The sequence below is a fragment of the Cetorhinus maximus genome, chromosome 25 (assembly GCF_964194155.1).
Source record: "Cetorhinus maximus chromosome 25, sCetMax3.hap1.1, whole genome shotgun sequence".
Classification (NCBI taxonomy): Eukaryota; Metazoa; Chordata; class Chondrichthyes; order Lamniformes; family Cetorhinidae; genus Cetorhinus; species Cetorhinus maximus.
The window spans coordinates 40,675,853-40,747,941 of NC_135903.1; the positions used below are offsets into that span (position 1 = coordinate 40,675,853).

Consider the following 72,089-nt stretch of genomic DNA (forward strand, 5'->3'; position numbering starts at 1 on the left):
CAGTGACAGAAAAATTCAAACCCAAGTCAGCTTTGCAATAAAGATATGGGAGCACATCATGCAGACCTTTCCATATGGACATAGGAGACTAGCTCCTCTAGCAACTATTCATAATGTACATGAAACGGTTATAAATGTGGTACAATCAACAGGTCACATGATATGTTGCAAATAGTCAGTCTGGCTGAGTAGAGTTGAGTGGGTTGGTTATATACTCTAACACTGAACAGAAGCCAGGCACCTGCCCGTCAAATCCACAGAGCTTGCGTCGTTCCTGTAGAACGCTTTGATCTGACTCCATCTGTATAATCAATGTAATACTGACATTAATGTGCTATGGAGTGTGGTTGGTCTTACCTCTCCATTCAAGAAACAGTAGAGTATTGCAACAATGAAACCCTAGGAACAGAGAAAACACGATCACACACTCTCCATTATTTACTAATAAATTCAGGCATTGAACTCAGCTGGAATGAAAAGATACTGTGAATGGGATTGCTGGTAGACTGAGAATGGGTAAATTACTCTGCATATTTTGTGAACCAGTGGGGCATGAATTAGAAATTTAGGCGTTCGGCCAACTAACCAATTTCCAAACATGAATTCTGAGCACAGACTGACTTTCTGGTATGGTGTGAGGACCTCTTCACTGCATACACCGAAGGTGAATGGTTACTCTGTTGAATAACAGTCCAGGTCCCCGTGTACCTTGCATTCGTTAGCACAAAGTACAACACCTGATAGAAACCATCTCTCTTTATTTCAGATCCTTACAGCCTGCATGAAGCTTTAGCTAAGCAATACTTTTAGACGTCCCTCCAATACCATATGCTGCATATATCTAAACACCATTAGTGATTGGGTAGTGTTTGTACCAACGCCCCACTGGTTCTATCCTGCTCAATTAATATTGGAGGCCAATCTGCTTATTTAAAGAATGTCGCCATTGGCCTCATGCAAGTATTCTTGCTATCTTGTCAGAAGAACAGATTAAAATCGTGGTCTATTACAACAGCTGAATACAGCGGATGCTGGAAGTCCAAATAAAAGAAGATAATGTTTGGAAATGCTCAGCAGGTCTGGCAGCATCTGTGGAGAGATAAACTGAGTTCTGACTGAGTCACAACTTGAAACGTTAACTTATTTTCTGCCTCCTTAGATACTGCCAAACCCACAGAGTATTTCAAGCATTTTCTGTTTCTATTTAAAATAGCAGGTGGTGAGATATTGGCATATTTTCCAGGTTGATTTCAACAGCCCTCCTGCCTGGTTTTTGTTGTTGGGTTGTAAAGTTATAATTGCCCATTCCAACTCCACAGCGTGACAATGTGTGACACTTTTCAATTTCCACAGGATCTATCCTGTGGGGTCTGATATTAATGCAAAGCGAGAGACTTTGTTTTTGTGTACATCAGTCTAGTTTCTGAAGGCAAGTCACCTGCTCAAACAGTAATGTTCTTTTAGCCAATTTAATTCAACAGGAGATTTTGAGATTGAGATCAGTAGACATTTGTTAAGAATATCGAGGGAATTTAAAGCTAAAGACAGCTTTAACCAAAGCAACATTTATAATTAATTTCCATTTATATGTCTTCCAGAGAATCAGCTGTCATTCTAGAATATCAGGTTACCCACCTGGAAGGACCCCAGGGCTAGATCAAACACCATCCGGAAGTAGATGTTCAGATGGTCAGGGACAAATGCAAAGATAATGTAGTTTGCCCCAAATAGTGGGATGAGGAGCAAAGTGGACTTGGCCAGTCTCCTTTTAATAAAGAAATGCAACAATTAATAGCATATCAGTTTAGATTTCATAGATTTGCAGATGAAATTATTTGATATAAGTAAATAAAGAGGTTCTTTAACCTACTGCAACTTGGTTAAATGGGGAAGGAACCTTCACCAGGCAGGCAGGAGTTTCCTAACACTTATTTAAAATATACCAGATTTAAAATGAAACTTTGAAGTCCCAGCAAAAACCTACAACTTTGGATCTCCTCTCCGCTGATGACACTAAGAGAAGGGGCTACCTGGGTTCTGGGGCAGCTTCACTTACTTTACCAAAGGTCAGTCACGGATCTGATCCATTGAGGGTCGACCATGGGAATGTATCTACCAGTCGTATTTCTGCGGACTTTGACATGAGGAGCTCCTGATTGGCTCCCAGATTGGTGTCAAGTGTTCATTTTAATGGATGCAAAATCACGAGGTGCGCTTGTGCTGAAAATATAAACCTCTTCCCCACCACTGCCCTTGAGTGAGGTCAGAAGGTGCTCAAAATGTGAGCTGCAAATGTTAACAAGATCGGAAGGAGGGGTTCATGTTCTGGGAACAATGACCGGCAGGAAGCCAATGAAAGCAGCACACACTGGGACCCAGGTCAGATAGGGTTTGCCGGTTGTGATGTGGGTTTTGAGGGGGGGGACACTCTGTACTTACAGGTATTGCCTATACTCCCTTCCTCTACTGTCTGATGAATACACTTTCTGGATGAGGATTTGGATGATGGAGATGAACAGGACGAAGTTCACCTAAAAGAAAAGGAAAACATCACAGTTTGGTGGAGTTCAGCATTTCTGGCCTACGGTAAAACATGCTGCTGCAATGTCTGACAGCAAAAACAAATGGTTAGACTCTGTCCAAGGGGTTGTTTAGTTTTTGAAATTTCTCCAATTTTTAGTTGAAAAAGAATTTTCGCCACATTTAAGCTGAGCAAGGGGACAGTATGATGCCCCCTGCATACAGCCACCTCTGAGTACTGCATGGGGTGAAATCACGCTGCGCGATATTAGTGTTCAGGCATGCTATGATTTTCCTTAGCTCATCCTGCTCCTAAGATGTTGGTAAGTTTAATTTGAATGGGTTAAGCCCCTCCATTAAAAAGGAAATAAGAAACTTCCTATGGACAGATTAAGAATTTGCTCTTTATAGTTTGCAATATGATTCTAACCTCTTTTCTGGGTTCTGGCTTTGAAGGCCATTCTACTAAGGCTCCTGGACAAGGACAGCTCCCTATGGAACCAACACTGAGATTCTGCTATTTCAACTCCAGTGAAAAGTTTGCTCAGTCATTATTACATAGAATGTGCAGCACAAAAACAGGCCATTTGCCCCAAGTGGTCTTTACTAGTGTTTATGCTCCACATAAACGTCCTCCTCTCCCCCTTTTCATCTAACCCTTTCAGCATATTAATTGGGCTATAACTTCCGAGCTCCCCAGTGTCAGATTTGGGGGAATACTCCAAAAGTGCGCTGGGGAATCCTTCTCGGAAATGCCCAGGTTAGGGTTTGCACGGTAATTGCCCAGAATTGCACACTTCCTCTGTACAATTGCGCTGCGCTGGGAACCATCCGAAAATGCGATTTAAATCGCAAACTCCAAACGGGCTTATACCAATAGTTACCCAGAAAAAGTTAGAAGAATTCAAACCTCTTTTAACTTCTGGGTACCTATTGTAATGACCCAGACTGACCCCATGGGACTGTCCCACACCCCCGACCCCATGGGATTCCCCCAGCCCCCGACCTGTCCAACCCCCAACCTCCAATCCCCGAACACCTGACCTCTGATCCCCCAGCCCCCGACCTCCGACAAGCCTACCCCTGACCTCCGACAAGCCTACCCCTGACCTCCGACAAGCCTACCCCTGACCTCAGACAAGCCTATCCCTGGCCTCCGATTCCCTCAGCCCCGACCTCCGACAAGCCTACCCCACCCAACCTCCAACCTTTGACAACCCCATTCCCCCAACACCCCCCAACCTCCGATGCTCCCCCAGGACCTTGAACCCCTCCCCGCCCTCGACTTCAGACACCCCAACCCCCACCAGACCTCCAACCCAGCCCCTCCAGACTTCCAACTCCTCCCTGGATGTTGGACCCCCTCTGACTTCCGACTCCCCCTCCCCCACCGCCCAACCCAGATCTTGGACAAACCCCCACCCCCACCAGACCTCGGACCCCCTCCATCAGACCTCCATACCCCCCACCCACCCCAGACTTCGGACTACGCCCCCAGCCGGACCTCCGACCCCCTCCCCCCGGACGTTCGTCTGCATCCCAGACCTCTAACACCCCTCCCCTGGATCCCCAACTCCCTCCCACCCTTCCGCCGACCTTTCACCTCGACTCCCCACAGATTTCTGACCACCCCCCAACACCCACCCCCAAGACCTCCCCCGGGCACCCTGGATGCCCCCTACCCCCAAATCCCATCCAATTACCTTCTTCTTGGCCTAGCAATTTCCGTGGCCCTTTAAACTTACCTGCTTTATGGCAGAAAGTGCTGTAAAAAAGGGGGTGTGGTCTCCTTGAATCGGCTGGAGCTGCACTTTGCTGGGGCCTGTGAGGAGTCTTTTGATTCAGGCCCTAAGCAGCTCCGGCGAACGCAAGGGTCAGTGTAATTTTCAAGACCAGGTAAGTTTGGAGATATTTCTTCTAATTCCTGCCGGCCTGCACTTTCCAACGACGCTAGTTGGAAGTTATGGCCCACTTATTCCATTCTCCTTCCACTCCAGCTTCCCCTTAAATCTGTCGATGCTATTCACCTCAATGACTCCATATGGTAGCGACTTCCACATCCTAACCACTCACTGCTGGAAGAGGTTTCTCCTGAATTCTCTATTGACTTTATTAGTGACTCTCATATTTATGGGCCCTCGGTTCTGGTCTGCCTCATGTGTGGAAACATCCTCTCTACGTCTACCCGGCGTCCTCTATCAGGCTATTCCTCAGCCCTTTTTCCAGAGAAAAGCAAATAAATGATATTTGCTGATAAAAGCTAAAGCACTGTGGATGCTGGAAATCTGAAATAAAAACAGGAATTGCTGGAAAAACTCATCAAGGTCTGGCAACATCCGTGGAGAGGGGAACAGAGTTCATGTGCGGGTTTCATGCTGGGCAGGAGCAGAGAACCCAGCGGCAGGTCAAAAGTTGGAAACCCGCCGGTGTAAAAACAGGTTGCAATTCTCCCGATGGGAGGTTAATGGCGGGTCGGTTATCTCGCAGACTAGAGGCTCGATCGCCATTTGCATTCATTAACATCTCATGAATGCTCATTAAAACAGCTGCTCGCTGGAATCTTATCAGGCCTTCCAATCTCGTGTCATGCCAGCAGGAAATTACGTCGGCCTCAAACCCGTTTGAAAAGGGCGACGTGCACAAGTCAGACCTCAATTCACTGGTAGCTTTGAGGTGAGTGGAACATACATCGCCTACCTGCCATAGCGCTGCGCCAGTCTGCTGGGGCTGGAGGGTTGGTCTGCACCTGCTCTTTGCCTACGCTGTCCTGAAGGACACCACTGGGCTGTGGTACTCGTACAGGCCTCCACTTTCAGGCACTGACCAGCACTGTAGCCGGGGCTGGGGAGTGCAAGGGTCTTTTACTCCTGGTGGCTGAGACCATTGTCCACAAGGACACCGCTGTGCAGTGGTAGTCAGGCAGAACTTCACTTTCAGAAACCAGCACTTCAATGGTCGGGGGGGTGGGGGTAGGCTAAGAGGGGAAGGTGGAGATGATGAACACAAGGTGGGAAATGGGGAAGGAAGGCTGTGGAATGGCAGTGAGAGGGAAAGGTGAATGCAATGGGGGCCTTTCTGGCATCGTCCTCTAACTTGTTGCCTCAAGAGAGATCAGGAGTCTGCTTAAAGAGAAAGAAGGAAGACCTCCTTGTGATGAAAGCCACTGAAAGCCAATGGCTTCATTAGTGCTGTTAAAGGGCTACTCAGAACTCAGTGGCTTCACATCACAGTCACTTCATCTCAAGAGTAACACATTGGATTGTAGAATTTGGGAATGCAGGAAACAGTGAGGGAGGCACAGCTGTATCATATATGACATTCCATCAATGAAGGCCTGTCACGTGTTCACCAGAATTGAAACTCCTAATGGGCCAAAGGGCATCCACTCATTGACCATGAGCAACTGATTGGTCATTAAAATGCCACATCAGAGATTGGAGCACAGAGCTAGGTTGGGTCACTCATCTCACTGAAACTTTAGCATCCCACAAAGGGCTCAAGATGTTACCTATCTGTGATGCCATCTTGGTCACCTCGATGTGTGCGCCAGTGTCTCAAGGACAAGGTGGCATCAGCCACCGGGCAAGTAGGGCAGGAAAACTATGGGCACTTACAGTCTCCAAACGCCTCTGAGCTTCACTTTCTTGCCCCTTGAATCATTAATGTCTTCAATGTTTCCTTTCAGAGAAAAGGCAAAAGCAGATATGGATCCAGGGCTCAATGCTGCCTTTGTCAGGCACCTAATGTAACAGAGGAGGCAAAGGAGGGAGAGGTGACTCCGTGCACAGCTCCAGCAGGAGGGACATGGTCAAGCGGAGTCACAGCACAAACAGGAGGGTCAGGAGGAGAGATCCAGGCAACGGAGGTGAATCACCAGACCTAGGGTTTATTGCAGAAGACTCTCCAATTACAAATGGGTGAGAGGCAATGCCATTTATGTCTGTGCTTGTCCTGACCTCTGGTTCGTCACATATGCCACATTCTTCGTGAAGACCTGACTCCACATGGAGTTGGAGGGTATCCCCAGCCAGTGGCTTTGAAGGCGACCGCTGCACTCAATTTCTTGGCCTCTGGTTCTTTCCAGGGACCAGCAGGTGACCTGTGCAGCATCTCTCAGTCCACAACACATCGATGCATAAAGGAGGTCACAGATGCCCTTTACAGGAGGGCCCATCATTATGTCAGGTTTGCTCTGGATGAAGATAGCCAGGCTGCGAGATTCACCGGCTTCACCACCATCTCAGGCTTCCCAAGAGTACAGGGTGCAATAGGCTGCACCCATGTGGCTATACGGGCTCCATGGCAGCAGCCCCTAATGTTTATAAACCGCAAGGGCGATCATTCCATCAATGTACAATTGGTGTGTGATAACTGGAAGTACATTACGTACATTTGTGCCTGGTACCCTGGGAGTTGCCATGACTCCTACATCCTGAATCACTCCCAGGTGCCTGAGATTTTCAAGGGGCGATTACGTCTGCAGGGATAGCTGCTTGGGGATAAGGGCTACCCGCTGAAACGCTGGCTGATGACACCAGTGCATCGCCCTCACAGTTGTTCTCACAGCTCCACATGTCCCTTATAGAGCAGACCATAGGGCTTCTGAAGGTGCGTTTCAGACACTTGGACCGCTCAGGTGGTTCACTCCAATACACTCCCGACAGGGTTTCCTGCATCATCGCAGTGTGTTGCACCCATTCACAATCTGGCAATGCAAAGAGGTGACCCCACCCCACCAGAGGATGAGCTGGAGAAGGATGAGAGCACATCGGAGGATGAAGATCCGGTTGCCCAGGAACCTCAGGAGGCTGTTGAGGGTCAGTACGAGTGCAATCACGCCATGGAGGAAGGAAAATGTGGGAGACGTGCCTGTGATACGTTAATCGCTGACAGATTTCAGGAAGAGTAAAGTTAAGGGAGGGAATATGGCCACCTCTCTCCTAGCCCTCAATGCCGTTCCCTTACATCTCAGGGGATGTTCAACCACTTGCAGCAACAACGAGTCCCACATTCACACTTGCCTCATGAATCGCCAGGCCATGATCTTTGCTTTTGTCGGTGGGGCCCTGTGAGTGAGTTCACTCTGGGAACTGAGAGTCCCCTGAGGAACAAGAGTGATTCGAGTGAAGACTTGAAGCCTTTGCTACCATCTAATGACACAAACATGGCTGTGACTGAGATGTGGACATGCCGAGGGATCTCCTCCTCCTGGGCATCTCTTTTCTTCCGCCACTACCACTGAGGAGACACAAATGTCTCTAAAAAATCGATGCTGATGAGCTGCCCTCACTCAATGGTGCTCCTTGAGGAAGAAGGGTTAGAAACGCTTACATCACACACTTCAAATAAAGATTTAAACACATCTCCCTGACATCACACAAGGGGTGTGGAGACTAGTTCCCAGTGGGGTGGGCACCACTGAAACTGCCCAGCACCGCACTTAGTCCCATAAATGGAAAATTCCGCCCAGTGTATGAAGTCCACTGAAGTAGAACCATACGGAGTCGAAGTGTTAACTCTGTTTCTCTCTCCACAGATGATGCCAGCTTGCTGAGTTCGTCCAGCATTTCCTAATTTTATCCAAGACTTTCCTGATCTTTCCTGCTTAGTATAACCTCTCAGCTCTGACATCATCCTTATAGATCTTTTCTGCACCTTCTTCAGTGCCTCTACATTGTTTTTGTAAGGGGGACTGGAACTGTGCACAGTGTGATTGTAACAACAGAACCATGGCTGTGGCAACGTTAAGAAAAAATATCTGCAGTTATATATGTGTGAAACTCTACACACTGAACTAATGTCCTCAGCTGTACCTCAGCAGCAGTTCTCTCTGAGTCAAAATGTTGCAGTTTTAAGTCCAACTCCAGAGAGTTGAACACAAAATCCAGACTGACAATCTAGTGCAGTACTGAAGGAGTGCTACACTACCGGAGGTGCATTTTTCCAATGAGACATTACACTCTCTCAGATGGACATAAAAGGACTCAAGGTATGATTCTGAAGAAGGGCAAGGGATTATCTCTGCCATTGTTGTCAATATTGATTGAAAATTAGCTAAAATGGAAGAGATCAACAAACATGCAAAAAACAGTTCATCTGGTTGTTATCACATTGCTGTTTGTGGGAGCTTGCTGTGCAGAAGTTGTACGGCATATTTCCCCCATTACAACAGTGACTACGCTTCAATAAATACTTCCTTGGTTATATGGCTCTTTGGACCCTACAGAGGCCGTGAAAGGCATTGTAGAAATGTGTGTCTTGCTTTCTTATCTCTCAGGGATGAACTGAGGACTGCGGATGGGAAAATCAAACAGGAATGGTCCAGACCACTCCTGTGTACCTCCTAGTCGCCAACCTCAGACTGGCACTAGCACGAAGGCATGAGGATTTCTTGCCCTCACTCTCAGCCAGTGCTAGTGTGAGACCCAGGGAGACCAGTGGCAGGAAAAAACAGAGAAAATACCATCACAAATGCTGTACAATCATGATTGACAATGCCGATGTCATCGCAGCTATACAGGAGGAACACTCACCAAAATTGTCATAGAAATCGGAGCCTTAATAATCCAAAAGTATGGAGAGGCAAGGGATTCCCAGCACCTAAAGGAAATATCCAGTTAAAAACCAGGTTTTTTTTTTTAACTTTTGTAATAAGTAACCTTGTAGAACTCCCAGAATACCTGAGTGAGCTGATTTCAGCAGGGGTACCAGTGTAAACAGAGTGCATCAACTGACCACACATAATAGTGCAGAATGAGAACGGTTAACCAGGGTTCCTCATCATGATCTCCATCCAGTGACTCCCGCTGGAAGGTGTGTTTGTGTGTGTGTGTAATGCAGTCTCTGTGTGTGTAGGGGTGTGTGTGTGTGTCGGGGTGTGTGTGTGTTGGGGGGGGGCTGTGTGTGTAGGGGTGCAGTGCATGTAGGTGTGTATGTAAGTGTGTGGTGTATGTAGGGGTTGTGTGTGTAGAGATGTGTGTGTGCGTGTGTCTGTATAGTGTGTGTAGGGGTGTGGTGTATGTAGGGTGTGTGTGCAGGGTGTGTGTGTGTGTATAGTGTGTGTAAGGGTGTGGTGTGTAAGGTGCGCGTGTAGGGTGCGTGTATGTTGTTTGTATGTGTAGGTCGTGTGTTTAAGGTGTGTGTGTACGGTGTGTGTAGGTATGTGTGTATGGTGTACATGTATGTTGTTTGTATGTGTAGGTGGTGTGTAGGTGTGTGTGTAGCTGTGCATCTGTAGGGATGAATATGTGGGTGTGTAGGGCTGCTTTTCATTGTGTGAATGTGTGTCTGTTGAAGTGTGTGTGTAGGGGTGTGTGTCTATGGGTGTGTATGTATGTTAGGGGTACATGTGTGGGTGGGTGTTTTTGGGTAGGTGTGCTGTCTGGCACTCAATTTGAAAAACTTCAATGGCCAAATATCTGATAACACTCATCATCCAGGCTCACCCAGGGAGAATCTCCTCTGAACTGGATACTGGAGGGCAGCTGTAGTGATTGAAGGTATAGCCTTTCCTACTGCCTATCAGGGGTCACCTGATTGCTCTTGGAGACTCCAGCCAATGAACCCTAAGCGTGGGTAAACCTAGTTGAGGGTCAAGCATGGTTCAAGCATATAGCTTCTGAAAAGCTGTCTGTAATAAAGTTATCTGTTTCTTGTAGAAACTTGTCCGCTCCAAGTCATTACATTTAGCGACGAGGGTAAAATAGCTCCGACGCTGCATCTCACCTTGTTGACGTGAGTATATCGAACCTTCAGCAAAAAAGAAAATTATACTCGTCAGTCATGTCATCTTCGACTGAATTGATCCTTATGACGCGACTATGGTAGACTGAAGCCAGTATACAGAGAGCCTTGGTTTTTATTTCATGGCAAATGAAATAACCGCAGAGGAGAAGCAGAAAGCGATCCTTTTGAGTGTCTGTGGTAACAAGACAGACAACCTCATCCGCAGCCTGATGGCCCCAAACACGCCCAATTCTAAATCTTTTAGTGAATTAGCAGACCTGGTGAAGACACGTTTTCAGCCAAAGCCATCCACGATAATGCAGAGATTTAAGTTTAACTCCAGAGTGAGGGGTTAACCCCAGGAGAGTCCATTGCAACCTATATAGTGAAGTTGAAGCAGTTGACTGAGCACTGCGACTTGGGAATCACAGTCAATGAGATGCTGTGGGACCGATTAGTTTGTAGAGTTCACGACGCTGCCATTCAGCGCCGTTTACTGGCAGAAGACGACATCAATTTGAAGAGCATGCTGGAAATAGCATTAGCCATGGAAAGTGCTGTGAGAGACTCACAGGCTTTACAGAATGTATAACATGGGGCTGTTCCTCATGTGGGGTGGGAACCTCCCTCCGGGTGTGGCTCAAAGACCAGAGACACAGCAGCGAAACGAGAGGCAATGTCCGCTGTTAGAAACATGAAAAAACCGAGTAGAAACATTTCAGCAGCGACTCCAAGGTTAACCTGTTATAGATGTTGGGGGTGACCACAGACTGGACACCCGTAAATTCGAGGAGACGGAATGCTTACTGTCATAAGAAAGGTTACGTAATAAAGCAATGCAGGACAAAATCAAAACAGCCCATAAAGCAGCAAACCAATATGATTAAATTGAATAATACAGCAGAACCTGAAGCTGCCGATACCGATATCTATTCCCTGTACAATGTCACAACAGTAAAAACCGAACCTATTACTGTCACAATCCAAGTGAATGGGAAGCCACTGGTAATGGAGGTAGATACGGGAGCCTCAACCACAGTGGTGGGTGAGCACAGGTTTAAATACCTAAATGAAGGTTCCCAGCCACTGAATCTGGAGCAAACAACGGCTCAGTTGAAGACATACACTGGTGACCCCATACAGGTAATGGGCAACACCCCAGTACCTGAGCCCTATAGGCAACAGACAGACCAGCTTCCAGTGATCATAGTGAAGGTGAAGGACCTAGTCTTCTGGGCCGAGACTGGTTACAAAAAATTAGGCTCAATTGGACTGAAATACTTCACTTGAGAACAGGAGGAGTTCCTGAGCTGCTAAGGAAATATGAGTGTATTTTGTGATGAATTAGAGAGATTAAAAGGCTTGCAAGCAAAAATATATTTGGATTCTCAGGCGACACCACATTTCTTTAAGGCCAGGCCTGTGCCTTATGCCCTAAAGGAGAAGGTGGAAGCAGAACTGTGCCAGTTAGAAAAGCGGGGCATCATTCAACCTGTCCAATTCTCAGAATGGGCAGTGCCCATAGTCCCAGTGGGGACTATGTACCTGACCAAACTATACATATTTGTGGGTCTATAAATTGACTGTGAACACGGCAGCCAAATTTGATTAATATCCTATCCCGAGGATAGACGACTTGTTTGCAAAGCTAGATGGAGGCAAATCTTATACAAAACTGAACATGAGCCGTGCTTTTCAACAACTAGAGCTGGATAGCACACCTAGAGGGTATGTAACCATCAACACACACAAAGGACTTTATCAATATACTACCCTTTGTAATATTGTCTGCATGTGCAGTCTTCCAAAGGACAATGGAGAGCCTTTTGTAAGGACTTCCCAGAGTAGTAGTGTACCTGGATGATGCTCTGATCACAGGGTCAACTGAAGCCGAACAGTTGGCCAACCTGGAAGAGATGTTAAGAAGATTCTTGGAATCCGGAGTATGATTAAAGAAAGAGAAACGTACATTCCAAGCTCCAGAAGTTACTTACCTGGGTCACAGGGTGGATGCAATGGGTTTGCATCTGGTAGAAGAGAAAGTTGGGCAACCTAAGAGGCGTTCTCTCCGTCCAGTGTAACCAAAGTCTTTTCTGGGCATGATCAATTATTATAGCCACTTCTGGCCAAATTTGCCAACAGTGTTAGCACTTGTTATTGAAAAAGAATCATTGCTGGTCATGGAATTTGCAACTAGAAGAAGCCTTTGTGAAAGTTAAGAAGCTATTACATTCATTGTGTCTACTGGTACATTATATTGATATTAATATGTGATGCTTCCTTATGGTGCGGGAGCTGTACTATCACACAGAATGGAAGTTGGATCAGAAAGGCCAATCGACTATGTCTCCAGAACCCTCTCCACAGCTGAAAAGGGTTACTCCCAACAAGAAAAGGAAGGTTTATCGGTGATATTCGGAGTGAAGAAATTCCACCAGTATCTGCCTGGATATACTTCACCATTGTTTCGAATCATAAAGCATTAATGGGTTTATTCAGTAAGGATAAAGTCATTCTGACAATAGCATTAGCAAGAATACAACATTGGGCTTTCATATTATCTGCCTAAGAGTACACCTTTATGTGCCGTCCTGGCTTGCATATTGCAAATGCGGATACACTCAGTCATCTCCCGTTACCAGATAGCTTTGTATATGCTCCTGTTCCACAAGAGGTTGTGCTTGTACTGAATTTCTTGGATTCTTCACCTGTATGTGCGAAGTAAATTAGGAATTGGATGAACAGAGATCCAATTTTGCTAAAAGTCCGAGACCTTGTATTGTAAGGGTGGTAAAATTCACTAGCGTCTGAAGAGATGAGACCATTCCATGCCCGAAAAACCGGGTTAAGTTGTCAAGATGGAATCTTGTTGTGGGGATCAAGAGTCAGCGTCCCTTTGCAAGTAAGTGAACCGCTTTTGATAAAGCTTCACAGTGCACGTCCAGACATATCGAGGATGGAAATGCTTCCGCAAAGCTATGTCTGGTGGCCAGGCATTGACAGTGACATTGAAAGCCTGGTCAAGCACTGTCTCCATTGTCAGCAACAACAGAAGTTGCCTGTTGCAGCTTCACTGCATCCGTGGGAGTGGCCTGGTTAACCCTGGGTTAGACTACATGTTGATTATGTAGGACCATTCTTAGGTACCATGTTTTTATTGATCGTAGATGCACATTCTAAATGGATGAACGTGTATGAAGTCAGATCACTGACATCGAACGCAACTATTGAAAAGCCCCGTCATTGTTTTAGTATACATGGCCTACCGGAAGTCATCATTTTGGATAATGGTACAGTCTTTACCAGTACAGTGTTTCAGAGATTCATGAATTTAAATGGAATCAGACACATTAAAACAGCAACATATCATCTAATCATCTCTCATCAATTGGTTTAGCTGAAAGAGCTGTGCAAACTTTCAAATCTGGAATGAAGAGGTTATCAGAAGCTACTCTGGAAATTTGACTTTCCTGCTTTCTTCTTAATTATCGTACAACACCTCATTCAACTACGGTCCAACACTGTCTGAATTATTGATGAAATGCTGCCTACATACAAGGTTAAGTCTGGTGTTTCCAAATTTGGAGGGGAAGGTAGAGAAGAACCAGAGTAATCAAAAATTGAATCATAACATTCATGGTAAAGCTCAAAGATTCACTGTAAGGGATACAGTTTTCATGTGGAATGTTGGACGTGGACCTTGTTGGCTTCCTGGTACAATTGTCTCAGAAACTGGTCCCTTGTCCTTCCAGATGGAAGTGGAAGACCGAGTTGTTTGAAAACATGTGGATCATTTTAGGAGTAAAGAGATGGTCCAACATCCAGTGATTCCACCTGTGATTAATGTCGAACCATTAATCCCTGAGGTGACAGACTGACCCAGAACAGACATCGTTGATGTCTCTGTGGAGTTGCCTAACTCTGAACTGCCACTTTCTAATGATGTACCTGATGCTGCAGTTCCTGATCATGTTGATCCAGTGGGAAAACCTCAAGTGGCAGAGCTACGCTGCTCTAACTGAATAAGGAAACCACCTCAAAGACTTAATCTTTAATCACCTGACCTGTATGTATGTATTTGTTGTGAGTTATTCAAATGTTCTCTGTAAATAGGAAGTGTAAAAAACTAAAGTGGTAGTAAATGTAGTGATTGAAAGTATAGCCTTTCTTACTGCCTATCAGGGGTCACGTGATTGTCCTTGGAGTCTCTGACCAATGAGCCCTAAGTGCGGGTAATTCAGGGCAGGGTGGGCGTGGCTTTTCTAGTTGAGGGCTTGGTTCCAGTATATAGATTCTGAAAAGCTCTTTGTAATTAAGTTATCTGTTTCAAGTAGAAACCTGTCCAGTACGTCAAGTCATTACAGCAGCTGATGTCTGGAATTGGAAACAGTAAGAATCAATTAGAAAACAGCTTTCACATTGCTTTAATTTAGATAGGCCTGTTTTCTCTTACCCGGTATTACTATAGTGCAGCATGGCAAGTGTCCAACTGATAGTGAGCAACAGTGGAGTACCTATAGAAACAGAAATAGGGTCATCAATGGTATAAAACAGAAGTGTTGTACCTCAGACCGTGATTCTCCCCATGGTGAACAACACAGATGCAGGTGGTCAGCAAGTCTACTATTTTCAAAATGAATCTATTGCTTCATGATGGAAGGGATTAAGGAAATCGGATTAAGAAAATTGATGATAGGATTAAGGGATTAATGCAATCAGTTAAAACAAAACACTCCTCATCTTCCTACTCGTTCTTTTGTCAGGTTTAGTGGTTGAATTTTTGTTAGTGAGGACAGTGACTTGTGTCAATAACAATAAATGACAGTTTCAGCAGGTTCCCAGTCAATATGGTGAAGCGGCAGTATGCATTGGCTGCCATTTCCTGTGCCCGCCAGCGTCCGGCGTGTTTGGTGGTGTGAGTGGACAACATGGTGAGAAGGCCAAGAATCGGTTTCACAATGTTGTGAAACCAGTTTGCGATCGTCCGTTCCGCCCACTGATGGCGGGCCACGTTTCCCACCATCAGACGTCAGGAACCTCATTGTAATATGTCAGCATATCATTATAAGGCCAGCTCGCCTGACTCATCCCCGCCGCTAGATCGTCTGCCCACGTCAGCAGGAAAACACGCCGACGTGTTTCACAGCAGCATATATAAGGCGTGCACTTGGCGGGCTGCACTTTGCTTGGGACTTCAAGGTTTGTTTCCCCACTTTGCTTCGGGCAGCACTCACAGTCATCAGCGCCAGGCTTCACAGGCAGCACCACATCACTTTTAGGGGGGCTCACATGTAGGTCTCTACCTACCAGATCAGCCATATGTGGGTGGAATTTCAATGGTTGCAGGGCTAGGTATTGCTTGGGGAAGAGAGAGAAGTGGCCTCAGGCAAGGGAAGAGGCTGTAGGATGAGAGCTGGACTGGCGAAGGAGGGTAACCCAGGGACTGTGTGGGGCCACATGTTGATCTGTGCAAGTGGCCTCAAGATGGTGAGGGCTGAGGAGGTGGTCTCCAGAGGATATAAGGCCAGATGGAGATGTAAGGTTGTGAATGAAAGAATGAGTGGTGATGTCCCTTGAGCTGGCAGTGAGTGAGGTGCCAGTGAATGTGTGATGGGCTTGAGTGTGTGAGTTTAGAGTGATGAGATGATTGCTTTACCCTGGCTGCATGGATGAGATCAATCATCTATCTGCATTGGACCATCAATCTCTTCTGTGCAACATTGGCACTGATCACCCCTGCCATCGACTACCAAGTCGAAGTGGTAATGTAGCTGCCCTTCCTACGGTCAAAGTGGGGGTAGAGGACATCACCGCGGACCTCCAGGGCATCCAAAGGGTGCTCGATGGCTGCAGTCTTCTTGCTTTTCTGGACCATGTTTTCTTTGCTGCAGTCCTGGGCTAGAAGCATTAAGTGCGGCTGTACTTTAAATGTGGCACCGGGCGTGCTGAAGCGGTGGGGTGATGGCGTGGCAGGCGAATTGGAGCCCGCCCGCCATCAAACCGGTGTGTTTCCCAGGAATGCATGAGTAATGTGGCGGGTTTGGGATGATACAACGTGAAAGCCCATCAGCATGGTTGGCGGGTTCTGCACTTGGTGCAAATCTGGGGTGATTCTGCCCATTGCGTGGTAAAGGTGGAACATAGCCTTTCAGAAGAATGTCTCCTGGGATATGACAACCCTTTCCACCATTCTTCTGAGCCTGGTCTAATTTATGAATTAGAATGGTAGAATCATAGAAAGGTATTAGCACAGTGGGAGGCCATTCAGCCTGTCGTGTCTGTGCCAGATCTCTGCCAGAGCAACTCAGCTAATCCCATTCCCTTCTCCTTTCCCTGTAGCCCCGCAAATGGTTTCTCTTCAGGTATTTATCCAATTCCCCTTTAAAACCCACGACTGACCCTATCTCCACCACACTCTCAGGCAATGCATTCCAGATCCTAATCACACCCTGTGTAAAGTAAGTTTTTCCTCATGGTGTTCTTGATTCTTTTGCCAATCACTTTCAATCAGTGTCCTCTAGTTCTTGACCCTTCACCCAATTGAAACAGTTTTGCTCCACCTACTCTGTCCAGACCCCTCATGATTTGGGAACCCCTCTCTCAAATCTCCTCTAAACCTTCTCTTCTCAAAGGACAATAGCCCCAGCTTCTCCAATCTATCCACATAACTGAGGTCCCTCATCCCTGGGACCATTCTGGTAAATCTTTTCTGCATCCTCTCTCAAGCCTTCACATCCTTCCTAAAGTGCGGTGCCCAGAATTGGACACAATCCTCCAGTTGAGACCGAAACAGAGCTTTATAATGGGCCCACTGCCATCTTGGTTACAGTGATATTCACCAGGAGGGAGGAGAGGCGATGGAATAGAGGAGGAAAAAGATCTCGCACAGGGGAAAGAAAGTAAAGGCTGCATTTGTATAGCACCTTCATGACCTCAGGACACCTACAGTGCTTTATGGCCAATGAAATATATAAAGCTTCATAAAATGACACCGAGCTTAGAGGCAGAAACAGGCCATTCGATTTAACTGCTGTACATTAGTGTTAATGTTCCACATGGACATCCTGCAGGTCCTCTTCATCTATCCACACATGTAAACTGCCGACACTTGTAATTTTGGAAACAAGGCAGCTAATTTGTACACAGCAAACTCTCACTAAATGCAATGCGGTATTGACCAGATAATCTGTTTTGGTAATATTGGTTGAGGGATAAATATTGGTCAGGACACTGAGGAGATCTTCTTTAAATAGATTCACGGGATCTTTTATATCGCCTGAGACAGCAGGTGGAGCTGTGGTTCAAAACCTAACTCAAAAGACAGCACCTCTGGCAGTGCAGTATTCCCTGAGCACTGCACTGAAGTGTCGGCCTAGATTATAGGCTGAAGCCTCTGCAGTGGGACTTGAACCTGTAACCTTCTGATTCAGAGGCGAGAGTGCTACCACTGGAACATGGGCGACAAAAAAGCGTCACGATCTTCCAGAATGAATAAAGAGAACTGGTTTTTCACATCTTTGAAGGTGGCAGGACTTGTTTATAAGGCTGTTAAAAAAGATCTTTGGCATTATAAATTGAGTCATAGTGTGGAATTTTCCCATCCTCTCCTTGGCGGATTTAATGGAGGGCGGGCGGGGGGGAACGATGCAGCGTGAGCTGAAAAGTCAGTTTCCCACCAGCTTAAAATGACGGCGGGCAAGTGCGCTCCTGCCCATCATGGGGGGGTCGCCATTCCTTCCAGAGGCCGGCGTGAAACCACTTTGTACCCCACTCATGCGATCCAGATGAAGGCCCGACCAGAATTGTCCCCCCTGCCCGATCATCGGCGCCATCAGCGGGTTTTCTCGCCGGTCCAGAACACGTTGGACTTGCCTGCAAGAAGGCCTGGGGCAGCTCACAGAGATCGGAAGGGAAGATGGAGGCCTCCAGTAACCAGACCCTGGAATTACCATGTGCAGCAGCGGGTGAGTGGAGCATCTGCAATGTGGACCTTCTAACTTCAGGACCTTCTAGGAGGTCCACCTTCTCTCTCCAGGATCTTCCAGGAGGTGGATTTCCTGACTTCAGCGGTAGATCAGTTGATGTCTGGGTGCCTTTTAAATGTAGTGCCCGGATATGATGGCGGGGTGCGAGCCATCCAGCCTGACCTGCTGCGCTGAGTCGAGAAACCCCTGGTCTGCATAATTAATTAGGTCAATGTCGCGCGATATGATGTGAATTCCCAGCAGCCTCTGCGGCAGGAAACTCTCCCCATTCCCACCCCTGGCAAGAGACTTAGTTCCGGAATGGAAAATTCCTGCTAGGGAGCAAGGAAATCAATGTAAACTTTTATAAATCATTTATTACGTCTCAGTTAGAGTATTGCCTCCAGTTCTGGGCACCACACTGTAGGAAGGACGTCAAGCAGGTGATAGCAGAATTTGCCAGGATGGATAAAGGTGTTCAGTTATGTGGAGAGATTAGAGAAACTGAGATTATTGCCCTTGGAGCAGAGAAGGTTAAGTGAAGTTAAAGGCAAAATACTGCGGATGCTGGAAATCTGACACAAAAACAAAAAATGCTGGAAAAACTCAGCAGGTCTGACAGCATCTGTGGAGAGAAAGACAGAGTTAACGTTTCGAGTCCGTATGACTTCAGGAGGCTGAAGAAGAGTCATACGGGCTCGAAACGTTAACTCTATCTTTCTCTCCACCAGTTAAGTGAAGATTTAATAGATTGTTCAAAATTATGAGGGCTTGGATAGAATAGATAGGGAGAAACTGTTTTCACTGGTGTGAGGTTCGGTAACCGGAGGAAACAGATTTAAGATAATTAACAAAAAAAGCCAGGGAGAGATAAGCAGTATTTATTTTTATGCAGTGGGTTTTTAATGATCTGGCATCTGCTGCCTGAAAGGGCAATGGGAGCAGATTCAACAGTAACCTTCAAAAGAGAATGGGATAAATAGTTGAAAAGGAACAAATGTAGAGAGCTATCAGGAGGGAGCAGAGGGAGTGGGTCTAATTGGGTAGCTCCTCCAAAGAGCCAGCAGAGGTACATGGGGCCGGAATGGCTTTTTTCTGTGCTATACGATTATGTGAATGAGAAGAAAATGCCTTACCCCAGGCCATCACGATGTACCACCAGAAATATTTCCTCTCAGTGAAGAAGACCACGATGAGCGTGTGGAGATACATGCCTTCCGCCAACAGCCAGAAGAAATTTGCTGTGATGCTGAACTGGAGAAAGGCGACTGCAGCTTTGCAAAACGGCTGGGAAAGACACAAACTGACATTACCCTCATTTCTGAACCTTTATTCACCCACCCATCCCTGCGTACAGTCCTCCTGTGAATTACCCTCCGAGTTTCCCATTGCATTTAACCCTATTGTAAGGCATAAAGCCTGTGCTCAGGTTATTTACAGCATGGGGTCTCTTTACCTCTGGGATTCAGTGCTCGTCTGTCACATTGTAACAGAGCAACCTTACAAGCTCTTTAATCTTGCCAATTATGACATTCTATAGGATCTCTTCCGGTACGAGTGACTTTGAGTCAATGGAAACATCAGGTGATAATTCCCCTTGGTCAACATGTCTGGACCAAAGCCCATGTGAACATTCACTGATTGGCTTCTAGCATTACTGCTGGTGGCTGCAGGATGAAGTGGGCAAGTCGATAGGGTCTCCTGCAGAGACTCTGCCATCCTCGTTGCATCTGGAACAGTGCCAGCCTTGGATGCCATATAAATGCAGCTGTCAGGCACAAAATACAGGCTGGAAAAGCGATTTTTCTCTGGCTGGTCTGTGTAAGCCACTTCCCTCTTTAATACAAGAACGTGCACCCCCTCCCTCACAGCTAACACCAACACACACAAAAAATCAATCATGGGGACTTGTCAGGCTGACTAAATAAAGGTACTGGGGGGATCTGAGAAAGGGACTAAGCGGGGAAAAGAGCATAGCTGAATAGATTAGGAACTAACATAAAAATGATCCCAAAATGTTATACACATATAAATAGTAAAAAGGGTAATGAAATGAAGGGTGTGGCCAATTGGAGAGCAAGAAGAAGATATTCTTGTACAGGCAGAGGGCATGGCTGACGTGCTAAGTGACTACATTGCACCTGACTTTACTAGAGAAGAGGGTGGCCCTCCCTTATTGGCCACTGGCAATGCAATGTCCACCTGTCCCATTGTAAAAGTCGGTCTTGTCTCAGGGAGCTGCAGGTGTCAGCAGTGACCTGCCATGAGAGGCTGAGCCTTCGAGGCACTGGCTCAGATGGAGTCATTTGTTTTTATTTATTTATTTTTAATGTCTCTGCCTGTATTGGGGGCTTGCCTCCTTCCAGTGGGATCTTGGTGCCCATCCTGTTTGCCCCGTGGAGGGGGCATGTGACTGAGGAGCAAGCCGCCAACGCTACTGCTGGTGTTGCTCCTGCTGCTGCTGGAGCAGTTGTCAGTGGTGCGGACTCTGCTCCCCACCCTCGGCAGACGTGGAGCGGCTCCGAAGCCATGGTGAGGGCAGACAGCTGGGAAGTGCAGCTGAAGGCGAATGAAGGGCCAGGCAGGTGAAGTGCCTTCAAAGAAGGTGGCAGTCACTCGTCAAGCAGAGATAGCGCTCTCTTTGAGCAGAAGTACAACAGCCTCTCACGTGGCTATGGCTGCAGCTCTTCAGTTTCACTGATTAAAGACTTCCAAGCCTGTCAGTTTTCCTGAAGAAACTCTTCCCGTTGTGCATTCACCTCGGTGGCCCTGGTGAGTTGCTGACAGGTTGGGAAACAGGACCTCTGGCTGGGAAATCCAAAATTGTGGGTTAAAAGAGATTTTAATTGGCTTTTTGATTACCTTAATTTACTTACCTGACAGATCCAACTGGGTGGGGTTGGGGGGGTGTGTAGTGTACCCATTTGCCTTATATCATCCCCACAGAAATCCGTTGAGCCTACTCAACCTCAACTCCACTATCCCACCCGCTCCCCCATATCCCTTGATTCCCTGAGAGACTAAAAATCTGTCTGTCTCAGCGTTAAATGTTTTTTTTATATTCATTCACGGGATGTAGATGTCACTGGCTGGGCCAGCATTGATTGCCCGTCCCTAATTGCCCTCATTCAGAGGGCATTTGAGAGTCAACCGCATTGCTGTGGGTCTGGAGTCACATGTAGACAAGACCAGGTAAGGATGACAGGTTTCCTTCCCTAAAGGGCATTAGTGAACCAGATGGGTTTTTACAACAATCGGCAATGGTTTCATGGTCATCATTAGACTTTTAATTCCAGATGTTTATTGAATACAAATTTCACCATCTACAGTGGTGGGATTCAAAAGCAGGTTCCCAGCACATTACCTTGGGTCTCTGGATTACCAGTCCAGTGACAATACCACTATGCCCTCCGCTGCCCCTCAATCAAATTTGAATTCTACCAGCTGCCATGGTGAGATTTGAACCCATGTCCCCAGACCACTAACCTGGGCGTCTGGATTACTAGCCCAGTAACATTACCAATACACCACAATCTCCTCTTGGAGATTCATAACAATGGAGCATCCACAACTCTGGGGTAGAGAATCCTAAAGATTCCCAACACGTTGAGTGAAGAAATTTCTCCTCATCTCAGTCCTAATTGATTATCCACTTACCCTGAGACTGTGCTCCCATGTTCTAGATTCCCCAGCCAGAGGAAATGACCTCTCAGTGTCCCCCCTGTCAAACCCCTTCAGCATCTTACAGAGGGCAGTTGATGTTGGGATTCTGAACCCACGTTAATTTCAAGGGATTTAACTCCTCACATGTCGGCCAACCTGACTCCCCTCAGCTGGGAAAACTCCCCCCCCGTTGAATAGAAAAGCAAGCGAGTTCTGCTAAACCTTTACAAAACACCGGTTAGTTAGAATATTGTGGTCAATTCTGGGCACAACATTCTAGAAATAGGTCAAGGCCTTAGGCAGTACCGGAGGTGATTTACTAGAATGGTGTCAAGGATGAAGGGCTTCAGTCATGAGGAAAGATAGAAGAAGCTGGGGTTGTTCTTTTGAGAGTAGAGAGGGTTAAGGAAAGATTTGATAAGTGTTCAAATCATGACTGGTTTTAATAGGATAAATAGAGAAACTGTTTCCGGTGGCAGGAGGATTGGCAACCAGAGTGTTGTTAATTGGACAGCGTGTAAACTGGGAGACTGATTCACTATCACCTGCCCGGGGAGAAAGTGAGAGATCTCCCCCACTGGTGTTATGGAACCGTGTTTAAGAACTGAGGGTAAATCTGGCCCTGATTCACTGTTTTAATTTAATACTGAGAGTGATCACATTGTTGACCAGGCACTGTGAACTGCACGATATGTCACTCTGTCACAATATTCGGCATCAGCGCAAGCTTTCACTTACCGTAGGAAGGATGCACTGGGGAGAGTCAGTGCCAAACAGCGTCAAATCCCTACCAAACACAGCAATGGCTTTCATAATGAAGGAGGCAAACAGGTTCATATGGATATAGTTCCTGGTGCAGTGGAGCTTTCTGCCTCAAAGAAAGTTAAAGAACAGACGTTTTACAAATAAAAAGCACTTTAAGCCTAATAAACAACCCAATCTGTTTTTTCATCTATCAATCCAACCTCAATCCCACATCCCACCATATCCCTCAATCCCACCATATCGTTCAAACTCAACATATCGTTCAATCCCACATCCCCACCATATCCCTCAATCCCACCATATCATTCAAACCCAACATATCGTTCAATCCCACATCCCCACCATATCCCTCAATCCCACCACATCCCTCAATCTCAGCACACCCCTTAATCCCAACATATCTCCCCCCCAAACCATATCAATATCACCTTCCTGGCTCACTAAACAATTGAAGACTGACCCTGACATTTACAGAGTTCAACAAGAAGCAGCGATGTCTGACAGTGTCTGGGGGATTTGTGGGTGGGGGGGAGAGGGGTTGCAGGTGGAGTAAGGTCACGGGGGAAAGAGGTTGGGATAAAGAGGTCGCAGGGGAGAGAGATTGTGGGAGGAGGGAGGTTGTGGGGGAGGGAGATCACAGAGGAACAAGGTCACTGGGGAGAGAAGTCATGGGGAATGAAGGAAATGGGGAGGGAAGGCCTGGGGGAGGGGTCTCCTGGGGAGGGAGATTGTGAGGGATGGAGGTCATGGGGGAGGAGGGGTCAGGGGGGTCCAGCGGAGGGAGGCCCTGGGGCAGGGGTTTTGTGCTGGAGGCGGGGGAGGTTGTGGGGAAGTTGCAGGGATAGAGTTGGATCACAGAGAGGAGGCAGATGGTGGCAGGTTTGTCAGACGGGTTGCGGGGAAGTACTTGTGCTGCTCCTCTCGCCCAAGAGGGGTTGGAAAATCACTTAGTTGCTGGAACCCATAGCCTTTGCATGCTTTAGCTGTTAGGTTTCCTGAGCCCAGGGAAACTTGGTCCACAGCCATTAAATTTAAATAGCTGTAAAATATGAGGCACACAGCTTCATTAACATGTTATGATCACTGGCCTGCCTCTCCAGAGCGGGTTAATCGGGTATCCCAAAAACCACCGCAGTTAAACCAGATTTATGGCAGGTTTGGGTCAGGATTCATATTTTTACCAGCACCCCTGACCCTCTCCCACCAGTTGGAGGGTGTTAAACACCCCCCTCACTGCCGGCAAACCCTCCCCCACATTCTACTTTTGAAAGTATCAAAACTGCACCTGAACCCTGGATCTTGGCAGCACATTATCACCAGGGTCAATTTGTGGTCAATCTGAGGGATCTGAGGGGACGACTGGAAGACATTTCATGACTTGAAAGAAACACCAAATAAAGGAAAGGATATCATCCCGTCCTAATGATAGTGATTCACTTTAATCTCAATTGCCAACATGAAGAGATGTGCATAGGACAGCTTTTTATTTAAAACACTCCTCCCCTTTAATAGAAGTAAATAATAATTTTGGCACTATTTTTGTCCCTTTTATGAAAACAAAATAGGCTAATTTGATATCAGCATTCAGTCTCCTGAGCAAAGTGTCCCTTCCTGTCACTCCAGCAATGCCAATTATGGAGAACATTCTTCTATATCAAAGAGCATCGTCATAGTTAATTACTGCTTAAGATCTCAGACTCAGAACTTCAAGGGCTGGGAAATGATTAAGAAAATTACCCTCCCTCCAAGACTTTCCTTTCCTGTGCAGATATCAAAAATACATTAATTAAAAAAAAGCAGCATAATACGAGTGAATGAATTTTCTGGAACCAAATCTTAATGTGGTGATGAATGGCATATATTGGCGTGCACTTACATATCACGTGTTAAACATATCAATGAGAAAAACAGTACTCACACAGATAGATGAATGAAAATCCAGATGCCAACTCAGTCATTCTTAATATGGATGTGGGATATGAGGTTAAAATATGCAAAAAATATTTTGTGCACACGTTAATGTTAAGAAAGATCTAACAAAGTAAGCAATCCAATTTAAAACCATAAAATGCACATTGTATTTCAGCACGTGGCAAGGAAAATGTACTGCTTAAAGAAATTTACATGGCTCATGTCACCCTGTCTGAAATTAAACAGCTCCTACATTTCAAGGACAAGTTTACAGAGATTTAGGGAAGAGATGTTCCATCATATGTGCTGTCCTTTTGTCCTGTGGGCCATATTTGCTTTAAAAAAATCCTTTGACAGTAGCTTGGCCTTTGTAGTTGAGCATGTTTGGGCAATTTTTAAACAGGCGTTAACCAGTTTATTTTGAACCCGCCTCTGTCCTTGTAATAGAAGCACATAGGTGATGTAGGATGGGCGATTGCATGTGTCTATGGATGATCAGATCTTGTAGCCTATCTTCTTTAAGGAAACAATGGCCAGGATTTTCCAGTCCCACCCGCCATGGGACCTAAAATTCCCACCCGAAGTCAATGGACCTTTTCTGTCCCGCACATGACAATTCCCATTGTTGGTGGGACTGGAAAACCCTGGCTAATGTGTGCTGAGTGGGTAGGCATTACACAGTTTGGGCTAAATCTATAATCCAGTGTATAAAGTCTCTTTCAGGTATATTGCATCAGTTTCATGGTCTTAGCCATGGCTGAATGGTAACACTCTTGCCTCTGAGGTTGTGGGTTCAAGTCTCATCAGTTTTGACAGTCCAGGGCAGTACTGAAGCAACACTTTTATCATCAGGTCATTATCACATTGCGGTATGTAGGGCATTGCTATGCATAGATTAGCTACTACATTGCGGTGATTACACTGATTTAACTGTAGAGCACTCTGGGACATCCTGATGAGCAAGTCTTTCTTTCAAATGGATTTCAAAGTAACTTGGCAGCAGGCATGGTACAAAGTGAAAGAAGTTCAATTGTCAGTTTTCTGTGTGCATAATGATTGGCAATCATCAACCATTGTTATCTGTATTTTGCTCAGTCCCTGATTTGGTGTGCTTGAGTATTTTTCACCAACTGTCAGTCTCTTTGTGTTGCACTTCTATTGATTTACTGGTTAAACGTACTCTCTGTAAAATATTCAGACAAACATATATCACACCCTGTCTGCTCTGGTTATTCACATCCTTCCTCACTGCTCACTTTAGTATTTCCAGTTGGGTCCCACAATACTGGGATAAACTTACAGTCCCTGACAGGGTGCCTCACTGTAGTGGTGGTTATGATACAAAGCTTGTTAGTCCAGGGAGTGTAAGTTCAAATCCCACTGTGGCTGTTTGAATTCAATTTTAAAAGCAAAATCTCAAAAATTATAAAGCTGATATTGGGACATGAAACTGTCCGGTTATTGTAAAAACTGGATTAGCAATGTGATTCAGAGCAAGAAAACTTCCATCCTTACATAGTCTGGCTTATATGTGACTCCAATGTGCTGAATTCTTAACTCTAAATTAGAGGTCATTCAACCCCTTCAGCTTATTCTGCCATTCAACTTGACCATGGCTGATCTGTACTTTAATTCCATCCACCCACCTTGGTTCAGTTATCTTTAATACCCAAAATCTATCAATCACAGTTTTAAACTTTTTTTTTAATCCACCCTGATCCTCAACAGGCTTTAGGAGGAGACAGTTCCAGATTTCCACTCGGCTGTTAGGATTGGGTAATAAATGCTGGTCTTGTCACTGGCAGCCACATCCTGAAATTAAACTGAATAACCGCAAGCCAGGTTCTCAGCACATGCAGTCAGCTATGAGAGAGACCAGTGACGTACTCACAAGGACCCTCGGGCTTTCAACAATGACCAGGTTCAAACTTGTGATGTATGTCTCCCCAATTAAGATCCACATTTATTATATTAATGGATGGTAGTAATAAATTAAGCTCAATTCCTCTTATCAAGGCACATGTGCATTAATGATTGTCAGTGTGACTGGTGTATAGGCTAAACTTTAGCATAAATGAACATTTATATTCATTCTACAAATTTAACTTTAGTCTTTGCCTATTTCTCACTGCAGAGAAACGGCTTCCAATATAAGGTTTGGAATATAGGTTGAGGAACTTGCACTAAAATTTAATTTTAATTACCTCTGCGCCTGTTGTCTCTATAGCAACACCAGTGTGTTGCCTTATTAAACAAAACCTCAAATTGTTGGCAGCTATGGCCAGAATGTAACGCTCGGTCGGGTGGGTGTGCGCCCGACCGGACCGAGTGTAAAATGACCCGCGATGATGTCGGGTGAGCGTCCCGGCATCATCGCGCACTCACGCGGTATTTCGGTTCGTGGGTGCACGCGGGAATTGGCAGCGCATCCGCTGACAATTAAAAGGCCGATTACGGCCATCAAAAAGGTAATTAAATGAAATGTTTCGCTGCCCATCCAAACATATGGTTGGCGGGCAGGCGAAAAGGCCAAACGGCCTTCGCACTTTTTAGGAAACCTGACCCGTGGGCGGGATGAGGTTTCCAAAAGCTATTAAAAAATTAAATAAAAATTAAAATACTGATTAATAACATGTCCCTGCTCATGTGACAGAGTCACACAAGGGGATATCTTTTATAACACTTTAAAAACCTTTCTTTTTAATGTTTTAAACTCCCTGAGGCAAGTCTGTGCCTCAGGGAGCTTTTCCAGTGTGCACCTGTGCGCATGTGTGAACTTGTGCTCTCGCCCTCCTCTCCCCACCCCACACAGGCAGTGCTGAGCGCTGCCGTGTGCGTTTCACGCTGGGTGGGCCTTAATCGGCCTGCCAGCCTGAAATCACGGCCTGGCCCCGATCGTGGGTGGCGGTCAGCTTCCTGGCCGCCCCCACCCACCCCCCATTGAGCCCGCCCGATGAGCAAAAAATCCTCCCCTACGAGTAGAATCTTGTAGCGGCAATTGCGACATTGGCTACCTGCTGTTGAGACAGCGAGACCCCCCACGTCGCCTCTCTTTGGAAAGGCTCACTGCGTCTTGTGCCACTCAGGCGCTTAACTGGACAGCAGCAGGCCTTTCCCCGGGGTCAAGGGCCCCCGGGCAAAAGTCCTGCTCACCGAGAGCTGCCGGCCAATCAGAGGCTGACAGCGCTTCTGTACTCCAGCAGCAGCAGCAGCAGCAACAGGGAGGCGGTGTCTGCTGCTGGTACTACACCCACCCGAGGTCTCCGATCGAGGAGCCACCCAGGCACAGGCGAGCGATGACATAAGCGGGGTTCACACGGAAAGGGTAGCTCTCAGTGGGCCCCCTCCCTTCCTGATGCTGGGTTCCTCAATTAGGCACTGCGTGCCTTTGAATAAGGGACCCCGTCTGAGAGCCCATAAGCAAACATGCCAGGGTTTGCTTGCTGTGCTTCCTATATCGTGAGGCCCTGCCCGTCACTGGGTTAAAAGCAGTGGTGGTGGGATGAGGTCCTTAAGTGGGTATTAATTGACCACTTAAGGGCCTCAAATGGCAGTGGGGCACGAAGGCCATCCATGGGCCTTCCTGCCAGGCACTTAATTAAGGTGGGAAGGCGGTGGGGTCCCTACCCTCCAGCCCGATTAAATGTCTGCCGCCACCAAACTTGTCATGGAGGAGGGCATAAAATTTCACCCTTTTCTCCACCCAGAATGAAGAAACAGTTCTCAACTGGGAAATAAGAATACTGGTCCGAACTGTTTCTTTCCTTCTGGACAGTGTACTGTCCCAACAACTACCCTTATGACAACACTTTCTCTATCCTAAGATACAGTACCCTGGGTTAGATTTTCCCCTACAGCATTGAGCTCTGAGTGTTGGGAGAGGTGGAGGTACGTGAGGGTAGATTTTCACCAAAGTCTGGATAAAAAACCAGTGCTGCCGCTCAGCTGCCTGAATCCTGCTTTTCATTTGCATTGAAATCAATGGAGATGAAAATTGTGCAGCTCCTGTAAAGAGCGGCTGAGTCACAAAGTCTGCATTACACTCAGGTGGCACCTCATTAAATCCTCTCAGTTTTCTGCCTGCTCAGTTTAATGCATCAATTTGTGCCCTATCTTGTTAAAATTGTTTGCTACCCCTCTCATTGCCTTGGCCAATTGCCTGCTTCTTTGTCGGATAACATTATAGATGTTCAAGCGGCCAGTGAAGCCACCATCCTTCAGCTGAGAGCCTTCACTGTGAGCATCATCAACAGGCCACGAGGACCTCCAGCTCTGACTGAGCTGTGATCTATAGCTCAGTGGGAGAGACCTTTCCCCTTCTGAGTCAAAGTGTTGTAGGTTCAAGTCCCACTCCAGGAACAATGAGTGCAAAATATCAGCTGACATTGCAGTGCAACACTGAGGAAATGCTACAGGGTCTGAGGTGCTATCTGTCAAGTAAACAAAGACCTTGTCTGCCCTCTCAGGTGGACCTATAAGAGCCCACAGCACTATTCTGAAGAAGAGCAGGGGAGTTCTCCTCGGTGTCCTGGTCAATGTTTATCCCTCAACCGACATCACTAAATCGCTCTAAAGGAGAGTCATATGGACTCGAAACGTTAACTCTGGGCAGAATTTCACCCTTGTCGGGCGGGCTCAGCTGGGGTGGGCGGGTGTGGTCGGGAAGTCGACCATCGCCCGTGATCGGGGCCTGACTGCGATTTCATGCTGGCGGGTCAATTAAGGCCCACCCGGCGTGAAATGTGAGTGGCCGTGCTCAATGCTGCCTGTGCAGGTGGGGGGTGGGGGAAGTGCGAGCGGGTGAGCACGAACTTCGTGAATGTGCGTTTGCAAATCTCCCTGAGGCATAGAGCTGCCTGAGGGAGATGAACAGGTTTCAAAAAAAAATAAAGGTTTTATAAATGTTACAAAACACGTCCCCTCATGTGATTCTGTCACATGAGCAGGGACCTGTTATGAATTAAATTTTAAAACTCTTCTTTTATTTTTATTTCCTTTACTAAAACCGCATCCCGCTCATGGGTGAGGTTTCCAAAAATGTGCAAAGGCCGCTCGGCCTTTTCGTCTGCCCCCCAACCATGAGGTTCGATGGGCAGCGAAAAATTTATTTTAATTAACTTTTTAATGGCCTTAAAAAGGCCTTTTAATTCTTTTAATTGTTGGCAGGCGCACTGCTGATTCCGACGTGTGCCCGCCGGCCAATATATCACACGAGTGCGCGATGACCTCGGGACGCTCGCCGTTTTATGCTCAGCTGGGTCAGGTGCGCGCCCGCCCATCAAACGTAACATTCTGGCCTCTGTTCCTCTCCCCACAGACGCTGCCAGACCTGGTGAGTTTTTCCAGCATTTTTCTGTTTTTATTTCAGATTTCCAGCATCCGTGGTATTTTGCTTTTATCACTAAGTTATTTGGTCATTATCCATTGCTGCCTAGTGGGAGCTTCCTATGTGCAAATTGGTTGTTACATTCCCCTACATTATATCAGTGATGATTCAAAAGAACACCATTAGGTCTAAATGTGCTTTGGCACATCCTGTGGTCAGGAGATGCATTACAGAAATACAAGCTCTTTTTATTTTAACTAAATCCTGCTTCCCCTCCAGCCCCACCAAATATGCTTCCAACAGGAGTCAATATTTGCCCCAATATTAGCAATATCAATGTACATAATGAGGCTTGGCTGAGAGCCCAGACAGCTATTACAATAGGAGAACTGCTGCTCCCCATTAGAAACATTGATTGACAGCTCAGGGTCTCTGAACTCTGTGGTCAATTTCACAATATTCATTGACATCAGTTAAGTAGTTTCAAGGGTTTGTGGTTTACGGTTTTTAAAACTTCAAAGGGCCTGTATGATTAACACTTTTATGAGCTTGTCCAGGAGTTTTTTTCGAGCACAGGGGAAAGTAATCAATGGATTGCATTTTTTAAAGCTTTTTTTTTAAACTCATACCGCTTTACACTGTGGTGTTCATTGGTTCTAGGAAGTTTACAGTGGATCAATGGGCATGGAGGTACTAGAGTTTGGCATTGGGTGCATGAGAGGCTTGAGGGGGTAGGTGGAAGGGCAGAGCTTGGCATAAGGGACATGAGAGACCTGAGGGGGTGTGTGGAAGGGCAGAGCTTGGCATAGGGGGCATGAGAGATCTGAAGGGGTGGGTGGAAGGGCAGAGCTCTGACCAGTTTTGTTCTAAAATACCAATTGAGATCTTATACGAATATACATACGAACATACAAACTAGGAGCGGGAGTAGACCACTCAGCCCCTCGAGCCTGCTCAGCCATTCAATAAGACCATGGCTGATCTGATTGCAAACTCCTGCCTACCCCCAGCAACCCTTCGCTCCCTTGTTTATCGAGAATCTATCTAGTTCTGCCTTGAAAATATTCAAAGACTCTCCTTCCGAGGCCTTTTGAGGAAGGGAGTTCCAAAGACTCATGACCCTCTGAGAGAAAAAAATTTCTTCTCATCTCTATCTTAAATAAGCGACCCCTTATTTTTAAACAGTGGGCCCTATACATGTCATAGGAGCCTGAGCGGAATGATAATATTAAATCGGCCTATAGCCTGAAACAGTTTGGCCAAACTTTCCCCTCTAGTCACCCCTTTGTGTAAGTGATGCTAGGTCTAAAGTCAGGGTTTACGGAGCATCAGTCTGAGGGCCTTACTACCCCATCACTGCCAGATTCACTACGTTAAATTTGATCTCTATGATTCTACAACTGAGGTTTCGCTCTGTAAGTTAAGGTTGGTTTCTTGCTCTGCTGTGAAATGAATTGACTAGGTAAACCATTTGCTGATTTCAATTCTGAATGAACACCCTAATATTGTTTTTGAGCTATGGTACGCTTCTCGACCCCACTGTCCTGTTTATTAACATCGACATTGAAACTAGCTCAGACAATTATTGGTGTGCACCTGAAATTCCTGTCCATTTGAAATTGGTTGTCACTGCATTAAAATAACGCAGAAATTTCATGTCACTGTGTCACGACGCCCAGAAAAGCCTCATTTCAAGGCAATTGTGCTCACGGGGTTGATGCAGGTGAAAGAGACAATTTAGCCCAGCCTCTGTCCAAAGACACTCCAAAAATTAACCACTCTTTGTTTGTTGAAGCAATGGCTTAGATCTCTCTCTGAAGCTTCTGTTTCTCCATGTTTATCCTGTGTTCCTTGTTCTAATAACCTCCGCACAGTGAGATAATGCTAACATTTGCTATAGGCCTGGATTTTTGCTGAGTTGAAAGAAACTTGGGGAGCCCTTAAAAAATGGTGGGCCAGGACTGATTCTGAAACTCCTGCCCCCGTTACCGTTTTGGCTATTTCTGCTGGCCCGGGATACCTGTGCGGGGGGCTTGCCTGTACCGCAGCGCTTCCACCCTTGCCGGCTCCATTGCGGGGTAAGCAGTCTAAAACCACCCCCCCCCTGCACTTTTTGTGGAGTCAAGACCTTTCGTTAAGTGGCTCATGGCCTCTCAGAGAAGGTGCAAACCAGGGGGACCCCCAGTCCCAAGAGGAGAACCAAAAACAGTCAGCTTCCCCGGGAATTCTTTCATTGACAGGCTTTTAAATATAATTTAAAAAAAAAACCTGTTCTCTCAGTTTCAGTTAGATGTGTTTTTACTGCAGTGATTCATTATTGGGTTCTGTCCTCCAAAGGTTAGTTGACCATCACATTCATCAGCCTTGTGTAAGTATTAAGGTGCATTAGAATATTTTTCCTAATGGGAAAGGTGCTCTTATGCATTCAACACTGAAGAAAACACTGCTAGGGAACTGATCTGAAGTGATTTAAGTCACCAGCTCTTTAAAAGTGGAACAACAACCTTCAGTAGATTTCAGTTAGAGAGGAAAAAAAAACAGACACCTGCTGCATTGATTGATAGGCCATCTGTAGCTGAGAAAACAATGTGGTTGGCTGTTGTTGCAATTTCAATAGTCTTCAATGTTTACATTTTCAAGGGTTGTTATTACATTATGACTACTTGGCTGAGTGTCAAAAGCCTTAGAACCCCATATCGCAGCAGGCTGTATTCACATTTTGATTGACATTTTAAAGAGGCTATTAAAGAATTAGCTGTCTTTGAAGTGGTTAGTGAAATAGATTTGTTGGCTACTTGGGAGGTTTTTTTGCATGTTTTTTTTGAAGGAGAGGGGTTTTCAGTTGTGTTTGAATGACAACCTTATTAGATTGTTGGAAGATTTTTATAAATGTCCATTTCAAGACATCCTGAGGTTTGTACATATTGGGTAATGGGTGAGTGGCTATGGAAGATACATGGGGGTCATGAGGGGACATGAAGAGGTATGGGATTATGAGGGGGCATGGAGGGTGTGTCAGGCTTGGGGGTCATGGAGAGGGCATTGGCGATTTGAGGGGTCATGGAGGGGGCATGGGGTATGGGGGAGTATGGGGGTGGATAGAGTGTTAGGTGTGGAGGTTGATGCATGAGCGTTTGAGGGACTGTTCTTTAGAACTGGACCAACATTTCAGTAAACTGAAGTGGGTGTTCTAGCCTGCGGCCTGTTCATCTGCCTGCCTCGGGTCTACCTCCGGAGGTTGTAGGCCCAATTCCATCCAAATCTTGCCTCCCTGACATGGACTGGTTGAGCCAAACAGACTGTCTCCATGATGAATTCTCTAAATAGTTTCTGTTGATTTTCATCTCACTCCCTTGTGTCCTGGCCAATATTCATTTGCTTCTTTTTTCCCTTAACACTCTGCTGTTCAGATAATTAACTGCTTCCTAACTCCAGATTGAGATTTCTCTCTTTGTAAAAGATATAGCCCACATTTCAATACAGCCTAAAAAGCAGCAAGTGAACTGGCAGTCCTTAAAATAGGTGATATATTAAAGAGCATAGGGAGTGAGCGGGAGAGTTGGAATAGACTGGGTGGGATATTAAAGGGTATGGACCATGGGAAGAATGGGATTAGGCTGTGTAGGGTATTAAAGGATGTGGGGAGTGAGCGGGAGAATGGGGTTAGACTGGATGGGATATTAAAGGGTACGGGGAGTGAGTGGGACAGTGGGATTAAGCTGGGTAGGATATTAAAGAGTGTGGGCTGTAAGCAGGAGAGTGGGATTAAACTTGGTGGGATAATAAAGTGTGTGGGGAGTGAGCGGGAGAGTGGGGTTAGACTAAGTGGGATATTAAAAGGGATGGGAAGTGAGCGGGAGAGTGGGGTTAGACTAAGTGGGATATTAATGGGGAGGGGGAATAAGTGGGAGAGTGGGGTTAGGCTAAGTGGGATATTAAAAGGGATGGGAAGTGAGCGGGAGAGTGGGTAGATTCCTCTTGTGAGGAAATAAACTGAGGCGGTCTGTTTCTATGCTCTAACGTTCTCAGATTCTATGAACATGATGTGTTGTAATATCAGTAGAATGATTTACCTGAAGAGACACAGAATGGTCAGTGCCACAATCAAGAACAGCAGAGACAGGCTGTGTCCAACAGTGTAGCTTATCTTCACCGCCTTCAGGATTGTTCCCTGAATGAAAAAAACATAACATAAAAAAACATAAGAAATAGGAGCAGAAGGAGACCACACAGCCAACCGAGCCCGCTCCACCATTCAGTGCGATCGTGGCTGATCTTGGGCTTCAATCCCATTTTCCCGTCTGCTCCCCATATCCCAGATATCATGAAATTTGAGAACTGACCTACTGACGGCAAACAAGCTCAACATGATGTGGCAGGAGGGAGAGTCTATTTCAGCATCACAGTGACACAGAAAATATAATCAAAAAATATCTATTGTTTGATAATTTCTAACAAGATTGTGAGTGAGCTCTTCTCCAACTTTTTGACCATTCCTGTGACATTTCCACAAACCCCTTTCCAATGCTGCGATACGTGAATGGATGATATGTATGCTGTATAATCCAATGATACATCCTCGAGCCTCGAGCCTGTGCCATTCTTAGGCCTCACTGTGACTGTTTAGAATAGATACACAAAGGAGGCTGCATTGTATTTTTAAAAAATCCTGCCACTCATGATCACTTTGCCTAATGGTCCCATGTGAGTCCCCTACCCCTTACTTTGCTCTGCCCTGTGCCCGCCCACTACCCCCCTCCATAACTGCCAATAAGTTGCTTTTCACCGGCTTGTTGACACCTGACATTGTGGCTCTTGCAATCCCAGTTGCCTCGGAGAAGCAGAGCGTTCTGCAGCTGTCGCAGGCAGGGCCTGCCTGGTGCTGCTGGAACTGGGCATAACAGTGGGTCATGTGATACGTACCCGCTCCATTCTGAGGAAGAAGCTACTGGTCAAGACATATTACTATTGACATTGACCTACACACCACCCAATAGTGGAAGAAGAAATGTACAGATTAGAGAAATGACGAAAGGTCATAGAATAATAATCATGGGGGATTTCAACTACCTACAAAATTAATTGGCCAGAAAAGGTAGGAAAAGGGAATAGGGAAATGGAATTCCTATATACAGGAATCCTGTGTAACTTAGTGTGTAAGAAACTCAATAAGGGAAGATTTTCTACTGGTGGCCAGGTTTTTGGTTGTCTAGGAAACTAATCTCTGGAATACCATATCTACACTTCTCAACCTCTTTACCTCACTTTCTTCCTTTCAGACAGTCCTTAAAACCTACCTCATTGACCAAGTTTTTAGTCATGTGCCCTAATATCTGCTCTTTAGCTTGGTATCATACTTTGTTTTTTAATGTGAAGTGCCTTGCGATATTAAAGGTACTATATAAATACACGTTGTTGTTGTTAGATTCAGTATGAGCCAGAGTAGATAAGAGAACTAAAAGTAGGGAGACCTCTTGGCAATCATGACCATTATATAATGGGCCGTAACTTCCGATGGAGGGGCAATTGAACTGAATTGCCATTTCACTTGAAAGTTCTCACCGTGAAAGGCAGGCTATCTTGGCCGGACTCGCCTGACCTTCAGGCTCAGGTCGGGCGAGATCTGGACAGTGCAGCGCGTCCTTGGAGCTTGGCGTCGAAGGGCTGAAAAGTTACAGGTAAGGAAGGCACGCCCCCTTTTTTACAGCACTAGCTGCCGTAAACCAGGTAGGTTTAAAGGTCCAGCCAGGTTTAAAAGTCTTTGACAAGTTAAGTGTATAAAGTAAGTGGGAAGGATTGCAGGGGGGTTGGGTTGGGGAGAGGGGCTTGGGTTTGGGGTGTTGGGTTGGGGGGGTCAATGGGGGTCAGGTTAGGAGGGATTGGGTTGGGTTGGTGGTGGGGGTCGGGTCAGGCGGGGGGATCAGGTCAGGTGAGGCCTGGGGCCGGGGGCTGTTGGGTCAGGTTGGGCCTAGCTGTGAGGGGGGTTGGGTGGGACCTTAGGGGCTGGTTGTCGGGTTGGGTCATGCCAGGGCTCGGGGTGGGTGGTGAGATTTGGGCCCGGCGGGGCGGGTGGTGGGGGGAGTGGAGGAAAGAGTTCCTGTGGGGGCGGGGGAATCCCATGGTTTGTGGAATTCTCGTCAGGGGGTGTAGTCCCTTGGGGGTGGGGGAGGGGAGTCCTGTTGGTGGGGGGTAGTCGGGGTGGGGGGGGGAGTGCCTTGGGGGATCGGGGGGGTGGGGGACTCCCATGGGGGGCTAGTAGTTAGGGGGTGAGGGGAGTCCCTGGGAGGTTGGGTATGTGGTGGGGGGAGTTCCTTGGGGTGTCAGTGTGGGCCTGTGTTATAGTTACCCAGAGGTTAAATTAGGTTTTAACTCTTCTGACTTTTTCTGGGTAACAATTGATGTAACACAGTCGGAACCATCTGAAGTTTGCGATTTTAAATCACATTTTCAGATGGCTCCCAGTGCAGGGCAATTGCCCAGGGGAAGTTTACACTTCCAGGCAATTGCTGTGCAAACCTCACCTGTGAACCTCTGGGGGCTGAGGAGGTTTCCCAGTGCATCTTTGGGGTACCCCCCCCAATACGATACCCTGGAGCTGGAAGTTATGGCTCAATACGCTTTGAGATAATAATTGAGAAGGACATAAGTATGACAAAGTCTCAGAGCAATAGATTGGAGAAAAGCCAACCTTGAGAGGTGGAGATTAGAACTTTGGAAAATAAAATGAACAACAATATTGGCAAACAATGATGGAAGGCGATGAGAAACATTTAAAATGGTTTTCAACAGAGTTCATTCTGCTAAAAAACACGAATAAGCTAACACTAATGAGGTACCATTGATCAATACAGACCTAAGGGAAAAGGTTGAGGGCAAAGAAGGTGAGAAAAATTAAAAAGGCCATATAGAAGTTAAACTAAGCACCAGGATTTATTTCTAGAAGCACAAAATTAAAAAGTAGCGAAGTTATGTTAAACCTGTATCAAACCTTGGTTAGACCACACTTAGCGTATTGTGTGCAGTTCTGGTCACCATATTCTAAAAACGGTATAGAGGCACGGGAGAGGGTGCAGAGAAGATTTACAAGGATGATGCCAGAAATGCAGTAGCAGGGGAAGAACAGGCTGTGTCTCTTTTCTCTTGGAGACAGATAACCGAACAGACATCTTTAAATTCTGAAAAGCTTTGAGAGTGTAGACACAGGGTGAGTGTTTCCAGTTGTGGGAAAGAGCAAAACTAGAGCCCTTGAGTATAAAACACTCACAAAGAGATCCAACAGGTAACTCTTTCGAGTTATCAACAGTCACAGATTGTAACTCTTTCGAGTACATTCACAGTTCTTGGTTTCCGGGAGTGGGACATGAACCCACAACCCTCTGATTCAAAGGCGAGGGTGCTATGAACTGAGCCACAGCTGACACCTAGTTCAACAGAAACTTCTTCACTAATCAGGAGGTATCAGATTGGCACTGAGATTGACCTCATTAACAGCTTGGTTCAAACATGGACAAAAGAGCTGAATTCCAAAGATGAGAGTGACTGCCCTTGACATCAAGGCAGCATTTGACCAGCATTTCACGAACCCCTAGCCAAACTGGCATCAAAGGGAATCAGAGGGAAAACTCAACGCTAGTTGGAGTCATACTGAGCACAAAGGAAAATGGTTGTGGTTATTGAAGGCAATCATCTCAGTTCCAGGACATCACTGCAGGAGTTCCTCAGGGTAGTGTACTTGGCCCAACCATCTTCAGCTGCTTCACCAATGACTTTCCTTCCATCATAAGGTCAGAAGTGGGGATGTTTGCTGATGATTGCACAATGTTCAGCTCCATTCATGACTCAGATAATGAAGCAGTTCATGTCCATATGCATCAATATCTCAACAATATTCAGTCTTGGGCTGATAAGAGGCAAGTAAATTTCATGCCACACAATTGACAGGCAATGACCATCTCCAACAAGGGAGAATCTAACCATTGCCCCTTGACGTTCAATGGCATTACGATCACTGAATCCCCCACTATCAACATCCGGGGTTACCATTGACCAGAAACTGAACTGGACTAGCCATATAAATACTGTGGCTACAAGAATAGGTCAGAGGCTAGGAATCCTGCAGCAATTAACTCACCTCCTGACTCCCCAGAGCCTGTCCACCATTTACAAGGCACAAGTCAAGTGTGTGATGGAACACTCCCCACTTGCCTGGATGAATTGAGCTCCAACAACACTCAAAAAGCTTGACATCATCCAGGACTAAGCAGCCCGCTTGATTGGCACCCCATCCACAAACTTTCACTCCCTCCACCACCGATGCATAGTGGCAGCAGTGTGTATCATCTATAAGGTGCACTGCAGGAACTCACCAAGGCTCCTTAGACAGCACCTTCCAAACCCACGATCACTACTATCTAGAAGGATAAGGTTAGCAGACACATGGGAACGCCACCACTTGGAAGTTCCCCTCCAAGTCACTCACCATCCTGACTTGGAAATATATCACCGTTCCTTCACCGTTGCTGGGTCAAAATCCTGGGACTCCCTCCCTAAAAGCACTGTGGGTGTACCTGCACCACATAGACTGCAGCGGTTCAAGAAGGCAGCTCACCACCACTTTCTCAAGGGCAATTAGGGATGGGCAATAAATACTGGCCTAGCCAGCAGCGCCCACATTCTGTGAATGAATAAAAAAAATTAGTCCCTATCATCCAAAACAAATTTCTGCCCAATTTAGTATGATACAGGTGTAATTATTCACTCTGCTATGGTTGGAGAGTAATTCACAATTTAAGGAAGGCTGAGATGTCTTGGAATGTTAATTTTAGCCAGCCTTAGTAAAAATGATGTTAGTAAACATGTCTAAGGATGATATAAATCCAATACTTAGAGACAGATGTTTGAACAGAACGACTGACCTTGTCATCGTACTCCATGTTGCCAGTGTTGACTCCACATGCGTCTGAGTAAGATTGCAGCATCTCAGTCCAACCTTCACTAGTGCACTGCCTGCTCACACTCCCTATGGTAGGAACAACATCATTACAACTGTGGTTAATAGCGATTGACTGACCCCTGCCACTGTGATGCTGGAGATCTGAAATACAAACAGAAAATGCTGGAAAACCTCAGCAGGTCAGGCAACACCTGTGGAGAGAAAAACAGCGAACCAGGTTTCAGGATGATGAACCTTCATTAGAGTGATGGTAACCCAACCTTCCTCTCTTCACAGAAGTTGACAGACCTGCTGAAGTTTTCTAGTAATTTCTGGCTTTACTTCAATCATATAGATGGCAGGTTGTTTCGCTTCACTGTATTACCCTTTTCATTAATATCAGGATGAAGGGTCAATCCCAGACTTCAGGATGAAAGAGTACAAGAGAAGACAAAGGAATCATCATGTGCTGAGGAGGGTGGCATCAAACCTGAGAGTTAAAAAGCTGAAAATCGAGAAGACTGAGGGATGAGGATTTCCATAGTTTTAACATCCAGGGAAAGAATGATTAAACCAAAAGATTAGACAATGTCCCTTGATTTCAACACAGACGATATAGAGAGGGGGAAGAACATAACAGAACATAAACCTGACTGTATAACTGAAATATTAAATGCATCCATAAGTTATGTTAATAATTGAAACTTTACTCTCTTGGTGCTCTTAAAGTCACAGAAATTGTTTATGGGGAGCAAGCCCCTTTAAGTATCAAGTTCAGTCCATTTTGACCTTTAGCTGTGTCTCAGTGGGTAGCCCTCGCACTCCTGAGTCAGAAGGTTGTGGGTTCAAGTCCCACTCTAGACACTGGAACATAAAATCTAGGCTAAAAACAAAAAGCTAAAAGCTACTGCGGATGCTGGAAATCCAAAACAAAAACAGAATTACCTGGAAAAACTCAGCAGGTCTGGCAGCATCGGCGGAGAAGAAATCAGTTAACGTTTCGAGCCTTCGAGCTGAGTTTTTCCATAAAATCTAGGCTCATGGTCCAGTACAGTACTGAGGGAGTGCTGCGCTGCCAGAAAGGCTTTATCCTCAGATGCGATATTAAAACCTAGCTTCCTTGTTGGGAGTTGGAGCGGATCTGCGGGAGACAGTCGGGAGCTGAGGAGCACCTGTAAATACAGACCGGGGATTGCAGAGCTGCCTACCTTGCTGGGAGTTGGTGCAGAGTGGACCTGCGGGAGACAGTTGGGAGCTGAGGAGCACCTATAAATACAGATTGCAGAGCTGCCTACCTTGCTGGGAGTCGGAGCAGAGTGGACCTGCGGGAGACAGTCGGGAGCTGAGGAGCACCTATAAATACAGATGGGGGATTGCAGAGCGGCCTACCTTGCTGGGGGTCGGAACAGGGTAGGCCTGTGGAAGATAGTCAGGAGCTGAGCAGTGCGCTGTTTCACTGTTTCAGCTGCTGTGAGGAAGCAGTCAGGGAAAAAGTAAAAAGCAACTGTGATGTCACAGGAAGCTAGTAAATTGTTTGACCGGTACTGCTCAGCCTAAGGGACAGAGTGTGAGAAACCAGCTTAGGACAGGTGAGTTAAGGTAGATCTATAAATAAAAAGAACTAAAACTTTAAAATAGTAAACCAAAATTTGAAAACTTTAACTTTAAAATAAAACAATAAAGATAAAAAACAATAAAAATAAAGAAATGTAAACAAATATCGAAAACACAAACCTTTGTAGTTAAGAAGCATATAACCTTTAGTTGTCAGTGGTACTAGCATTCAATAAACACAGTAAATTGTAGCATACATAGGAAGAAAGTAATTAAAGTAAATTAATTAAATAACATAAGTTAGAATGGCACGACAGGTGTTATGTTGCAGCTGTGGAATGTGGGACTTGTGGACACCAAGGCAATCCAGGACAAACATATCTGTAGGAAGCATAAGCAGCTTGAGGAATTCCGGATCAGGATTGTTGATCTGGAAGCCGGATTGCAGACACTGTGCAACATAAGGGAGGGGGAGGAATACCTGGATACTTTGTTCCAGAAGACAGTCACACCTCTTAGAAGAGGGTCAACTGTATTGGTCAGCAGTGAGGGGCAGGAGGATGTGACTGTCAGTGAGGTAGGTAATGGGACTGAGCAGACTGTAGTGGAGGAGCCTCAGAAATTGCAATTATCCAACAGGTTTGAGGTGCTCACAACCTGTGTGGATAAAAGCAAGGTCTGAAAAGTGGATGAGCTGACTGGCCATGTCACTGTGGCAGAGAAAGCTGTTCAATTGGGGGGAGCAAAAAGGAATGTAGAGGTAGTAGGAGATAGTAGAGTGATGGGGATTGACACTGTTCTCTGCAGCAAAGAGCCAGAGTCCAGAAGTCTGTGTTGGCTGCCCGGTGTCAGGGTTTGGGACATCTGCTCAGAGCTGGAGAGGAACTTGCAGTTGGAAGGGGAGGATTCAGTTGCCGTGGTCTATGTAAGTACCAACGACATAGGTAGAACTAGGAAAGAGGTTCTGCAAAGTCAGCATGAGGAGCTAGGTACCAAATTAAGAAGCAGAAACTCAAGGGTAATAATCTCTGGATTCTTGGCATAGGGCAAATAAGATTAGAGAGACAAAAGCATGGCTCAAAGCCTGGTGTGGGAGAAGTGGGTTCTGGTTTGTGGGGCACTGGCATCAGTAATGGGGAAAGTGGGGACTGTACCATTGGAACAGTTTACACCTGAACCGTGCTGGGACGAGTGTCCTCACAAATCACATAACTAGGGAAGTAGAGAAGGTTTTAAACTAAACAAGATGGGTGAGGGATCAAGCTTGGGTAGAGGTAGCAATTCAAGGTGAAGAATCAAGACAGGAGAACAAAATAATAATATGAGAAATGCGGGTCAGAGAATGGCAGGAAGGGACAGAGAGAAAAAAACTTAAGAATACATCAAAAGTCAAGACTAGATGTTATAAAGGTAACAAAAAGACAAAACTGAAGGCTCTCTACCTCAATTTGCGTAGCATTCATAACAAAGTAAATGAATTGATGGCCCACATTGAAGTATATGAACGTGATCTGATAGCAATTACAGAGACGAGGCTGCAGGATGACAAAGATTGGATCCTTAATATTGAGGGGTACATGACATTCAAGAAGAATAGGAAGCTAGGTAAAGGCAGAGGGGTAGCACTGTTAATAAAAGAGGGCATTGGTGCAATAGTTGGAGGTGACCTTTGTTCAGGAGATCAGGATGTAGAATCGGATTAGGTGGAGATGAGGAATTGTAGGGGAAGGAAGTCACTAATGGGAGTGGTCTACAGGGCCCCTAACAGTAGCCACAGTGTAGGACAAAGTATTCAAGAGAAAATATTGTGTATTTGTGATAAAGGGATGGCAATAATCATGGGTGATTTTTAATCTACATATAATCTGGAAAAATCAGATGGGCAGTAGTTGCCTGGATGAGCAGTTCTTAGAATGCTTTCAAGATAGTTTCTTAGAGCAGCACGTTCTGGAACCAACCAGAGGACAGATTGTACTAGACTCGGTATTGTGTACTGTGACAGGATTAATTAATGACCTCAGAGTAAAGACACCCCTAGGTAGCCGTGACCACAATATGATTGAATTTTACATCCAGTTTGAAAGGAGAAAATGGGTCTAAGGCTAGTATCTTAAACTTAAATAAGGGCAACTATGTGGGCATGAAAGCTGAGCTAGCTGAAGTGAAGTGGGAAACTAGGCTAGAAAGGTGGATATAGAGCTGAATAGAGAAGCAGTGGCAAACATTTAAGGGGATATTTCAGAGTATTCAGAATAAGTACATTCCTACTAAAAAGAAAAATTCTAAGGGGAGGATCCACCATCCATGGTTAACTAAAGAAGTTAAGGAAAGCATCAAACTTAAGGAAAAAACATGCAACTCAGCAAAGATGAGTGGCAGAGCAGATGATTGGACAGAATATAAAGAATGGCAGAGAATGACTGAAAGGTTAACCAGGAGAAAGAAATTAGAGTATGAGAGGAAGCTAGCTAGAAATGTAAAAATGGATAGCAAGAGTTTCTACAAGTATTTCAACAGGAAAAGAGTAAGTAAAGAAAATATTGATCCTCTAGAGGGTGACAGTGGGGAGTTAATAGTAGATAATAAGGAAATGGTGGAAGAAATGAACAAATATTTTGCTTCTGTGTTCACTATAGAGGATACAAAAAACATTCCAGTTATAGCTGCAAATCAGGAGGTGAACAGGAGAAAGGAACTTGGTGAAATTGAAATCACTAGGGAAACAGTACTGAGCAAATTGATGGAGCTGCAGGTTGGCAAGTCTCCGGGTCCCGGTTGACTACATCCTAGGGTCTTAAAAGAGGTGACTAATGAGGCAGTCGATGCGCTGGTGCTCATTTTCCAAAACTCACTAGATTCTGGAAAGGTTCCATCAGACTGTGAAGTAGCAAAAAAACACCCTCTATTCAAAGAGAAAGGGAGGCAGAAAACTGGAAACTATAGGCCAGTTAGCTTGACGTCTGTCATGGGAAAGTTGTTAGAATCGATCATTAAGGAGGTTATAGCTGGACACTTAGAAAAACTCAAGGTAATTAGGAAGATTCATCATGGTTTTGTGAAAGGGAAATCATCTTTAACCAATTTATTGGAGTTTTTTGAAGGAGTAACATGCGCAGTGGATAAGGGGAGACTGTAGACGTGCTGTACTTGGATTTCCAGAAGGCATTTAATAAGATGCCACATCAAAGATCATTACGGAGAATAAAAGCTCATGGTGTAGTGGGTAACATATTAGCCCGGATACGAGATTGGCTGGCTGGCAGAAAGCAGAGAGTATGCATAAGTGGTTTTTTTCGGATTGGCAGGATGTGACAAGTGGAATCCCACAGGGGTCTGTGCTGGGGCCGCAACTTTTTTCAATTTACATCAATGACTTAGATGAGGGGAGTGAAGACATGTTGTTAAATTTACAGATGATGCAAAGACAGGTAGGAAAATAGGTTGTAAAAAGGACATGAAGAGGTTGCAGATGGATATAGAGAGGTTGGGTGAGTGGGCAAAGATCTGGCAAATGGAATTTAATGTGGGAAAATGTGAAGTGTTCACCTTGACAGAAAGAACAAAAAAGCAAACTATTACTTAAATGGAGAACGGCTGCATAATGCTGAGGTGCAGAGGGATCTAGATGTTCTAGTACACGAGTCACAAAAAGTTAGTATGCAGGTACAGCAAGTAATTAAGAAGGCTAATGGAATGCTATCCTTTACTATGAGAGGGATTGGACAGAAAAGTAAGGATGTTATGCTTCAGTTATACAGGGCATTGATGAGACCGCACCTAGAATACTGTGTGCAGTTTTGGTCTCCTTATTTAAGGAAGGATGTAAATGCATTGGACTTAGTTCAGAGGAGGTTTACTAGATTGATACCTGGAATGAGTGGGTTGTCTTATGAGGAAAGGTTGGGCAGACTGGGCTTGTTTCCACTGGAGTTTAGAAGAGTGAGGGGTGATTTGATTGAAGTATACAAGATCCTGAAAGGCCTTGACAAGATGGATGTCAAAAAGATGTTTCTTCTTGTGGGTGAGTCCAGAACTAGGGGGCACTGTTTTAAAATTAGGGGTCGCCCTTTTAGGACAGAGATGAGGAGAAATTTTCTCTCTCAGAGGGTTGTGCAACTTTGGAATTCTCTGCCTCAGAAGGTGTTGGAGGCGGGGTCATTGAATATTTTTAAGGTAGAGGTAGATAGATTCTTGTTAGGCAAGGGGATCAAAGGTTGTCAGGGGTTGGGGAATGTGGAAATTGAAACACAAAAAGATCAGCCATGATCTTATTGAATGGCGGAGCAGGCTTGAGGGGCCCAATGGTCTACTCCTGTTCCTATTTCTTATGTTCTTATCCCATGACACTATTTGAAGAAAAGCAGGGGAGGGTCTTTTGGTATCATGGCCAATGTTTATTCCTCAGCCAACATTAGAAAACAATCAAATTATCTAGTCATTTATCCCATTGCTCTTTGTGGGATCTTGCCTTGCACAAATTGGTTGCTCTGTTTCCCTACATTACAACAGTGGCTACAATTCAAAAGCTTTTCAATGGCTGTGCAGCACTTTGCGATATCCTGAGGTTGTGAAAGGTGCTACATAAATGCAAATCTTCCTTTCTGTACTGTGGCTTGAGCTTATATTATCATAGTGTCATGGAGTTTACAGCACAGAACGAGGCCCTTTGGCCCATTGTATCCTCGCTGGTCATCAAGTCCCTATCTACTTTAATCCCATTTTCCAGCACTTGGCCTGTAGCCTTGTATGCTATGGCATTTCAAGTGTTCATCTAAATACTTCTTAAATGTTGTGAGCGTTCCTGTCTCTACCACCCTTTCAGGCAGTGAGATCCAGATACCCCCCACCCTCTGGGTGAAAACATTTTTGCTCACATCCCCTCTAAACCTCCTGCCCCTTACCTTAAATCTATGCCCCCTGGTTATTGACCCCGCCACTAAGGGGAAGGGTTTCTTCCCATCCATGCCCCTCATAATTTTGTACACCTCAATCAAGTCCCCCCTCAGCCTTCTCTGCTCCAAGGAAAACAGCCCCAGCCTATCTAGTGCCTTTTCATAGCTGAAACACTCCTGTCCAGGCAACATCCTGGTGAATCTCCTCTGCACCCTCTCCGGTGCGATCACATCCTTCCTACAGTGTGGAGACCAGAACAGTATTTCAGATGTGGCCTAACTAGAGTTTTATAGAGCTACAACATAACCTCCCTGCTCTTGTATTCAATGCCTCGACTAATAAAGGCTAATAAATAAATAAATAAATAAATAATAAACATGTCTAAGGATGATACTTAAGGTCAGGATTTTCCCCTCGTGGGGCGGGTGCAGTGGGCAGGTCCGAGGGCAGCTGCAAAACCGACAGCCGCCTGCGATTGGGCCCTGACCGCGATTTTATATCGGTAGGCCAATTAAGGCCCGCCCAGCGTGAAATGTGGCTCCGCACTTGCCGGGAAGGGCCGAGCGGGTGCAGGGGCCTGTCGGCCGCCGGGTCCAATGGTGGCCTGGTGCCCAGTTTAAAAACAGCCCGGGCAGCCCTACAAAGGCTGCCAGAGAAGGACGTCTGTCTGCCGTTATAACAATGGAGTCGAGTATGACTGCGAACGCCAGGCGGGAGGGCAGATTGGGTGGGCACTCAGCCCCCGCTTTTCTGATGAGTGCCTCGCTGTCCTCCTGGAGGAGGTGGCTGCCAGGAGGGATACCCTTGTCCCCAGAGATGGGAGGAGGAGGCCACCGCACCTCACCAAGAGGGCATGGGAGGAGGTGGCAGCCCTGGTGAGCAGCGATGACGTGGTGTGGTGCACACGGGCGTAGTGCCGGAAGCGCTTTAACTTCAAAACGCTGCACTCAGGAAGGGTGAGTGCTGAGTTGGCATGGGTCAGTGTGTAGAAGTGTTAAGTAGTGGCCATCCCCCCATGGACCTCAGTGGTGCTAGATTCTGAGTGCCAACTGTCAATCATGTAGGAGTTGGCCAAGGGGGTGAGCCCTGGCTGCTTGGACTGAGTGCCTTGAGGCTCGAGGACCACGACTTCGATGTGCCCTGTGAGGTGTTCCTCAGCTGGGTTTGGCCAGGTTGCAATGGCGCTGCAAGTAGAGAGTGGACTAATCAATGCTCCTCTGTCCTTTCAGGAGAAGACCAGCCATAACCCAGCCAAGAGGATACAGATAGGCGGAAGCCCCGCCCAACCTCCTGCTGCTCTCGCCGTTCAAGCAGGACACCTTGGAGCTGGAGAGTCGGCACAGCTCCCTGTGCAACCGGGTGTGGAGAGGCGGGGGTGCCACATGAAGCATGAAGGTAAGAGCGCAGTGCACAGGGGTGAGACTTTCGGATTGTGCAACCATTCTTGTGCAGTCTCTTCATTGATGTGAGCCTGGAACCTGGAGTCCCTATTGATCAGTAAAAGATGATGGAACCATGATGCAGATCTCCATTGTCTCATCCGTGTGCTTGACATGCACAGTGACAGTGTGATGACTTTAACTAATGACATGTCCTTGTTCTCCCCTTTAGGTTCACTAGAGACATCCAATATGCAGACCCGGGTGGGCCATCCCTGACACCGGAAGACCATTGGGCATCATTTTCACCTGCGTCACACCCGCCCTGAAGCAGGCGCCAGTGCAGATACCAGCACATCAGTGGATATTAGATCGGTGGCTAGTATCTCGGTGCGGTCGGGCACATTGGTGAGGGCACTCCACAGTCGCTTGAGATGCAAGCGGAGGCAAAGAGTTCCTAGGGTGCCGGCAGTGGGAGGACTGCTGGGGACCAGGATGATACTCAGTCAAAGGCTGATGATGGGCCTCTGGAGTCGTCCATTAGGTGACAGATGCTGAATGTCCAGCGAGATGTGCAGGAGGATCTGGTGGAGATCCATGAAGGTCTGCATGCCATGGTCTCCATGATGGAGTCCATGTGGAGTGTGAGCACTGCATTGACCATTATGGGCGAGTGCATTGCCTCCTCCATGTAGAGGGTGGTGACTCTCATGGACAGGCTGCTCTAGGGACAGAATGAGGGGTTCCTGGTGTTGCGCTCGGACCTGCAGCCCTCACACAGGCACTGAGCTCAGGTGGTCAGTGTCAGTGTGGGAGATGGATGAGGCACCCGGTGTCCCAGCTAGGTGCCCGTCCATCAATGGTGAGCAGGGAGGTCCACAGCGACCTCACGTTGGTGCATGAGTTGCCTGTTGCCTCTGCAGGGTCCTCTCTGAGCGCTCTGGATGACGGCAGCAGCTCCTCCGCCCCTCCACCAGTGACCGTGGCATCTGATGAAGCTGCGATGACTGGGGAGATGCCAGCCATGGCACTGGCCGCTCCCTCCCAGGCTCTATGTAGGCTCCACTGGCCAGAGGACAACTGCCAGGGTCATCAAAGCCAACAAGACAGGCTGCATCCAATGCCAGTGCCAGCGAGGAGGGGGCACCAAAACATAGTACTCGCAAACGTAAGTTAAAGGTACAATGGGCACAAGATGGACAGGTCATGGGCGAGTTTACGTTCATTTATGTTTACTTTATCTATACTGGTCTAGGAATGAAGACCAGAGAAGTTTATGTAAATAGTTTGGAATTGTCAAAATGAGATAAAATTTGTTTTTTGTCATCACGGCCTTAGTATGCTTCATCTTTTTATTTTATTGTTGCAGGGTACGCCAATATGTAATGCCAGACCTAAGTGGCTCTGAACTTTATTGCACAGGCACTGAGTGTTTTTGTGTTCAAATGAGAGGGTCATTCCAAACATCCGGCATGGAGGAGGCAGCCGTGCCATGCGTTTGAAGCTGATCGTTGGCAGTCTAGCTGAATGAGTGTTGGATCAAGATATTCCTGGTATCCTTGTCTACCTGGAGGTTACCAAGGTCTGGCTTCATGGCCTCAGTGTTCTCCTCACCATGCTCATCTTCATCAGTACTGGGCTCATCCTCTGCGGCCTGTGCAGCTGCGTCAAGATTCCCTTCCTCCAGTGGGTCCCCCCTTTCCAGTGCCAGATTGTGGAGAGCACAGCATGCAACCACGATCAGTGACTCCCGCTCTGGGGGCTATTGTAGCGCTCCCCCTGAATGGTCCAGGCATCAGAAGCGCTCTTGAGAAGACCTATGGTCCTTTCTGCCACTGGAGGCCTGACTCGCATTGTAACGTTTCTCTGCCTCTGTTCTTGGGTGGTGGAGAGGTGCCATGGGCCACCTCTTCAATGGACAGCCCTTGTCACCCAGCAGCCAACCATCCAGTCAGTCTGGAGCACTGAAGAGCCCCGGCACCTGGGAGTGTCTGAGGATGTAGGTGTCATGGTAGCTGCCTGGGTACCTTGCACAGACTTGTAGAATCAGCATCCTGTGATCACACACTATCTGCACATTCATGGAGTGGAATCCCTTCCTGTTGACGAAGGCACCGGGCTCACCTGCTGGTGCCTTGATGGCCACATGTGTACAGTCTATAGCACCCTGGATACGGGGGAAGCCAGCAATGGCTGCAAAGCCTCTGGCTCGCTCAGCCTGGCTGGCCTCGTCCGTACCATAAAGAATAAAGGTCAATACCAGCCTGGACAGAGCTTCCATCACCAGTTTGACGCAACTGTGGACAGCTGATTGGGAGACTCCACACAGACCCCCCACAGAGCCCTAGAAAGAGCCGGAGGCATAGAAGTTGAGGGCCACTGTGACTTTCAGCGCTACTGGCATGGGGTGTCCACCCACACAGTCGGATCTGAACTCAGGGCTGATCCTCTGACAGATGGGGGTCATGGCCTCCCTTGAGAGGGGGAGCCTCCTTCCGCATTGCGCCTCGGACATATTCTGCCTTGGGCTATCTGCTGGCCCTGTGCCCCTTGTGCCTGCGCCTCTCCTCCCACAGGTCCCTCCCCTGGAAGCTGCATTGGGACACCTGGCCTCCTCTCCCTTCTGCCCCTCTCTCCCTCCTCAGCGGAGGTGCCTCCCTTGGAGACCACAATCACCTTTACCAGGGTACGGGACTGATACCTGGAAGGGTCCACACAGTCTGAATCCTCCGGGGCCCATGGAGACACCAAGGAGTCCTGAACTGAAGCCTGGAAATGCTGAGAATGAAGCTCCGACCAGAGATGAAGCCGCCAAGTACCGAGAAGCAACCAGCAGCAAACTATCTCCAAAACTCCTCACTGCTCACACTGGCAATGCTGCTGCTCCTTTTTATCCTGCCCTTGGATGAGGTTTGTGAAAATGTCAGATGGCCGCTTGCCCATTTTGCCCATGTGACGAGCAGAAAATCACACGGGCAACATAAAATCACAGTCAGTTAAGGGCCTTCAGTGGCCTGTTAATTAATGGCGGGCGCTGTGCCGGCACCTGTGCGCGCCCGCCGAGCAGAGTATTGCGCGAGGGCGCGATGACGTCGGGACACGCGCCGGACACCATCGCACATTACTTTGCTCCCATTTGGGTTGGGTGCGCGACTGCATGAGGGACAAAAAATTCTGCCCTTAGAGAAGATGTAGTAAGAATAATAATAATGATAATAATAATAATCCAAACTACTAGCTTGTACAAACTACAAAGATGAATTAGTCACTCAAAATCTGTGATGATGGACCATGCTGTTCCATTCAATTATTTTGGCTCCAGTGTTTCATTGTGGCTTCAAGGAGCTTTACATTTGATTAAATTCATTGATATGAAATTTTGAAAGCAATCAACAGGAGGAGTGAGTCATGCAGTGAGATGGAATCCCATGCTTTAATCACTGAAACAAGTGTGTAATTATAGCTTTAAGAGAATATCAATCAAATTCACTACAAACCTACAGACTACCACAGCTACCTCAAGGACACTTCCTCACAGCCCGCTCCCTGTAAGGACTTTATTCCATTCTCCCAGTTTCTCCATCTGCGCTGTATCTATTCTGATAATGCAACCTTCCACACCAGCACTTCTGATACGCTTTCCTTTATGTTCAGGCAAAGACCCCCCCCCGCAGTGTGGTTGATAGAGCTCTCCACTGTGTCCGATCCATTTCACGTACTTCTGCTCTCACCCCTTCTGCTACCTCACAGAACGGTGATAGGGTTCTCCTCTTCCCTCACCTTCCACCTCACCAGCCTCCGTTTTAAATGGATCATCCTCCGCCATTTCTGCCAGCTCCACCAAACATATCTTCCCCTATCCTTCCCTTTCTGAAGGAACCATTCCCTCCGTGACACTCTGGTCCACTCCTCAGTCACCCCTAACATCCCCTTCCCTTCCCAACAGCAGCTTTCCGTGCAAGTGCAAGAGATGTAACATCTGTCCTTTCACTTCCTACCATCAAAGGCACAAACACGCCTTCCAAGTGAAACAGTGATTTACTTGTACTTCTTCCAATTTAGTATACTGTATTCACTGTTCACAATGTGGTTTCCTCTACTCTGGGGAGACCAAATGCAGACTGGGTGACCACTTTGTGGAATATCTCCGTTTCATTCGCAAGCATGATCCCAAGCATCCGGTTGCTTGCCATTTTAATTCTCCACTTTGCTCCCATACTGTCCTTTTGGTCCATTGCTTGCTCCAGTTTCCCACCAAAACTCAACATAAGCTTGATGAAGAGCACCTTATCTTTCGTCTTGGCACTCTACAGCCTTCTGGACTCAATATTGGGTTCAATAACTTTAGATCATTACCTTTGCCTCCATCTTGTTCTCTGTGTTTCTTGCTGTTATTCATTCTGGCCTGTTTCTTTCTTTATCCCTTCATGTTGCATTCAGATTGTTTTTTTATTAATTCATTGGATGTGGGCTTCAATGGTTAGACCAGCATTTATTGCCCATCCCTAATTGCCCTTGAAAAGGTCGTGGTGAGCTGCCTTCTTGAACAACCATGAGGTGTAGGTACACCCACAGTGATGTTAGGAAGGGACTTCCAGGATTTTGACCCAGCAACAGGTGATATATTTCTAAGTCAGGATGGTGAGTGACTTGGAGGGGAATTTCCAGGTGGTGGTGTTCCCATGTGTCCGCTGTCTCATCCTTCTAGACGGCAGTGGTTGTGGGTTTGGAAGGTGCTGTCTAAAGAGCCTTGGTGAGTTGCTGCAGTGCATCTTGTAGATGGTACACACTGCTGCTACTGTGTGTCAGTGGTGGAGGGAGTGAATGTTTGTGGATGGGGTACCAATCAAGCGGGCTGCTTTGTCTTGGATGGTGTCAAACCTCTCGAGTGTTGTGGGAGCTGCACTCATCCAGCCAAGTTGTGAGTATTTCATCAAACTCCTGATTTATGCCATGTAGATGGTGGACAGGCTTTGGGGGCTCAGGAAGAGAGTTACTCTCTGCAGGGTTCCTAACCTCTGACCTGCTCTTGTAGCCACAGTATTTATATGGCTAGTCTAGTTCAGTTTCTGGTCAATGGTAGCCCTCAGCATGTTGATAGTGGGGGATTCAGTGATGGTAATGCCATTGAATGTCAAGGGACGATTGTTAGACTCTCTTGTTGGAGATGGTCATTGGCTGGTCCCTTATCATACACAAACATTACTTGCTCCTTGTCAGCCCAAGCCTGGATATTGTCCAGGTCTTGCTGCATTTGGATATGGACTGCTTCAGTATCTGAGGAGTCATGAATAGTGCTGAACATTGTGCAATCATCAGTGAACATCCCCACTTCTGACCTTATGATGGAAGGGAGGTCATTAATGAAGCAGCTGAAGATGGTTGGGCCTAGGACACTACCCTGAGGAACTCCTGCAGTGATGTCCTGGAACTGAGATGATTCACCTCCAACCACCACAACCATCTTCCTTTGTTCTAGGGATGACTTCAATCAGCGGAAGGTTTTCCCCCTGATTCCCATTGACTCCAGTTTTGCTAGGGCTCCTTGATGCCACACGGTCAAATACTGCCTTGGTGTCAAGGGCAGTCACTCTCGCCTGCTAGATAGCCATTCATGTCTCATCTACTCTCAACCTTTATTCATTTACTATACCAATTACCACTCTCTTCGGTTTTTGCATCATGGAATCTTTTGTTATTTAATCTCCCCTGCCTTTGACCCTACCACAGGGCTTCCCTTTTTTTTATTCTTGCCCTCTTCCCCCTTCCACTGGCTTAAAACCTATGACATTTCTATTTTCCTTCAGTTCTGATGAAAGGTCATTGACCTGGAACATTAACTTTGTTTCTCTCCACAGATGCTGCCTGACCTGCTGAGTATTCCCAGCATTTTTTGTTTTTATTTCAGATTTCTTGCATCCGCAGTATTTTCTTTTTGTGTTGTCGTAGCAACTGCTACTAGTCCCCTGACCCCACATTCTTTGGCCTTATTTATTAGTCTATTATGGGGCACCTTAGCAAAGACCTTTTCAAAATCCAGATAAATTACCTTTACTACATTACCACTGTTTACTCTCTCTGTTACCTCCTGAAATCTATGCTGTCTATTCATTATTATAGTTCTCATTTCTAGATATTCTTCTATTCTCTCCTTTAGTAAGAATTATATTATTTTTCCTACCACTGATGTTGTGCTGACTGATCTATAGTTCTCTGGACATGTCCATCCCCCTTCTTAAATATAGGTATCACATTAGCTCCACCAGTCCTCTGGGATCACACCTTTTCCTAACAAATTATTAAATATGAGTAGTAACGCCCCTGTGGTCTCTTCCCTAGATTCCTCCAAAATACGTGGTTACAATCCAGGGTGTTTGTCCTCTTTGAGTTTATTAAGTTTATTCAATACATCCCCATTTTTATTTTAAATGCACTATCTCAATACTCATCTTGTCATTTAACGTCATGTCTACTTGTTCTATCTGCCTGGTAAATACTGAAGCAAAATAGTTATTTAAAGTGTCTGCCATCTCTCTGTGGTATTATCCTGTCATCCCTTAATAGTCCAATTCCCATCACAGCCTTCCTCTTTTCAACTGATGTAAAATATTTCACCATTTTCTTTTATGTTCCTTGATAATTTAAGTTCATAGTTCCTCTTTGCTTTTCTTTTTGACTTCTCTCCTAATTTCTTCATATTCTCTCTTATCCTGCACTCCTCTGCTGTCCATGTGCTTAATGTTTGCCTCTTTCCTAAACCTTTCTTGTTCCCTGATGTTCTTTTTCATCTATGGAGTTTCATTAGTGTGAAGTTTGTTCTTTCCTTTTAATGGAGTATACTTTTCCTGCACTCTGTTCAACATCATCCCACTGTTGTTCTGTACTGTTGTTTGACAATATTTTTGCCCATTTTATTTTTCCAAGTTCCATTCTCAGCCTCTTAAAATCAGCTTTTCTCCAATCTATTAATCTGTTTTTCATCATAGTTATGCCCTTCTGATCATCATGGGGTCAACTTGGTATGAATGTGATATTTTATAAGGCAGTTCTGTTTTAAATGGTCTCTTTTAATTTAAAGCAAAACAGGACATCATACAATGGAGGATGGTGATCATATTGAGCTCTCCCTGAAGACAGACCATGTGATTTGGTTGCCATGGGGTCAGAGGCCCAGTCAAAACACAAGTGTCAATTTTCACACCTTGACACAAAAGAGGTCTTGCTGGACACAGACTCACACAGACAGAGAGACCTGGAGAGGACTAACAAAAACAGCTGCAGCTGTGCCAAGCAGAGTGAAAGAGTGTTTTTGTGTTAACCACCAAGCAGAATGCTGGTGAGAACAGATTCCCTGTTTGAAGAGATGAGACCAAGGAGTCAGCAGGGACGGCCTTGCCACTGGAAGTCAGTTTGATGGTACTCAGCAGATTGAGTGAAGGGACTTTGGAAAGGCCACTGGAAGACTTGTTCTGGTGTAGCAGGGAGAAGGGATCCTGTTGGAAAGTTGGGACGAGTTTGCAACATTATCTATAAGGCAATGTTATCTGCTCAGAGTGTGGTGTAATGTATAAACGTGTTGTGGGGTTTTTACTTGTGTTAATTGGTTAATTGAAAAGCACCTTTTCTTTAGGTTAATGTACTAGTTGGCCTACTAAGTAATGTTTAGTTGATGTTGATTTTAGCTTCTTTGGTACAATAAAAGTTTTAAAATGTGAAATCTTGTCCTTTTTTTATTCATGCACGGGATGTGGGAATCACTGGCTAGGGCAGCATTTATTGCCCATCCCTAGTTGCCCTCGAGAAGGTGATGGTGAGCTGCCTTCTTGAACTGCTGCAGTCCCTATGGTGTAGGTACACCCACAGTGCTGTTAGGGAGGGGCTTCCAAGATTTTGACCCAGCGACAGTGAATGAACGGCGATATATTTCCAAGTCAGGATGGTGAGTGACTTAGAGGGGAACTTCCAGGTGGTGATATTCCCATGCATCTGCTGCCCTTGTCCTTCTGGATGGTAGCAGTTGTGGGTTTGGAAAGTGCTGTCTAAGGAGCCTCGGTGAGACTTTGCAGTACACCTTGTAGATGGTACATACTGCTGCTAATGTGCATCAGTCGTGGAGGGAATGAATATTTGTGGATGGGGTACCAATAAAGAGGGCTGCACTCATCCAGGCAAGCTGTGAATATTCCATCACAATCCTGACTTGTGCCTTGTAGATAGTGGACAGGCTTTGGGGTGTCAGGAGGTGAGTTACTCATCACAAGATTCCTAGCCTCTGACCTGCTCTTGTAGCCACAGTATTTATATGGCTAGCCCAGTTCAGTTTCTGGTCAATGGCAGCCCCCAGGATGTTGGTAGTGGGGATTCAGTGATGGTAATGCCATTGAATGTCAAGGGTCGAGCTTAAATTCTCTCCTGTTGGAGATGGTCATTGCCTGGCACTTGTGTGGCCCGAATGTTACTTGCAACTTGTCAGTTCAAGCCTGGCTAATGTCCAGATCTTGCTGCATTTGGACATGGACTGCTTCAGTATCTGAGGAGTCATAAATGGTGCTGAACATTGTGCAATCATCAGTGAACATCCCCACTTCCGACCTAATGATGGAAGGAAGGTCATTGATGAAGCAGCTGAAGGTGGTTGGGCCGAGGACACTACCCTGAGGAACACCTGCAGTGATGTCCTGGAACTGAGATGATTGACCTCCAACAACCACAACCATCTTCCTTTGTGCTAGGTATGACTCCAACCTTTAGAGAGATTTCCCAATGATTCTCATTGATTCCAGTTTTGCTTGGGCTCCTTGATGCCACACTCGGTCAAATGCTGCCTTGATGTCAAGGGCTGTCACTGTCACCTCACCTCAGGAGGTCAGCTCTTTGGTCCATCTTTGAACCAAGGCTGTAAATGGTCAGGAGCTGAGTGACCCTGGCGGAACCCAAACTGAGCGTCAGTGAGCAGGTTATTGCTAAGCAAGCGCCGCTTGATAGCACTTTTGATGACGCCTTCCTTTACTTAGCTGAGGATGGAGCGTAGACTGATGGGGCAGTAATTGGCCGGGTTGGATTTGTCCTGCTTTTTGTGTACAGGACATACCTGGGCAATTTTCCACATAGCCGGGTAGACGCCACTGTTGTAGCTGTACTGGAACAGCTTAGCTAGGGGCGCGACAAGTTCTGGAGCACAAATCTTCAGTATTATTGCTGGAGTATTGTCAGGGCCCATAGCCTTTGCAGTATCCAGTGCCTTCAGCCATTTCTTGATATCATGCTGAGTAAATCGAATTGGCTTATGACTGGCATGGTTGCTGGGGACCTCCGGAGGAGGCTAAGTAAGGTCAGATTATTGCAAATGCTTCAGTCTTATCTTTTGCACTGATATGCTGGCCTCCCCCATCATTGAGGATGGGGATATTTATTGAGCGTCTTGCTCCATTGAGTTATTTATTTGTCCACCACCATTCATGACTGGATGTGGCAGGTCTGCAGAGCTTAAATCTGCCTCTTTGGTTGTGGAATTGCTTGGCTCTGTCTATCAATTACTGATTATGGTGTTTGGCATGCAAATTGCCCTGAATTGTAGCTTAACCAGTTTGGCACCTCATTTTTAGGTATGCCTGGTGCTGCTCCTGGCATGCCCTCCTACACTCTTCATTGAACCAGGGCTAATCCCCTGGCTTGGTGGTAATGGTAGAGGGGCTGGGCCATGAGAGTACAGATTGTAGTTGAGCACAATTCTGCTGATGCTGATGGCCCACAGCACCTCATGATTGCCCAGTCTTGAGTTGCCAGATCTGTTTGAAATCTATGCCATTTAGCATAGTGGTAGTACCACACAACACAATGGAGGGTATCCTCAATGTGAAAACAGGACTTCGTCTTCACAAAGATTGTGCAGCGATCACTTTTACTGATACTGTCATGGACAGATGCATCTGCAGCAGGCAGGTTGGTGAGGATGGGGTTAGGTATGTTTCTGCCTCTTGTTGGTTCCCTCACCACCTGCTGCAGACCTAACCTAGGAGCTGTGTCCTTTCGGACTTGGCCAACTCAGTCAGCAGTGGTGCTACCGAGCTACTCTTGATGATGGACATTGACGCCCCCCCCACCCACCCAAAGTACATTCCACGCATTTGTCATCCTTAGTGCTTCCTCCAAGTGGTGTTCAACATGGAGGAGTACTCATCAGCTGAGGGTGGGGGAATGGGTGGGGTACATGGTAAGTAGCAGGAGGTTTCCTTGTTTGGCCTGATGAGACCTCATGTTGTCTGGAGTCAATGTTGAGGACTCCCAGGCTAACTCCCTCCCGACTGTATGCCACTGTGCCGTCACCTCTGCTGGGTCTGTCCTGCTGGTGGGACTGTGGGTTTCTGGGACTTTAACAGTAAGAAAGAATTCCATTTGTCTCTCTCAATTTTGGCACAAGCCCCACCCCCCCACCACCCCAGATATTAGTAAGGAAGACTTTGCAGAGTCAACAGGCTGAGTTTGCAGTTGTTATTTCTGGTGTCTAAGTTGATCTTGGGTGGCAAGTCCAGGTTCATTCCTTATAAAGGCAGTCTAGTGAGTGCAATACAACTAAATGGCTTAACTAGACCATTTTAGGGGGCATTTAAGAGTCAACCATATTGCTGTGGGCCTGCAGTCACACATAGGCCAGACCAGGTAAAGATGCCAGATTTCCTTCAGATGGGTTTTTAATGACAATCGATTATGGTTTAGTTCCAGATTTTTATTGATTGAATTCAAATTCCACCATTGTGGTTGGATTTGAACCCAGGTCCCCAGAGCATTACTATAGGTCTGGATGACCAGTCCATTGAGAACACCACTAGACCACCGCCTCCTGCGATTCTTATCATCGGTCATTGGGAAATTGGAAAGTTAACAGTCTGCATGGGTTTTTAACAAATTATTTTTTTGAGCAATGATATAGAACGATGTTCAAATGCGTACAGAAAAAATTAATTCCGTTAAAAGAAAAGAACAATCTAAACACATGGATGAATAAGGGCTTAAGGCAACAAAAGAGTTGTTGGGAAAGAGGGATAAATTAGGTACATAAACAACGGAGCAGTGCATGGGAAGAGGTATCCCCTATTTAAAGCGAACTCTATCAGCAAGTTTTCGTTTTATTGCCGTTTGTCTATTAGGGAAATCTTCCAAAGAGTGCTGCCTCCATTTTCATTTCAGAGCGATTTACTGTATTCTCAGTCTTTTTCTAAAACAAACTGCCCCTTGGATCACCATCTCCCAGAGTGCTGAGTCTGATGGGCCTCCTGCAGCCAAAGCCGGGGTACAGGACATCACCGTGGCCTCCGTGGTGGCCCCGAAGATGTCCCAGGAATGCGTCACTGGATTGGAGGGCTGCACTCTCCTTGGATTTTGGGGACATGCCTTCACTGGAGCAGTCCTGTGCTTCAAGCATTGAGACGTGTGCACGCAGCTGCACTTTAAATATGGCGACCTGCATGAGGATATGGCAAGGTAACGGCACGGAGGGCAAATCAGAGGCCGCCCACCAACGAGATGGCGTATTTCCGGTGGCTGCATAATTTATGAGGCAGAAGTGGGATGATATGGTGTGAAAACCTGCCATTGCAACCGGCTGGTAAAACTCTTCTCCCGCCCGCTTTTCACACCTTGTGCTAATCTGGGATGATTCCACTCATTGCTTTCTCCTCCTGACCTTCCCGCTCACCGCTTCCCTCTCCCAAACCCTCACTGCTCCCTGCTGGCCGCCTCGCTCACTGTCCCACTCCTGAACCCTCGCTGTGAGCAGGAGCACAGGAGACGGGCAGCAAGAGGGAAGGAGTGAGCAAGGGAGTGGGCGAGGCAGTGAAAGGGTCGGCAAGTGGGAGAGCAAAAAGCGGAAGAAGTTGCGGCGGAAGGAGGGAACTGGCGAGCGGGAAAGGGAAGCAGCGTGTGGGTCGGTTGGGGGAGGAAACAACGAGCAGGAGGTGGGGGGGCAGAGAGTGAGAGGTAAGTTAGAAAGAGTTAGCAAGAGGCTTTTTTGAGTCAGTTAGATTCAAGGCAGCCGATCGGTTTGCAGGGTAAAAATGACAGGTCAGGAATATAACCCACCTTTCCCATCTTATGGGAAAGTGACTTTTGTGCAGCTTGTCATTTTTTAGGAACACATTAGGAGTGTTAAACGAGGCATAACTGCACAAAGAAATTAGGAGAGAAGTCAAGAAAAAAAAAGGAAGGCAAAAAACAATTCTCAAGGAATACAAAACAGAATAGAAAATATTTCATTTGCACATCAATAAAAGGAAGGCTGTGATGGGAATAGGACCCATTAAGGGATAGACAGGATAACACCACGGGAAACCATAGTGATAGCAGAAACATTGCATACTTATTTTGCTTTGGTACTTACCAGGGGATAGAACAGGATAGCGTGTCATTGAATGTGTAGTGACATAAAGAAAAGGGATTGTATTAAATAAACTAAACAAACTCAAAGAGAATAAAGTCCCTGCTCTGGATGGATTGTATCCCCATATTTTAGAAGAATCTAGGAAAGAGATGACAGAGGCATTGCTACTTATGTTTAATAATTCGATAGGATAAGGTGTTCTGCCAGAGGACTGGTGGATAGCTAATGTAATTCCTAAACTTAAAATGGGGACAGAACATGTCCAGTGAGTTACAGGCCAATCAATTTAACTTGTAGGGAAAATTATGGAATAGCCACCACAGGAGAGAATGGAAGAACTTTGGTTAGATGACACTTAAAGCACAACTTACCGTTGCGAGAAGAATACAGGGGCACTGGAGAGGGCGCAGCAAGGATTTGCAAGGATGATACCAGAAATGCAGGAGTAGAAACATCAGGAAAAAAATGACAGGCTGTGTCTTTTTTCTCTTGAATAAAGGAAAGCTGAGGGGTAACTAAACAGTGGCATTTAAAATGATGAGAGATTTTGATAGAGTGGACACAGGGAGAATGTTTCCTCTTGTGGGGAAGACCATAACTGGAGCCCATCAATATAAGACAGTCGCCAAGAAATCCAATAGGGAATTCAGAACAAACTCCTTTTCCCAACAAGTGGTGAAAATGTGGAACTCACTACCACAGAGAGTGATTGAAATGAATATGAGATACACTTATGGGGAAACTAGACAAACATGTGAGGGAGAAGGGAATAGAGGGTTACAATGGTTGATTTAGGTGAGGAACGATGAGAGGAAGCATGACACCGGCATGGACTGCTTGGGCCTGTTTCTGTGCCGTATTAGCTATGCAATTCTCTGAATCTAACCACAGAGTGCTTTGTTCTGACAATGCCCAACACATACGTTGTTAGGTCCTTTAACCTGGAAGCAGTATTATACGGAAAACTTTCAATTTATTTAAAATGTCTGTGGAATCTAATTGTTTTCAATAATGCTTGAACTGTAAAGGCAACTGTAAAGGGATCAATTGTACCTTCCTTGATAAAAAGAAATACTGGTCCATGTGAGCCAGTGACTCTTGACCTGGAAGTAGTACCAACAGGAAGGAAGTTAAGGTATGAATGTCATGCTGCCACAAACAGAGGAGAGCTACAAGGAGAGGAGCTGGGGGGGGGGGGGGGGGGGGGGGTGGAGAGAGGGCGGTGAAGGTGCAGAGGGTTTAGGTCCAGATGCAGTCACAAAGAGAAAGCAGAGACGGAAAGAGGAAGACACCTAATTCTTATGAGGAGAAGAAGCAAATGACTCTCAGGAAGAGGTCAGTTTTTCTGTTTGGCAGAAAAGGATTCAGGAGCTCTTGGGGACACTGTGCAAGCTGGCTAAAAAGTCAAAAACCTGGAAAGCTGTGTGAGTAGCTTGGAGACTCTAAAGAGTTGGGTGTTTTCTCAGAAGTGGCCAAACCTTGCACTAATGGTTGGTTGGATGATAATGAACTTTTGAAAGCTACACCATCAGGACTGGTGTGCCCTGAGGGAAAAGAAACTCTGGCAAGGTACACCATTAAGACTGTTGTGGTCTGAGGGAGAGAGGGAGGGTAGAAGTGTGCCTCACTGATGATAATTATACCCATGAAACTCGGAGGTGAAAGCTGTCTATGGGTAGGACTCCTGACCTACACTGTGTGAATAAAGAACAGCATATTGCGGAACCGTGTATCTATGTAATACCACATTTGTGCGGGCTGTGATGTGAATGATTGTGGTTGTGTAAGACATATCTCTGGTGTTTCAACTACTTAAAGCAAAATTTACCTTTCTATTTGCCTTATCATTTGCCTGTTAATTCATGTTTAACTTGCACTTGTTCTGATCCATGTTAAAGAAAAAGCTACAAAAAAGTGGAATCTTGTTGGTAATTTTTTTCATTTCGGGGTTATTCAGTAAGTTTGGGTATTTTGGTTTATGGCTTCCCCATGTGGATGCTAACAGTGTCACCTTGACAACAAAATGTTCCTTAAAAGTAAGTTTTCCCATGGCTATATTTTCCTTGTAATTTTAAGAAGTTGTTTGCATTGGCTCTAAAAGCACTTAAGAGCACACAAGGCAGCACTGTTATCACTCAAGTAAACCTTGTATAATCTTTAATATGTAAGTTCAATAATGGGTCACCAGTAATAATCTTTAATCTTTTGCTTATTATTCATGAACCTGTATTACGCACCTCGGAGGATACTTCATACAACAAGAGTATGTATCAAGAGTTCGCAGAATGAAATTAGTTCACCTGGTTCACAATCTCTTGGATTTTTTCTGTGCGAGGAGGCAGACAGGGAGCATTCTTTAATTGTTTGTAGGTGACAAGTGCTGTTCAAACTTTTCACTATATTTATTAATGGGAATAGAAAGTTGCATATGCAGATTAGCTGGCATCGCTAAGTTAGGAGGGATAATAACCAGTGTAGGTGGGGAGAGGGAATTACAGAAGAACATTGACAGACTGAGTGGGCAAAACTATGGAAAATAGAGTTCAATTTGGCCACTGGTGGGGGTCACTTTGAATTTAAGGAAGATAGATTGGAATATTTTCTAAATGGTGAGACATTAGGAACTTTGGGAAAATAAAGAGTTTGGGAGTCCAGGCACAAAAAGCCTAGTGGTATATAATCAAAAGAATCATGCAGCACAAAAGGTGGCCATTCAACCCATTATGCCTCTACTTGAAAGGGGTATCTAATTAGACCCCCATTGTTCTTTCCCCATAGTGCTGCAAATGTTTTCTTTTAAGCATTTATCAAATTTCCCTTCGAAAGAAAGTTATTAATGAATCTGCTCCCACCGCCCTTTCAGGCAATGTATTCCAGATCACAACAACTCCCTGCATTGAAAAATAAAACTTCTCCTCATCTCTCCTCCGGTTCTTTTACCAATTACCTGAAATCTGAGTCCTTTGGTTACTTACCCTTTTGCCAGTGGCAACAGTTTCTCTCTTGGTAATCTATCAAAACCCCGCTATATTTGGTCATCCTAATTAAATCTTCCTTTATCCTCTACTGCTCTAAGGAGTGGTATTTTCCACTAAAAGGATGTTTCTGTCAGTCCAAAAAATCACTCTGTCTACCACACAACTGAGCAACATTGCCTATGGATTTCAGTGCCAGAGCAATGCCGGGTACAATTGCCGTACATCCCAATAGTTGGCTGATCAAATCAAATCGCATGTTCCTTCGGTTGTTCGAAATAGATAGAGTAGCATACTCAACTAACCAGCGCTTGCAAAATCCAAAATAAACTGCCATCGTTAGGTGTGATTCTGCGATTGGGCAGCACTTGCTGAACAATCCTGAGTGTGCTGATAGCTACACTAACAACCAACGTGGCTGATTTACACTTGCTAGAGGTGACATTCATTCATACGCAGGGACCAATTCTGTGAAAACAAAAGGATTATGTTCAATCCTGGCGCCTTTTTTGAATTACCCAGGAGCTTGGGGAGTCTATATTTCCTCGTTGCTTCCTTCATGGCATTGCCTCGACCAATCAGAGTTGACTTGCCAACCAATCAGCACCCTTTTCTCCTGCAGTATAAATTGGCATTCTTATGTTTGTCCTGATGAGTGCAAGGCAAAAAGTTTCAGCAACATTTCTCTCTTTTCAGCAATATTCAAGTTCACCAAGTGACTATTTATAACTGAAGTTTCCTCATTCTTGATATCATCCCAGTGAATCTCATCTGCACCCTCTCCATGGCTTGAAATCCTTTCTGAAGTGTGATGCCCAGAACTGGATACAATAATCAAACTGAAGCTGAACCAGTAAAGTATAAAGGTTCAACACACCTTCCTTCCTTTTGTATTGATAAAGCTAAGGATCAACTTGCCGCCTTAAAAGATTTCTGTATGTAAACCCTCAAGGCTCTTATATTGTACTTCCCTTCAATATTGTTCCATTTAATTTATATTGCCTCTCACCAATCCTTCTTTCAAAATGCATCACTTCACATTTCTCAGTAGTAAATTTCACCTGTTTGTCCATTTCGTCAGTCTATCTCCTCCTGAAATCTGTCACTATCCTCCTCATTGCTTACTACATTTCTGAATTTACTGCCATCTGCAAACTTTGCGATTATGGCCCTTATATCCAAATCTAAATCACTGATATATGTCAGAAAGGTCAATGATCCCAATACCAACCCCTGAGGGGACCACTATATATGATCCTCCAGTCTGAAAATCACCATTACTCGCTACATTCTGTCCATTGGCCAATTTTGTATCCCTGTCCCTTTAAACCCATGGGTTTCAATTTTGATTTCTATGAGGTGGTTCTTGTTCAGGTGCCTCTTGAAAATCCATATACACTACAATACCCTTATCAACCCTCTGTATCACTTCATCAAAGAACTCAAGCAAGTTAACCACATATGATGTGCCTTCAATAAATCTGTATTGGCTTTCCTTCAACTAATCATGTCTTCCCAGGAGGCAATTAATTTTGGCTCAGATTACTACCTTTCAAAGTTTCCCCATGACTGATATTTGATGTTGTTTATATCTCTCTCCCTTTATTTAAAAGGTTGTAACATTTGCAATCCTCCAGTCCTCTGACACCGCTCCCATATTTAAGGAGGATTGAAAAGTAGCCAGAGCCTCCGCTATCTCCCTCTTTCCTCAGTATTCTGGGGTGTATTTCATTTGGACTGGGTGACTTTTCTACTTGGAGCAATGCTAGCCTTTTAAGTATTGCTTTTTTGATCTAATTTTACACATTATAATTTTTCCACGATCTCCTCCTTCACTGTGATATTGGCAGCATCCGCTCTTCTGGTCAAAACAGTTGTAAAGTATTCATTTGTTATCTCAGCCACGCTCTCTGCTTTCACAAGGCAGCACCAGCTGCCTTCTCCTGAGTTGCACGGCCCTTCCACAGAGCAGACAAGATGGACACTGAGATCCGGCTGCAAGGAGATGAGGCCCCCAAAACAAGTAGAGGGTCAGCTCTTTCGACATGCGTAGGTGAGGACGCGTGCCTCAGGAGGCTCATCCTTTCACGGCAGGCTGTAGCTGATAGCAGCGGGTGTGAGAGTTTGTCATGAAGAGGAGAGAAGGTCCCCATTTATGGAGGGGGACAATGAGGCATAGGTGTGAGAGGGCAATAAGCTGAGGATGAATGACAGTGGTGGCTGTTCAATGGGGATGTGTGTTACTGCAGAGAAAGGAATGAGTGGAGCTGCAAGGTCTGCTGACCTGAGGAGTGCGGTGCAGGAAAATGCCGGGCAACTTGGAGTATGTTTGCACCTTCTGTTTATTCTTTTACGCGACATAGGCATCGCCAGCTAGGCCAGCATTTTTATTGCCCATCCCTAATTGCCCTTGGGAAGGTGGTGGTGAGTTGCCTTCTTGAACCACTGCAATCTATGTGGTGTAGGTACACCCACAATGCTGTTAGGGAGGGAGTTCCAGGATTTTGACCCAGCGACAGTGGATGAACGGCGATATATTTCCAAGTCAGGATGGTGAACTTCCAGGTGGTGGTATTCTCATGCAGTTGCTGCCCATGCTCTTCTTGGTGGTAAAGGTCACAGGCTTGAAAGGTGCTGTTGAAGGAGCCTTGGTGAATTCCTGCAGTGCATCTTGTAGATGGTACACACTGCTGCTACTGTGCATCGGTGGTGGAGGTAGTGGATATTGAAGGTGTTGGATGTGGTGCCAATCAAGCAGGCTGCTTTGTCCTGGATGGTGTCAAGCTTCTCAAATGTTGCGGGAGCTACACTCATCCAAGCAAGTGGAGAGTATTCCATCACACTCCTGACTTGTGCCTTGTAGATGGTGGACAGGCTTTGGGGAGTCAGGAGGTGAGTTACTCGCTGCAGAATTCACAGTCTCTGACCTGCTCCTGTAGCCACAGTATTTATATGGCTAGTCCAGTTCAGATTCTGGTCAGTGGTAACCCTTGTGTAGTGGGGGATTCTGTGATGGTAATGCCATTGAATGTCAAGCGGAAATGGTTGGATTCTATTTTGTTGGGGATGGTCATTGCCTGGCACTTATGTGGTGCAAATGTTACCTGCTGCTTCTCAGCTCAAGCCTGAATATTGTCCAGGCCTTGCTGCATATGGACATGGGCTGCTTCAGTATCTGAGGAGTCGCGAATGTTGCAGAACATTGTGCAATCATCAGCGAACATCCCCACTTCTGACCTTATGATGGAAGGAAGGTCATTGATGAAGCAGCTGAAGATGGTTGGGCCGAGGACACTCCCTTGAGGAACTCCTGCAGTGATGTCCTGGAGCTGAGATGATTGACCTCCAACAACCACAACCATCTTCCTTTGTGCTCGGTATGACTCCAATCAGCAGAGAGCTTTCCTCCGATTCCTATTGACTCCAGTTTTGCTAGGACTCCTTGATGCCTCACTGGAATAAATGCAGCCTTGATGTCAAGGGCAGTCACTCTCATCTCACCTCTGGAGTTCAGCTCTTTTGTCCATGTTTGAACTAAGGCTGTAATGAGATCAGGAACTGAGTGGCTCTGGTGGATCCAAAACAGAGGGAAAGATTTTCCCCCCATTGGGGGGACGTGTGGGAGCCGGTGTGGATGGGTGCGCCTCCAATCAGCGCCCCCCAATTGGGGGCGCGCCGCCATTTTACATGGGAGGGCCAATTAAGGCCCACCCAGCGTGACGTCTGCCAGGAAGCGCTATGTGCTCCCTGTGCGGGCAGGGGGATGGATTCCCTCAGCCAGGTGTGTGGTCTTTCGCATGCACTGATCTCCCTGAGGCTAAGCGCTGCCTTAGGGAGATTGGTTCCGAATGAAAATTTCCATTAAAAATGATAGGAAAATTTCCATGTCATGTCCCCTCATGTGACACTGTCACATGAATTGGGACATGTCCATAACTTTAACTGAAACCTTTATTAAAAATTTAAATACCCTCCATGGATGAGGTTTCATGCTTTTTCTGAAATCCGCCAGGGCTCCCAGCCTGAGGCAGGCCCATTGATGATTTTAATTAGTTTCCCAATGGCCTCAATAGGCCGTTGACCGGTTGGCGGGGGCGCAGCTGACCCGGCTGTGCCCCCGCCGACCTGAAAATGGAAATGACGCGGGGTGAGGTCGGGAGTTCCGCCCAATGTCCTCTCGCGTCATTTTACGCGTTGACGAGTGGGCCCCGCCCCCACTCGCCGACTGGAAGATCCTGCCCTGAGTGTCAGTGAGCAGGTTGTTTCTGAGTAAGTGCCCCTTGATGGTGCTGTCGACAACCCCTTCCATCACTTTACTGATGATCGAGAGCAGACTGATAGGGCGGTAAATGGCCAGGTTGGATTTTTTCTGCTTTTTGTGTACAGGACATACCTGGGCAATTTTCCACATAGCCGGGTAGATGCCAGTGTTGTAGCTGTACTGGAACAGCTTGGCTAAGAGCACAGCTAGTTCTGGAGCACAAATCCTCAGTGCTTTTGCTGGATTGTTGTCAGGGCCCAAAGCCTTTGCAGTATCCAATGCATTCAGCCATTTCTTGATATCATGTGGAGTAAATCAAATTGGCTGAAGACTGGCACCTGTGATGTTGGGAGGGTGGTAGGGCAGTAATCAGCAGGATGTTTCCTTGCCCATGATTGACCTGATGTCATGAGACCTCATAGGGTCCAGAGTCAATGTTGAGAACTCCCAGGCAACTCCCTCCTGACTGTATACCACTGTACCGCCACATCTGGTGGGTCTGTCCTGTCAGTGGGACAGGGCATACCCAGGGATGGTGATGGTGGTGTCTGAGACATTGTCTGTAAGGTATGGTTCCATGAGGATGACTATGTCAGGCTGTTGCTTGACTAGTATGTGAGTCAGCTCTCCCAATTTTGGCATCAGCCTCCAGATGTTAGTAAGGAGGACTTTACAGGGTTGACAGGGCTGAGTTTGCTGTTGTTGTTTCCGGTGCCTAGGTCAATGCTGGGTGATCTATCCGGTTTCATTCCTTTTTGTAGGCTTTGTAGCTGTTTGATACAACTGAGTGACTTGCTAGGCAATTTCAGAGGGCAGTTAAGAGTTTCATTACTGTGGGTCAGGAGTCACATGTAGGGCAGACCAGATAAGGACAGCAGATTTCCTATTCTGAAGGACATTAGTGAACTATATGGGCAGCATTTTCCCGTCAGCGAGCAGGGGGCAGGGCCTGCTCGCCGATGCGTAAAATGACGCGTGGTGACATCAGGCGGGCGTCCCGATGTCACCGCAAGTCATTCAGATGTTCAGTTCGGCGGGCGCAGAGCCAACTCGGCTGCGCACCCACCAAACTGTTAAAGGCCTATTGAGGCCTGTTAAAATGTCAGTAACTGAGCCGCCCGTCCAACCTTAAAGTTGGCGGGCAGGCGAAGAGCCCAGGCGGCCTTCGCATTTTTCATGAGGCTGAGGTTTCATGAAGGGTTTATTATTTAAATAAAAACTTTTGAAATAAATAATGGACATGTCCCAGCTCATGTGACAGTTTCACATGAGGGGACATGTCCTTAACTTTTTTTCCCACCTTTATTCAAATTTCCATAACTTAAACAAATTCTCTGTGCCTCAGGGAGATCTCTGCGCTCTTTCGCACAGGGAGCGCTCAACGCTTCCGGGTGCGCGTCACGATGGGCAGGCCTTAATTGGCCCGCCCACATAAAGTGGCGGCACGGACCTGATTGGGGGCGCCAATTGGGTTTGCGGCCACCCCTGCACAGCCCACCCCGATGGTGGGGGGGGTGGAATTTTCTGGCCTATGGGTTTTTACAACAATCGACAATGATTTCATGTCATTATTACCGAGACTAGCTTTTTTTTAAAATTCCGTGTCCCCAGAACATTAACCTGGGACTTTGCATTACTAGTCCAGTGACATCACCACTACGTCACTGCCTCCCCAGGGAATATTCCTCTTTTGCTAGAGTAGAAATGTTATCCCTCCCACTTTCTGGACTGGGTGTTGGAACTGAAGGCGGGATGATATTGCCATATCTACATGAAAGAGCCTCGGAAAATCCACAAATCAATGAATCAAAAACGCTCACGCTGTCCCAGAAAGAACTGAGGTCTGCAATGAATGAATGAATTTTTGCTTCCCTGCCTCCGTCTTTCTTTCCTTTCCAAACCTCCAGGCCCAGAAAGTTCAAATGGGAATAAACTAGCTAGCAAGAAGTATAAACACAAATGGACCTGCGATATGCCAGGAAGATATAATAATTTCCATAATGTTATTGAAATTTATTGTAAAATAGAGTAATAGTGGGACGGTGTCTATGTATGCATGTGTGTGTGTTCAATGAAGGGTTTATTATTCAAAGGAGGGCGTGTAATGTATACCTAGCCAGCAGATGCAGTAAGATATAGTGTGTTTATTTATTTTCCCCAAAGATTACTGGTGGAATTGGTGCTATTATAGATTTTCATTAGTGGAGAGGTAAAGTTCAAAAGACGTAGTGAAACAATGGGAATTTCCATTCAAAGAGGAAAATATGTATAAAGGAGCGAAGGCTGTGTGTAAGGGAAGGCTGTTTGAGATCCAACAAGTGTGAAAAAGCCTGCAGCCTGTATGTACCAAACTGCTGCCTCCAGGGACTGAAGTGAAGAGATCTCACTTTCAATATGACTGTTCAGGGTATCGTTTACTTTGCCTGAGACTTTTAAAATCTATATGTCTTACTGTTGCCTTAACGAAAGTATAACTGGGAGTTAAATTAATTAGGGGATTTAGAAGTTATTATAGTAGTAATTTGTAAACATATGCATGTGCTTACAATCTTTCCTTTTATTAATAAATGTTTAATTTAGTTTTATAAAAACCATTTAAGACTCATTTATTTATTTAGACTCAATTATTACTGAATTCAAAGCCCGCATTTCTAAACCTTCAAATTGAGAATTATTTGATGGCAGTTGTTTCAAGTTTCCCACTGGGATTTGAATAGCTCAGAATTTACCATCTGCTGTGTCATACCAGAGGCTTGCAGTTTGTGAGTTGGATAGCCAGGATTCGGGTGGGGTGGGGGAGGGGGTGGTCGCATGTGACTAATCGTTTGGGCATCCTGTTCTTGATGATCATTTCTCTCTGGCTGCATTGTTTAGGAATGATTTAAAAAGGAAATGAGTAACTAAAGTGTGCGTGTGCCCTATAGAGAGCGAGTCAGGGGAAATTAATAATGGGAATTAAGGAAATGGCAGGAGTGTTCAACAGATATTTTGTATCCCTCTTCACTGTAGTAAACATAAATAACATCCCAGAGATACTTGTAAATCAAGAGGTGAAAGGGAGGAAGGGGCGTTAAACAATTACAGTCATCAGGAAAAAGATACAGAGAAAATCATTCGAACTAAAAGCTGACAAATCCCCAGGATCTGACGGACTTCATCCTAGGGTCTTAAAAGAAGTGGCTGCTGAGATAGTAGATGCATTAGTTGTAATCTTCCAAACTTCCCTAGATTCTGGAATGGTTCCATCAGATTGAAAAATAGCAAATGTAACACCTCTATTCAAGAAAGGAGCGAGGCAGAAAGCAGGAAACTACAGGCTAACACCTGCACTAGGGAAAATGCTGTGGGTGTAACTACACCACAGGGACTGCAGATGTTCAAGAAGGCAGCTCACCAACACCTTCTCAAGGCCAATTAGGGATGGGCAATAAATGCTGGCCTAGCCAGCGAAGCCCACATCCCATGAATAAATTTTAAAAAAGGTCATAGTGGGGCAATTAGAAAATTTTAAAGCAATCAAACAGAATCAACATAGTTTTGTGAAAGAAAATCGTCTTTAGCTAATTTATTAGAGTTTTTTGAGGAAGTAACAAGCAACCTGTATGAAGGAGAACCTGTAGATGTGGTGTACTTAGATTTCCAAAAGGCATTTTATTATGTACCACAGCAGAGATTAGTGCAATAAGAGTGCAGGTACAGGGGGCAATATATTAGCATGGATAGAAGAATGATTAGCTAATGGTAATCAGAGAGCAGGGTTAAATGGGACATTTTGGGTTGGCAAACTGTAGCTAGGGAAGTGCCACAGGGATCAGTGCTGGGGGCTCAAATATTCACAATCTATATCAATGACTTGGATGAAGGGACTGATGATGCAAAGATAGCTAGGAAAGTAAGTTGTGAAGAAGACATAAAGGCCAGAATTCTTCCATCAGCGAGTTGGGGGCGGGGCCGGGTTGCCGAGGGGAAAATGACGCGGGATGGCGTTGGGAGGAACCCCCAATGTCATCCCGGTCCCTTTAAATATTCAGAAAGGCGGGCGGACAGCGAAATCAGCTGTCTGCCCGCCGACCTGTCAATGGCCATTTGAGGCCATTGAGAGGGTAGTTAAGCCAATTAAAGGCCCTGCCCATCTAACCTTAAGGCTGACGGGCAGGCCAGGAGCCCCAGCGGGCTTCTGAAAAAACATGAAACCTCATCCACTGGCGGGATGAGGTTTCATGTCTGTTTTAAAAAAGTTTAATAAAATTTTAGTCATATTTATTAACATGTCCCATCTCGTGTGACATTGTCACATGAGGGGGACATTTTCATAATTTTTTTATTTTTCTATTTTTGATGTTTATAAAGCTTTCACCGATCTCCCTGAGACAGCACTTTGTCTCAGGGAGATGTGCGCACGCACGAAAGAGTGCACTTTGACAGTTCGGGAATCCCTTCACCCCCCCCGCACAGGAAGCGCTTCCCATCGGGCAGCCCGCTGGGTGGGCCTTAATTGGCCTGCCCACTCAAAATGGCGGCGGGGCCCATTTCGGAGGTGATGATCGGCTGCCCGCCCGCCGCCGAGCCAGTGGGGCCCGCCCGCCCACCAAGGGCAGAATTCTGCCCAAAGAGTCTACAAAAGGATATATATATTTATATATATAGGTTAAGTGAATGGGCAAAAATTTGGCAGACAGGGTAAAATGTGGGATTAATGTGAACCTGTCCAGTTTGGCAGGAAGAATAGAAAAGCAGTAAATTATTTAAATGGTGAGAGATTGCAGAACTCTACTGTAAGGAGGGTTCTGGCTGTTCTGGCACATGAATCAGAAAAAGTTAGTTTGAACATACAGCAAGTGATTAAGAAGGAAGATGAAATGTTGGTGTTTACTGCAAGGGGAATCGGGTATACATAGGGAAGCATTGCTATAGCTATACAGGGCCTTAACCTGCACCTGGGACATTGTACTGTTTTGGTTTCCTTACTTAAGAAAGAATGTAATTGCATTAGAAGATTCACTTGACTGATTCCTGGGATGAAGGGGTTATCTAATGAGGAATGGTTAGGCTGGTTGGGCTTGTACCCATTAGAGTTTAGAAGAATGAGAGGTGATCCTTATAGAAACATATAGGCCAGAATCCTCGGGTTGGTGTGCAGGGGTGGGCCCCACTCGCCGACGTGTAAAATGATGCACGGTGATGTCGGGCGTGGGTCCCGATGTCACCGCGCGTCATTCCGATCCTCAGCTGGCTGCGCAGCCGCCGAACTGTCAAAGGCCTATTAAGGCCATTTAAAAACTAATTAAAATAATTAATGGATCTGTCCGTCCAACATTAAGGTTGACGGGGCAGGCGAAGAGCCCAGGCAGCTTTCGCATGTATCATGAAACCTCATACACGGGCAGGATGAGATTTCATGAAGGATTTATATATCAAATAAATGTTTTTATTAAAACTCATTGACATTTCCCAGCTCATATGACACTGTTTTTTTTTCTCTTTATTTAAATTTTACAAAATGAAATTAATCTCCCTGAGGCAGCTCCGTGCCTCAGGGAGATTTCTGCGCTCTTTCGTGCACATGTTCAGCCTCCTCCCTCCACCCGCACAGGGAGCGCGTCCATGTAAAATGGCGGCGCGCAGCTGATCGCGGGTGGCAATTGGCTGCGTGCCCGCTTGCGCGGCTTCTGCTCAGCCTCCCCTGATGGGGAGAAAATTCTCCCCATAAGATCCTGAGGGGACTTGACAAGGTGGATGTTGAGAGGATGTTTCCCCTTGTGAGAAAGTGTAGAACAAGGGGGCACGGTTAAAAACATTAGAGTCTCCCATTTAAGACAGAGGTGAGAAGCTGAGGCCACAATCA

At 46.0% G+C, this 72,089-nt stretch overlaps 1 protein-coding gene across 1 annotated transcript; it reads right to left on the minus strand.

The window, feature by feature from the left end:
• Positions 1-294: 294 nt before the first annotated feature.
• On the minus strand, positions 295-38,807 carry LOC144667701 (vasoactive intestinal polypeptide receptor-like). The gene is made up of 9 exons (XM_078529153.1): positions 38,790-38,807; positions 33,948-34,045; positions 22,611-22,740; positions 19,346-19,496; positions 14,699-14,759; positions 9,054-9,120; positions 2,440-2,531; positions 1,636-1,765; positions 295-399 (listed from the first exon to the last, which is right to left on the minus strand). Exons 1-9 carry the CDS (start codon positions 38,805-38,807, stop codon positions 310-312), a joined length of 837 nt encoding a protein of 278 aa, XP_078385279.1. The 3' UTR covers positions 295-309.
• Between the last annotated feature and the right edge of the window lie 33,282 nt (positions 38,808-72,089).

Excerpts from the sequence above, each read along its gene's own strand:
- LOC144667701 (XM_078529153.1), bottom strand. Across the intron at positions 22,741-33,947 it reads ACCATTCTGTGTCTCTTCAG|AAAGCTCCACTGCACCAGGA; the intron begins GTAAATCATTCT and ends TCTTTGAGGCAG. Across the intron at positions 2,532-9,053 it reads CGATTTCTATGACAATTTTG|GTGAACTTCGTCCTGTTCAT; the intron begins GTGAGTGTTCCT and ends CTTTTCTTTTAG.